Here is a 61702-nt window from a genome sequence, read left to right as displayed (position 1 = left end):
AGCAGTGCGACACATTTCTCTCTTTTTATCAAACTGCTGCAAAACCAAAAGTGCTGCATTTATATTTTGTTTGGCATATATATAACCAAAAGAACTCAAAAAAACAGTGATGGAAAAAACATTGTCCATGGTTCTTCAAAGAATCTCTTGAAAAAGGGTTCTGCTCTTGTTATAAGTCTTAGAATTCTTTGCTGAATGTCTTAAGTAAGCAGGTTGTCTGTTCTCTGTGCTGCAGATGAGGCAGATGGGGATTAGACTGAAAGACGCAGTGTTCCTGTAACACATGCATAGTTAGAGATTCATTGTGATATATTCTGCAAACGCACACACAGTGAGCAGAAGACCCCTGCTGTTTATGGTGTGCATGAGCAGACTTGTATGGAATTTCAGGCTGAGTGGGGAGGCCCTGGAGAAGCTCCTGTGTGCTTTTTCATGTTGCTTTGATGCAGGAGCTGTGTTCACATGGCAGTGAGAGCTCGCAGATGGGGGGGTAGAACGAGTGGGGAAGCTGTGTGGAAACTGTAGTCCACACCCAGGCGTGAAGCGCCCAGACGAAGCCCACACAGACACTCACCCACACCACAAAGTCAGCCTTAGTAATGAGGTTAGAACCGTTCACCTGAGCCAGCTGCCCGCAGTACTCTCTGACGTTTACTCATGAGCTAAATGTTCCTTAGTACAGTATGCATATTTATCCACAGTCAGGAACCCTCAGGGTCTTCTAGGCCTTCAGAGGCCTTGTCTGTAATTTAGCAGTGATGACTGAATACTGAATAAATGTATTCAGTAATGTATTCTATTATAAAATGACATTAATAAAGTAATGTATTCAAAATACATTTGGAATATATATTGATGAGGCACAAGGGAAGAAAATCTGCTGTTGTAACTTTTATTTCACTCTCACTGTTTCTCGCTGTTACTTGTGGGAAGTTTTCTTTGTGTCATTCACCCGTTAATGTGTTTATTGAAAAAATCTGCTGATCATTTGTATGAAGTTAAACATTTTTATTTTTTTAACTCACCGCTTGCTCCACTGCTGCTACAATGTCCCTAGCAGGTGTCCAGTACAGCACTGATGCTAAGCTTATAAGCTATGAACATGTCCACTACTGAAAAGACTGCACAGTTTCACTGTCCCTCAAAAGAGTATAATAAAGAAGAGATTAATAATTGATTAATAACACAGTGATTTATAAGGCTTTAGCAGAGCTCAGTAACACTGAGATTAATAACTGATCATCACATTGGTTTATCAGTCCACTCAGGCTTTAGCAGAGCTCAGTCACACTGAGATTAATAACTGATCATCACATTGGTTTATCAGTCCACTCAGGCTTTAGCAGAGCTCAGTAATGCTGAGATTAATAACTGATCATCACATTGGTTTATCAGTCCACTCAGGCTTTAGCAGAGCTCAGTAACACTGAGATTAATAACTGATCATCACATTGGTTTATCAGTCCACTCAGGCTTTAGTAGAGCTCAGTAACACTGGGATCAATAACTGATTGCAGTGATTTATCAGGCTTTAGCAGAGCTCAGTAACACTGAGCTTAATAACTGACCATCACATTGGTTTATCAGTCCACTCAGGCTTTAGCAGGAACATCAAAGTTTACAAAGAAGCTGTTTGTCAAGTTCCTTTTTAGATTGTCTAATAATTCCTGTTCCTCACACCACCCCCACCTATCACTGAGAAAAAAACTCGAACTCAGCTAACTCGAAGACCCTCCCTGATATCATGTTTCACTCAGAAATACGCCACAAAATGGAAGGAAATTTCATTTAATTTCTTATTCACATTGCATTTATATAATTATATGGCATTGTCTATTGAAAATACACTTTATTATAAGACCATGGGTCTGTCTCAGTTAACAGAATTTATAGCTTAGCCTGCTAACTTTAAGCTTAGATCGATCTAACTGTGGATTTTCTGTCTCACAAGGGTGTATAAACAGTTCTTGGACTAATCAAGGCTGAGTTATTTGGACCAATCAGGGATCTCTTCCGTTGACTTTTTTTTTTTTGTTTGTGTGAAGAATCACATGATGAAAATCTCTTTTTAACAGATGAAGCAAATCATGCTATATAGATATTAAGAAAAATCAAATATTACTTTTACAAATGCTTTACTTTGTCCATATTTACATAGATTTCTTTTTCCTTCTTTTGAAAAAGCAGGACCCCAGGTTTAATGTGCCTGCAAATCTATGACAGTCCAAACTGACTGTAAGGCTTAACTCTGTGTAAGACGTGATATTGGAGGCCTAACAGCAGGCTGGAACAGTAGGGTCACTGGACATCAGCTGCTGTTCACGACTGACACTCCACCGTCACATTCCAGCAAGAACACACAGCACTGGGGGGGTAGGGGGGCATCTTACTTCCACTAAAACCAAGATGAAGTTTCCCTCTCTGTTGGTCCAAGTTAGGCCCAGACTGAAAAATGTTATGAATGAAAAATATTGGATATCAATATCAGGCCACAATTTCCTCCTATCAATGCATTCCTACATGAAACCAATGAAATGTGAATCTCCTTATATAAGAAGTACCTGTTCATTATAAAATCAAACAAACTCATAAATACTGGCGCAAGACTTTTGCCAAACAGAACCCAATTTTACCAGTGAAATAACGCATCAGTCGGCTCTTGCTCTGAGTGCTGACTCTTAGATAGTGTCTATCCTGTGTGTGCAGGATGTAGATCAGCAGTTCCCGTTTACTGCAGCGTGTGTGGAATGCAGGAGCTTCCAGTGCACCCCTCTAGCTCTCACGGTCAGCGGCTGCTGCCGAGATTGCTGAGATGAGCATGCATTTTCACACTGCCAAGAGACCTTGACACAGCCAGGTCAACTGCTGGGGCCGCACTAAGTGCTCAGCTTACAGGCAACCAGCAGAAGGCCAACGGTGGGAGCTTCAGAGCCGAACACTTCACACAGTGGCCTGGAGAGAAGAATCCACTCAGCAATGCAGGACATGCAGCCACTGTTGCTCTCACTAAACATCGGTGATAAAAATTTGTTCACCATACTGTCATGTTCACCCTGCATTCACTTTAGTTTCATGTTCAGTGCATGTGAACCCTGCATTCACACAAGAATTACATGTTACTGAATTACTGGAATGAATACATTCTGATATGGCTATAAAAACACGCTGCTACTTAAATAGAAAAAAAATGAATTTGAGCGAATAACACGTAATTGTGATTTATGTTATTAATCATTTGATAGCCCTAAAAAAAAACAAACAACTGAGCATAGTAAAACCGTGCTTTTTAAGGTTCTGTTAAATATTTTATATTTTATTTAGGCCTATTTTTTCAATTCTGCAGTAGCTGTGTAACACTACGTGTTCATAAACGGTTTGCCGCTTTGGGTGCGTCTAAAACGAGCAGCTTGAGGTGCCCAGAGTGAAAATGTATGTGGAGTTGTTAACCTATTCTGAGTCCTAAAGCAGTCTTTTAAAAAAAAACCAATGTAAAATTGTTCCGCATCTTGAATGTACTAGTTTATTTTTTAACCCGTTATATCTCCCACTTAATCTCAGCGTGTGACTGTAGGCGTGACACGATGGCTCCACATTGCAACAATCTGGTTGGTTGTTGCTCAGTTCATTTGTATGAAGTTCATGCAAAGGAAAGCAGAGTGAGCAGAATGTGCATTAGTGCTTTGATGGGTAAGCTGTAAGTGTACATTGCCATCTTGTCACATTATAGCATGTTATGACACATTCTGTCTCATTATATAAGTTATCCCAAAAAGTCAATTAAAAAAGGCTGCACATTTTTCATGATGTCATTATGTACGTCACATACATGCTGCTTAAAATGTCAGTAACCACAACTTAAAACACTTAAGCACGTCATCATCACTTAAACATGAAATGAAAGCATGTCCAGTGAAGACCCGAGACCTGTCTTTAATTCAGCAGCTGCGCCCACCTTGTAGGCACTTTAAATAACCAATGGAACACATTTTTTTTCTCTTCACAATATACATTTCAAAACTGTACATGAATATGTACACAAATTCAAAAGACAGACAGTACCACTGAACATGGCTCAGCCTTTAAATTGTATTAATAAAAGTCTTTTTTGAACAGAGCATGTTCAAAGTAGCACTGGGGTAGAAGCGTTTGCTACAAAACAGGACGCTGAGAAAAGATCCGTCTCGATCAGGTCAGTTCAACAATTCAAATACAAATAGAACAAAAAAAAACCTGCAGCTAAATGCCAGATTTAAACCCAGCAATCATGAATTCTGGACACATCTGAGCTAAACAGCAGTCAGTGATAAGGACGCCCAGACTCTCATTGCATGAAGAAAGGCCACAACTAGGAACAGCCATGTTTCACTGATCTGAAAGCAGCTGATCTGTTTCTCACTCAACGCCTATCACACCTTAGAATCTCCATATCAAAGTAATTTCAAAAGGTGCTGCTGTTCACACACAATTAGCATGTTCACATAGAGCTACGGTGAGGTCTTTGACTTCTTAACTTCTTAGGTGACTGCTCCAAAAATCTGTGACAGGCATGGAAGCCACATTCTGAACAGACTGATCCAGTAGTTTATTCAACCAATTTTTCAAAATTTCTGCATAATTAAGTGGTTAAAATGTAAAGTTATTCAGTGTGGTCTGAAGTTCTGTGTTGTAAAGAAATGCATCAGAATTATTTACAGCGGTGGTGATGAAAACCAGACATCTGAAGAGCCTCCAAGAGCTCTCACAGTAATTTACTACATGAAATGGTTACGAATATGTTGCCTGATACCTAAGACACTGCTTTACTAGAGATTTGGGAAGGTTTTGGTTTAAATACTTTTTAAAACACATTGACAAGAGTCCTCAAAGAAAACTTGTTTTTGTCAACTGCATCACCATTTTACGAATATCAACAATACAATAAAAATAAGACGCCATGTAGGCTCACTAGTCACTTCGAACAGTAAACAAAATGGCTCTATATTCGACCCCTGGTTCCCGTCACCACCATTGTAAAAATATCTGACTTGGCAAGTCTCAAACTCGATGAATTATGCAGAAATATAGAAAAAAAAAAAACAAATGGTGAATTCCCCTTTAAAAAACCTTCACATAACGAAAAGGTTCTATGCTAGAACCCAGATCTTTGTAAAGCGGCTCTAGAGAGGAGCATGTTCTATAAGCTCCCTGTTGTTTAACCCAGGATCATCCCATCAATCTACTGGAGTAGAGGCCCCAGGAGACACCCAGATCTGCTCTAGGTCCAATCCTACTACTGTCCAGTCTCAGACTGACCTCTCCTCTTATCTGCAGAACGTAACATAAAGCACCCAGATAACTCAAGCCCGAAGTTGAACCTGTCCAATACAAGAAGAGGCAAGGGATCTTCCTGCAGGACAATCTTCAATATTGTCTTACATGATTCAGTTAAACAGAGAAATCCTGCTTTATGAAATACTCCCCAGAGCTGACTGTCTTACAATCAGCACAGTAATTCACAACAGCAGCTCAAGAAAATGGAGATGACCGATTGCATTATAGATGCATAGAAATTGTCTCAAACTACAGGAGGTATGAGTTTCTCCCACTTCTCACTGCAAATTATTCTGTGCACATTAGGACATCTGTCTCTGCTCCTGGCAAAGCTTTGGATCACAACAAACCCTGCAACCTTAAAAAAATAAAATAATAAAATCTCAAGACAATAAAGCCAATTTACACAACAGTAAAAAGAACACTGCATACAACATGCCATCGCGGAGCACACTTCCACCATCACTGAGACGGCTATTCTTTTCCACTGCATATATACAAATAAACAGGAAATGTGCTGCTCTCAGACGTGGAAATAAGTTACGGGAGTTCACATAAAGCAGGTAAACATCACAGTGCATTTTAGTCCGTTCAGGTTCCACTCAGGCTGCTGCCCTCTGGGTCCAGCCTGCAGGGGACAGTAGAGTCTAGCCGGACACAGTCTCGTGGGGTCGAGTAGCTCTCCTGTGCTTTAGCCTTGGCCTGGGGCCTCTGGTACTCTGAACAGGCCCCGTTCTGAACAACCAGAGGCTTCCTGATCTTAGGGCTGTCGTAAACCCCCTCTGAGTGGTTCGCTCTGTCCCGTTTGACCTGGGGCGTTTGATAACCACCAGAAAGCGCCCCTACCACCTTTCTGTAGTTACAGTTTTCTTTGGTCTTAAATGACGGGCTCTTACTCAGCACCACCCCTGGAACACTGTAGCTGGGATCCGGCAGAAATCCGTCTTTTCGGAAGGCGTGTCGCTCTATGATTGGTGTGGCGTACTCAGGCTCCTGATTGGTCAGCGGGAGGGCGTACTGATTGGCTGTGTGCAGGTAGTCATAGTGAGTGGCGGCCTCGTTGACTTCGTCCTTGGCGTCTGTGTCCATTGGTCTGAAGGTGGAGCCCTTCCGAGACACCGTACCCACTCCCAGCATGAGCGGCTGCTGGTAGTCTGAGGAAGCAGAGGTTACAATTACAATTAGAAACATTACAATTACAAATGTTTCTTTTATGCTAACAGCTGCTGAGCATAAGCACTATTCTATACCAGGGTGTAGAAAAGGGCAATATGAGGATATTTTATTGTTATCAGGATTTTATTATCGTGATACACAATTTGCTTTTCGTCAGTACAATTGAATTTAGTGCATGAAATGTGGAACAAAAGAGTTTTTGATGGCTATTTTTAAATGTGGCACTATTAGTGCATTGTGAATGTGTCAAAATATCATCATACATGTTGTGTATCGTGAAAATGTCTAAGTATTGTGATATATTTTAGTCATATCGCCCACAACTAACTAGATGTAATCATTTGATATCCAATATCCCATATTCCTTTAAAGATAACATGAATGTATAGCGTAATGGATAACACCACTGCCCCACATATGAGAGGCAGGGGTCTGATTCCAGGGAAGCCAGGCAAACACACTATATAAGGCACACCACTGCAAAATCAAATAGAGAACGTTTGTCTTTGGGTGAGAATATTACATTCACTTACCTGCCATGTCACTGGTGACCAGGTCTATTTTTGGGAGGGGGTCTTTCTCTGAGCTGTAGCTGAAGGTGAACTCGGTGGACTGGTGCCTGGCAGACGGATGTTTTACCTGCTTCCAGCAACCTGGAATGTGTGAAACACTACCCAGTCAGTCTTAATGAAAGGACCGGCCTCGCACTAGCACAACCACTAAGCTTTAAATCATATGCCTGCACGTGACTGCATTTCAGTGATGGGGAACGAGGGAGAGAGAGAGATGGTAATGGCCATGAAGCAACAGCATGAAAAGGAGAACAGACAAAGGACAGAAGAAGAAAAAGATGTGGTAAATGCATAAGCACTTTTTTAGTGCTGCTGCAATTCGCAGACATCATAGACTACATGCATGAAACTTGCATATTCATAGTTGAGTCTTTTTTCATTTATTTAATGCACCACCACACCATCTGAGCAATTCTTGTCAAATTAAAAATATGGCCAAAGCAGCATTAAGTTAGCCTCTATGCCACTGTTATTGTAGCCTACTATAGTCTACAATAAACAGTCATTTTTAAATTGAATAATTTTGATGTAATCACAATTTCAAAATCATTTAAGTCTACATAGATTTTTTGCAGGGAGAAGACAATCCCTGTAGGGAAGGCAACACGACAGCTTTATCTGTTTAGCACTTGTTCTTAATGAAGAAGATGCCACTTGTGTCAATGAACTGTTGTAACAGCTGAAATCTTTATTGAAAAAAATAATGTTATAAAAAGGAACTGATCATCAGTGCATCTGATAATGTAATGTTTTTTTAATAGAAAACAATGGGGTTTTATGAAATTGTATGGTTATTTTCCTCACCATACTTGTCAACTAGGGCTGAACAATTTGGGGAACACACCTCTACAGAGAAACGCACGTTTGCACATTTTAATGCACAATTACTTTATTTGATAAATCTAAAATATTGGGGGAAAAAAAAATTAAAATGTGACCTGTGCAAAATTTTATATTTAATATTTTATTTATTTCCAAAATGGTAAACTCAGAAACTGTGCATTAAAATGTGCAGACAAATGGCATAATTAAGTTTGTTCTCTGTAGAGGACGCATTAACTTCTTTTCACTTGGATCAATAAAACATGCAAATTGATCAGGTGTTTAAAAGAAGTGACTGCACACTGAGAATTTCATCTTGGCCAAAAAATGAGTACTCACTTTACTGAATATTAACAAACTGATTCTAAACAACAACACCACTCCAAGAATCGCCACCTTCAAATCGATGGCACATCAAATCAGTGGTATGAACTGCTTGGTGGTCTTGGGCACTGACCTGCTGTTTGTGGTGGATCTGCAGAGTCATAAGTGTTCTCCTTAGTCTTCTTCCTGTGAGACAGACAGAGAGAGAGAGAGAGAGAGAGAGAGAGAGAGACAGACAGACAGAGAGGGAGAGGGTTGTTAGCATGTGTATCAGTGTCAATCTCTCCCTCTGGGCTTCAGTCACTCAGGCCATTGTTCCTTCCTAAACTCCTTCACATCAGCCTTGCATCACTTTCTAAGTATTCTTTCCCCATATCCCTCCATCCCTAGAGACCTGTGCAGCTGGCAAATCTCCTGACAATGACCTTTGTTCCTCTCTCTTCCTTTCTCCTTCTCTCTCCCCTTTCCCTGCCCTTCATTCTCCACAACATTTTGCACAAATAGACATGAGTAGAAGAATCACAGGAGGCACTGGCCACCAGAGGCTTAAAAAGTCTCTGATGAGTCATCTACGTCACTGACCACAGCAAAGACACCCAGCCAGTTATCAAAGACAAGACCACAAAACAAGATCGGAAGACTGGTACAAAGACAGGTTTGTTAGTCTACAATAGGGGTGGGAATCCCTAGGCACCTCACAATTCAATTACGACTCAGAGGGCTGCGATGCGATTATAAAACAATCACTGATGCATCTTGATGCATCTTTTGCTGTGTCAGTAAAATATCTTTGAGACGAGATGCCATATCTTGCCTCCAAAGTGTCCAACATAGCGCGAAAGCCCTGGTTCTCAATGACTGAGAACGGACGAAAATCCTTGGCAATAAAAGTTGCGCTAGAGTTTGTAATTTGCCTCCATGTTGGGTGGAAGCTCTGACATCGCTTGCTCAATGGTCCTCTGGCAGCAAGTACAACCGGTAGGAAAACAGGTCGAAACATGTAATATGGTTTCTCATGTTTGGTGTTTCCAAAATATTTTAGTTTAGTGTGACACAACTTGCATATAGTATGGCTCTTGTCCAGGTCCCTTTTCCCCTGGCGTGCAGACTGCAGGTCACCTAGCAACACAGTCTCGCCTGGCTAGTAGCTAACGAAAAGGCAAAGAGAGAGATTTAAGATGAACATTTGGAGACGAATGGACTTATTCGCATTTATAAGCAGCGCAGTTGGTTTCCTGGTCTGTTAAATCTGCAACGAGAGACTGTCAAACACTAAAAAGTTGCGAAGATGAAGTCAGTTTCTCTTTCGAATTTTCCCGGTCCACCTTAAAGGGTGCCGCCTTTACATTCTGGCGCCTCAGGCAGAACTTAAGGTGGAACGGGAAAATTCAAACAAGAATCTGGCGAATAATATGCGACTTCAGCCTCATAAAACAGTCGAACATTGAGAGACATTTAACAATAAGCTGTTCTACTTTTGAAGAAAAGTTTTCTGGCAGAGATGGGAGGAAAGCAGCTATAGCTAAAGCTTAAAGCAGTCCACGTTTTTGTTTATATTGTTTAGTCTATACTAGGACATTATCACATACTGAGACATACTGGACATTAAGTGCTGTGGCTCTCAAGGTGGTTTGATTTTTGTCAAATTTTGTCAGATTTTTGTCAGGACAAAATGGCTCTTCTTAACATTTGGGTTGTGACTCCTGACCTAACCTAGCTTTTAACGTAGAGGGTGCCGGTCGGATTTCTTGCTCATCCAGTTGTGTTTATGTTATGTGCCACCACAGACTGTCCGGGTGCTGCACTTCCGCACTTCCAAGTTCTGCCTTTTGCGTTGTGTCAACATTACGTTAAAAATAAAATATTTGGAAAATCGATTTTTGAATCGATTCAGAATCATCCACGTCCGCATTGTGATGCATCTAAGAATCGATTTTTCCCCCCACCCCTAGTCTACAATGTCAAGACATGTGGTCATACGTAGTATTTACATGACATTATACTGAGTAATATGTCCCCATTTCTGTTCTCTACAGAGATGCCATATCAGTAATCGGCTTTGGATCGGATTTGAAAGGGGAAAAAAAGAATGAATCTGATGCAATCCTGTAATAGATCTATCCAGGCATATCACTCAATACTGTGTGATGTTAGCTTATGTCTTTCTGTGAGGTAGTAGAATGATTGAGTAGCTTAAGCATGATAGACTACTGTTAGATAACCTAAAGCCCATGTGCCAAACACAAGGCCTGTGTGCCAGGTCAGGCCCGTGGCATGTTCCTGTCTGGCCTGGAAAATTATTTTTATTTTCTATCAATATTAGCTCATTTCACAGTGTGCTGCACTACAATCCCCAACATGCACTACCATGTGAAGAGCACTTCAACCTCCCTCCCCACAAGAGCAATTAACTTATTTTCACTCAAATCAACAAAACATGTAATTTCCTGTATAAATTTTTCTATATAACTAACAAACAGCTTTGGCCCTTTCAGTTCTTTAATATAAAATGTGTAGTTTTTGTGAAGCAAGCATGTTATAAAAACAGGAACATTTAGCTCTTCCTGAAAAAGTATGTTACCTGCTGAGCTGTACAAAACAAGCAATTTGAGCAACATAAAGGGACGAGGGTTGCAAGGCAGTGAAGATAAGTCCTCAGTGCTCTTTAGAAGTTGATCATATCTGATCTCCTGTTTCTCTTTGCAGACATAAAGCAGCTGTGTGGTCAAACTTATTTTTCAGCAAACTGCAGCATTACTGCACTTACTTGTGAAGCACCTTACAGAGGCAGATCCCCAGCAGCAGCAGAACCACACACAAGACAGTGGGCACCACAATAATGGTCAGCTTAACTGTGCAGAAAGAGGTTGGAAACAGGGCATCAATGACCAAACATTTAACACATCTGAGCATGTAGGACTGAGATTTAAAACCAGGAGCACTGTTTTAGTGATTTTATCAAGCTTAAGGGGTGTAATGTGAAGCCAGTGTTCAATAGATCTCATTCCACTCTCCCAACATATGTATATGTAGCACATTAAAAAGGTCTATATTCTGCATCATCCTTCTATTTTTAATTGGTGTGTTTTTTTCTATGGTATAGGCCCTTCAATACAGAATTAAACTTATAAATTCAGACACATTATGTGTAAACTGAAAATTTTACAATGGCTTTGAACATTTAACTACTTTAAAAATAACCAAAATGTTTAGTGCATAATGTGTACCTAAATCAGCCTGGGAAGGCACAGGCTCAGTGATGTCTGCTTCCTCCACTGGAGGCTTGGGTCTGGTGGGCAGAGCCTCTTGTGTGACCTGAGATGATGTACTCACTACCAAGAAGAGAGGGAGTAAAATTATCATGTTATCAGTGATCATTTTGCTATTGCTCTACTTTATGAACAACAGTTAATTGAACATTAAAATGCTACAAGATTTCCCATTATCTGACCCATAGAGAACTCATAACACACCTGGAGTGGCTCTGACATAAGGGCAACCCAGCAGCTCAGCTGTCAGGCCGATCCCCTGGTGCCACTGTAGTGGGACAACACGAAGGTAACGTGCTGTAATGGCTGGACGGAAGGTGTTGCGAGACTGGCAGAGGTTGTCCACGTTCCCTTCAAATATCTGACACAAAAAAAGAAACAATTACCACAAACTTTGCTGAATAAGTAACTGCAAGCATTTTCAAATTATTCACTGATTCCATTCATTTCAATCAATTCAAATGATTCAGCTCTCACCATATCTTCAAGGCTGTTATACAGGGTGTAAGTTCGCCAACGACTCTTCTCCTTGTACATAATTTTGAAGCTTCTCACAAAGTAGTCAGAAGTAGCTGAACCCTTGGTTAAAATTCCTGTAAAAAACAAATTTATCAGAGCTAGGAAAATACAACTTATTAACCTCATGATCACTATTCCACCTTCATGTATTGTTATACATTTTAGAGCAGTCTTAACACCTTTGTGTATTTTTGTGTACATGCAGTACACAAATACTCCAATACTCCAGTAGCCGCAAGCTCACTTTACAGATTTCATCCCTCAATGGCCTTTTAAAGAGCTCCTTTTTCTGCCCTGTTAGAGGACATTAATGTCAGTGCATGGTGATGGCCAGTTTTAGAATGTGGCAGAATTTGAGACAGAGACTTTACCCCTGAGTTCAGGGCTCACTGTAAGACTACAGGTAATGCATGCAGTGGGCCTTACTAATATATGGTTTAAATGATATTAAGATTCCACAGATTTATCCATACTGGCAAAATTCCTGCCAATATTTAGAAGGAGCTTCTTTACACACTATAATGAACAGACACCTCTAACATTAAGAGCATCATTAATTTCTGATTTTGCTAGGCTGGCAAACACCAATTATTTACCTACATTATAACAATACAAATTTGATGACAAAACACCAGAGTTAAAACAAACCACATGTTAAATGTGTCCAAACCTGAAGACAATGAAAGCTAATACTTAGAAACCAAAGAACAGCTAAGAATCCTGGTTAACTCTTTCTCCAGTGCTACAATATTTATATCATTTAAGATTTGAGTTTCTGCTGTTTGCATTTAAGAAATTTGACACCTGTGAACTAATAATCATATAAAGTAGGGATGCAACAAAACAATGCATCTCATACCAAATTATATCACAGTATATTGTACCGTATCCAGTCTCTTGACTAACGTTAGGTCGTAGACAGTGTGTTAGCTTGGGGCTAACATATTAGCTTGTGGCTAGAGCATTACATTGGGACCCTAAAGCATTTTTTTCTTTTAAATTTTGTACTTTTATGATGGAATAGAAACATTAACATAAGCAACATTTTTTGCTGAATCAAAAACTATTGAATCGAATAGTGAAGTTTGTAAATCGTTATACTCCTTAATAATGGGTAGTTCACAGCTGACCGCTCAATCATTTTGGTTAGTAAAGTACTGTTTTAATAAAAGTATTGAAGTCAGCTTAATTTTTGACCATACAAAACCATTTTCAGAGTTTAGATTTTTTTTTAGCTCTTTAAAATCTCTACTGATTTTCATATCTGTCTATGACAGGGTTTCTGTGTAGTCTCTTCTGGAAAACGACCAGAAAAACTCCTACGGTGTGCTGATCCAAAGATCTGTCATTACCTTGTGGAGTGGAGTGGAGACCTCGTGAAAACATTAGGACCATGTTCCTTTCTTTAAGAGTTATTCAGAGCGTAGCTACATCACTCAGATTGTGGTCTGCTGACTCAAGAGTGATCACCCACCATGCGGGCTAATTACTAATTAGGTGATTAAAGATGAAGCTCAAAGAGAAATGATTTTGACTGTGTTTTTGAACAAGAAATCAAAGAGCTTTCTAAGAGGAAAAGGGCAGAGAACCCTGGTTGTTGTTTGGGCAGAGCATACAGAATAATGATAATCTTTTTTTATATAGAACTTTTCATGCTGGTGGCATGACAGGTGATAAACAGTAATACAAGAAATGATTAATACAGAATCATATAGGAAAGTGACAGATCAAATTGAAAGATAAATACCATAAAACTGTTTATTTAAGGTGCAGTACTTCAAAAGCAGGGAAAAGCTCAAAGTGAATCACCTTTGGCTTCACACTGCAGGTAAAAATTGGATTTACTGGCCGAATTTGTTTATTTTGTTTGGTTGTCATGTTATCTTTTTGTGTGACCTATAACTGACATTATTCTGAACAGACCATGCTCCTGACCTGTATGCGCAAAAGAACACATTCACCTGGAATGTTCATCCAACAAACAGTCCTCTACCTTAATGCGGCATCAAAAGGAGCTGTGTGAGCTGCAACTTTAAACTTAAAGGACAAACAGCAGACACTAAAACAACCACACTCACAGAAAGAGAAAAAAGGTGTGCCTGTTATAATTGTGGAAGCTGATCAAATGGAGAAAAGAAGGCAGGTTTCTTTTGTTTATCTGCTGTGAACAAGAACTCTAGCAAATGGATGCAAATTCAGTGCCAAAACAACAATATATACTGTGTATATACAATATATACAATAAAGAGACTCCTTTGCCTTGCTCTTTTTTCCTGGTCATATCTGAAGCCAAAAATATGTGAACATACCATTTTTCTCTCAACTGACACTGCTGATAAAGAGTCAACCAAAGCGGCACAGTATGAAGAGCAGAGGCTGATGACCTCCTCAATAAAACCAGTATTCTTCAGCTGCACCATATTATACCACCACTGCTAAGATAACACAGCTTCCTCTTTCTGAGAAGCCAACTCCAGTCTGAACCATCATATAAAAAAGCAACACTTCCGTACAAGAGACAAAGTGTTCATTCTCTGACTCTGGGTGCACTGTGCCTCTTAAAGCAGCATGAAATTGGACTGGCCGTGCTGACTACACTCACCATGCTCAAAATAAACGCTGCGTCCGGCCTGCTCCTATATTTAAATGTGCCTTTGTGAAAAGGCCTGTATGTTTGCAAGGGAATGAGACAGAAGGCCTTTCAATTCTTTTTACGCAATACCAGGAACTGGTAAAAAGATGCAGCTATCAGCTGGGCGTAGGGCGGTGGTGGGTGGAGGCTGAGGGCTTCTTATGTGCTTTGGGGCCATAACACTGGATACTCCATCGGCAGTCACAAGAAAGCCCCTTTGTAAGGATAATCACCCCTGGTAACAGCCTCTGGATGCAGGCTTACTCTGATGCTTTCCCTTTTCTATCTACTAGATGTGTGTACATACTGTGCAGACAACAAAGTCAAGGATATTAATATGGAGTTTGCCCCCCTTTGCCATGGTAACAGTCTCTTATCTTCTGGGAGGGCTTTAGACGTCAAAACATTGCTGTGAGGATATGACTGCAGGCACAAGAGCATTAATGAGATCAGGTACCAATGTTGGATGATTAGTTTCAGATCACTAATGCCACTACAACTCATCCCAAAGGTACTAGATGGAGCTCCATCACTCCAGAGAACAAAGTTCCACTGCTCCACAGGCCAATGCTCGAGTCAACGTTTAGCACTGGGCATGGTAACTTTAGGCTTCAGAGCATCACATTCTATTGGCCAACGATTTTCGATGGAGATTATACAAGTTATGTGGGCACTAGTGAATGCTTGTGTCAGCAATGCACCTTACAGTAGCTGAATTCACTAATCAGGTGGGGTGTCTAAATATTTGGGGACATAATGTATATGCTCGGATTTAATCCTATTAAGCTTCACTTGCACATTACTCCAGAAGACTAAAAACTGACCAAGAAACTACCAGGCTATCAAAGCAGAAATCTAAGGAGAGCATTTCCACTGAACCACGAATCCTTTAAATGCTGGTTAAGTTTTTACACAATAACGTTTGAATGTTTTTTCTGTGCTGGGTAGCAGAACAAAATTTAATTTGGCTAAAGTGGTGTATTGTACCAGTACACAGCAACAGCAACATAGCAACTACTGATGAAACCTAACACAGCCAGGTGGCTCACAGAGGGGTTCACTATGTATTGATGCCTGTATTATTCTTTCATTAGTATTCATCAATTTGATATTGCAAACAGCAGCCAATACCAACTCGATAAACTGGTGGCCTATCTGTTTTCATGGAAACTGTGACATGTATAGTTACAATCGGTGTGCAGTTCCATTCTTTTTTAAACTCACTGAGAGACAGCATAATGGATAACACCACTGTCCTACATAGAAAGAAATAAACGTTTGATTCATTGTCACAGCAAGATTGCCACTGCAATGCTAACAAGGTCTATTAATAATATACATTTTTAGAAGTGGACTTTACATATAAGAACTATCAGCGCTATATTACAATTAATACCACCTTCATTAGAGAAATAAAAATGCGTTTTCCATTATATCAGCTGTGTAATGCAATTCTTTTTTGCTCTTAATTTGTTTTAAAAGGTAAAAAAGAAAAATAATTAGCTAATGGTAATTGGTATTGGCATTGGCCGTAACAGGGTGTCAACTGTCAGTTTTTGTTATGGGCTCAGAAATTCCACAGAAGCCCAAGAACTGTGACAAGTATGTCTCAATCTGCTTAAAAGGGGAAAGTAATTCCACGTTTCCGTAAAACAGCAAAACAGGAGATGCCTGTATATACTTATATTAACTCTAACCTGTGATCCTCTTCTTTTCTCCAAGGTCCAGCTGTAGCCACTGTTTGCTGTTCGGGTCAGCGCTCCACATGCCTGTAGGGGAGACGGTGTTGGTGTCTTTGGAGGACCGCTTAACCCGAGGGCCCTCAAAACCACTCTTCTCCCATGAGGAGCTAGCAGAGAGTGGCTGAAGAATAGTCTGTCTGTTACAGTCTGGGATGGGAGAAAGGAAAAAGGAGGAGAAAAGAATGACTGGGAGATTATTTTTCCCTTTAAAAAGGCTTAAGACTCAGTCAGTAGTTTCAGCTTCAAATAGTATGTGCTCTCTTCTATTGTGGCTTATGTAAAAACGGTCGTATTGGCATCAGTTTTCATTCTGCCGAGTGAACTTCAAGAAAGCAGTGAGCTTCAAGAAACATATAAAAAAAACATCAAAAGAACTTACTGGTTTTCTGCTTGTGCCTAGAGTTTGTTTGACATAAATAAAATGCATGTGGAGCAATAACTAATTTATAGAGCACACTGACTCAACAGGAAGAGCAGGACTATTAAAAAAAAACCACCATCTGTGTACTTAAACAGAATCACATGTGCTACGAACAACAAGAAAAAACAAGGAAAAAAGCCCAGAAATCTGATCTCCATTTTTTTTTTCAACGCCTACTTCCTCAGAGCTGGTAAGAGCGGTACATAGACCACATCTGACTAACACGCCACTGTGCATCCGACTTAAGCATGTAGGACTTTATGACTCCACAACGCATCAGCATTTGGTTGCATGGGAAAGAGTATTTCAGTGAGAGGCAGGAAAGAGATCCTGATTGAAGTGGCTTGAGATAGATTGACAGTAATGAGGTTTTGGTTGGGGGTTTGATTTCATGGCTGTATTTGTCTCAGTCACGAGTGCACTGCAACAGTCAAAGCTAATTCCACAGTGAAGCTCATTGATTATTAGCCACTTATCTGCTTCACCCAGAGGTGTGCTGGTCATTCAGCCATTCTGCTTCAACACAACAGTATTGATTGTTGTAATTTTAGGAAAACACTGCTTAGCACTAACTGGTATAAAGGAATAGTGTAGTCAAAATACCTAATGTTGCTAATAATAAAAGAAAACAAATTAGCGACCAAAAAACACTATGCAAACAATATCATGCTTATTTGTAGCGACCAGCTTCCATTCACTGTTTTAAGTCATGCTATTGTTATTCCCATCTTTTTAAATTAATAAATCTGACAAAGTACGTAAACATGGTTAAAAACATACCAGTAAGTACATATACAGAAACTAAGCTGCAAAAAAGCCTATTTTGAATAAATGTAAATTGTAATGTCCAACAAAAACTCATCTACACATGTCTGCCTATTCTGCAGACAGCAGCTTGGCTTCATTCACAGTGAAGTTATAAGGAGTGTTTCAGCCTGGACTGCTTTTTGAAGGAGGCATCATACAGGGCAGCAAATCAGAACAGAGCTCATTTACATATATCATTCTTAAAGTCACAGTATTGAAACAGTCTGCTAATTCTATAGGATACAAAAAGGTTGTAAAAGGGTCATGTAAAAAAGTAATTATGATTGTTTTGGTACATAAAACCACACAGAAGTTATAAGTGGAGTCAAGGAAAAGAAAATAAATACAAAAAATGAAAGATATGGGCCCTTTAAGAAAGTACACTAATGAGCAGGGCAGAAGGACAGGTGTGTGAAGTAACCGTTAGAGCCGCACGTTGGCAGCAGGACACTATTTAGACTGCCGTTGTGGTGCTTGGCACACTGGGTAATCTGTGAGTCACCTGGGGCCTGCCAGTACAGGTAGAACTGCAGTGGAGAAAAGGCCTCCTGTGCCAGACACCGTCAGGTGAAAATAAATCAAGTCAGGCGATAAGAGGTTCCCACGCTTCCCAACCCAACCTGCTAAACCAGAAGGGCTTTCACTCTGCCCAACGGATACACAGCCAGTCTGTTCACCACCCAACGCCTGAACTACTTCCCTAATGTATGTCAACATGCAAATAACATATAGCACACGAAGCAGGGTGGGCAAACTACACATCATGCTCCTTGTCTATAAATAAATATACAAACAATATGCCACACACACACACACACACACACACACACACACACACACACATACATGGACATTTATAAATAGTGTGAAAAAAAACAAAGTATAGAAGACATAAGTCTTACCATTTGTGACAAATGCGAACAATGAGTCAGATGAGTTGCTGAAAGACAGAGAAAGAGAAAAAGAGATATATATCAGACAGAGCTGAGCTCAATGGTTACAATTACAGTGATAAATGAAGGGGCTGTCATGTGTGGGGAACACCCACTGGGGCCAAAGAGGAGCAGATCCTCTATTGTTCCCCCCACACTCCTTTCCAAATCACAGCTAAACTGAGCGTGGGCCTTTGTTCCCAAAGCTTTCTTACCTCCCCCAAAAGCCCCCCATTTCCCTCAACTCCGTGGAGGTCTGTGCTCTTTGAGAGAGCTGTGTGGGGCTAATTAGAAGGGGACATGGCAGGGAAATTGCATCTCTCTCAGCCATTACTTAAGAACATGTCATTTTCACAGGATTCCTGGCTAGAATTACAGTCTGCTGTGATGTGATTAACATGTATAAAGAAGTTCTATTCACCATAAAAAAGCGAAAGATTGAATCTGTTTTACTTTCTCTTCACTTTCAATAATTCCAGTTTGTTTAAATATTTAAATAACTAACGCTATTGACACGTTGAATGAGTCTGTTTACATTATTTAGTTATGTATAATTTAATGTTTAAAGGGTGTATTGATAAAATGAGGATGAATTAGAAAAAACAGTGATGGTAATTAAGCTGTAACACATCTTTGTGTGCCCACTATACTAAACGCTGGATGTTCAGAGGACACATTTTTAATTTTTGTCCTAGTATTTTTTTGGTATCGAGCAAAGTCAGGATTTTAGTCTTGTAACAATAAAAAAAATGAAGCTGATATCAACCCAACAGTTCAGCCATGTGAACTAAGGAAAGTGATTACTGAAACATATTGATCTAACGTTCAAATGAAAATAAAGCTGTCCCTGGGGAACATTACATCATTAATGTAATCCTCTCAGAGCAGAAATGCTTTCCAAAAGATGTCTGCAGCACTCAATAAGAGCAGGGCAGGCTAGCTGTCAGGTAAACTAGGCTGATGTTTCACAGGTCATGTTACTGCTGTTTGAACACAACTAAAATGTTACTGTGCATAACTCAGCTTTCATTTTCTTTTGACCATTGATCACTATTCAAGGGAAAATCCATCTTTTTTAAAAAATTCTGTACAATTAAATTGCTGAAATGTAAAAGTCAATCAGAGTGCTTTGAAATGAAATGTGCCATTCTGAACACAAAATAGTCTCTAAAGTGGAAATTTATTAATGGTTGGTGTTTCATGCACCCTGAGGGCAAATCAATGAAATGTAATTTGTGGTGGCTGAGACAGATTTCAAATGTCACAGCTAACACGATTACTACAGACAGGCTTAAGGATGTCTCTTCATGTCAGCACCAAATGCAGCCTTTTCATTTTATCACCTTGGAATTGTGCTAAAAAGTGATTTCACAGTGTGACCAGCCAACACTTGTCCTGTCCTGTTTGTGTCCTGTTTAGCTTGACAGCTTCAGACAGAGTATGACTGATCATACTGCTGCTAGCCAAAGCATCATTGCTCTATGGCCCATGAGTCAAACACAATCCCGCGGGCCAAGTCAGGCCCGTGGCACAATCCTAATTCAGTCTGCAAAATTATTTTCATTTTTTATTAATACTAGCCCGATTCACCATGAGCTGCACTACAATTCCCAGCATGCACTGCAACATAATGTATGCTCTGATCTCCTTCTATGGGCCAGCAGTTACATAAAAATAAAAGATGACTGGTGTTTTAGTTAAAAACTACCTCCTGGGGACATTAAATAAGTTTAACAGTTGCCTGTAGATAATGCAGCCTATTGTTTTATATAAAATAATTTATTTTAATATTTAATTTAATATATTTAATAATTTAATATTTAAAATTAGCTTTGAATAGTTCAACGATTCAGTGCCTATTTTGCTGTTGCAGGTTTTGAATAAACAATGGCCAGTTTGGGTCCTTGCAAAATGTTAAGTAAAAAATAAAAAATACAGCTGGCCCACAGATTTGTTGAGATTTTTTAATATGGCCATTCAGCGGTTGAGTTTGACACCCCTGCTCTATGGATTCCGACAAATAAGAGAAATTCTCTGATGTCTCTGAGATTCAGGCCTGATCCACATAAAGCACTTCTAACATCAGGAAGTGCTTGGCTCAAACAGGGAGGTAAAACTACAGGAGTTTTCTCCAACTTGAAGCAAGAACTGATGTCTTTGAGATAAACCAAGATCAAGAGCAGGCACACATGAACCATTAAGAACAGAAAAGAACGAAACATGTTGAGACTTGCCCAGGACGAAGGCTTATGAAACTGGCTCTGGGCCGATGTCGTTAAAAAAAAAAAATCACTTTAGCCCGAACACTTTTAGTTCAGTCTTCATGTTTTTTTCATCTTTGGGCTTGTCTTGTAGTTTAGGTGAACTATAGCCACACTTCACCCATACTTACATGTGATAGGCATTAAATTGTCTATATTCAAATACAATCATATTGACACACAGTGATATTGCTTTTCAGATTACTGATATATTTGATAGACATAGTTGCATTATAACATATAACGACCATAATGTCACTGTTTCCAAACTATTTTACTTTTTAAAATCTATTTAGTCAACGTTAATTATGGTTTCCAGGACCTGACATGTAAAGTTAGCATTAACTTCAAAATGAGTTTATAATTAGCACCTATTATTTTGTGTAATATATTTAATAATCAGCATCAGAACATTTATGATCTTATACTAATACACTCTCACTGTCAAAACCTTCTGTCTCCAAATTTTCATTTTTCCACATGATTTAAAAACACCAGTTGCCTTTTATATTCTATTAAAATTTCAAGATGAATGGTTCAACAGAAACAGTCAAAAATGACTTAGAATAAAATCTTACTCCATTAAATTTTCATTAAAAGTTAAGGATGTTCTTTCTTTCTCCTGTAAAGTTACCTTTTTGGTGATGTAAGATTTTGCTTCAACAATGACAACACATTAGTATTATAAAATGTATAAGCATTATAATATTTAAATATATTAAGTTATATTAAAAATGTTTAATATAACCTTAAATATCACCTGATGATGTCATACAATGATATATTTGGAAAATACTGTGATACTGAATTTGATCAATACCACCCAACACTAATACTTAGAGTAGTGGATCTTATTTATGGACATTAAGCTACTTGTAGCGTGGGATGTGTAATGCAGAATGGGAACCTCATGGAGGGGAACTTCATCAGTTCTGCTAGACACTAATGATGCACTGTAAGGCTACATTCCAGAATTTCTGTGTTGATTCAGAGTAAGAGATGGGATCTGTAGAGAATAACTCACCATTTTGACATTTTGGACATAATGCCATTAGCCTGCACAGCCTCACAGCGCCCCAGTCCCCTGTGCTCCTCGACTATGACTGGCCCTCCAAATCGGTCCAGGATGACTCCAGCATGAACTGCAGATTTACATAAAAGTGACGTCTGAAACAAAGAGCAAGGAAAAAGATCAAACATGAGAACACAGAGAGCTGTGTAACTTTCCAATTTCTGTGCTAAAACATCACATATACTGATGTATATTTTGTATATGAGAAAATATATATATGTATAATACCGAGCAAAGTCAAAGACCACACCTCCTTTGTTTAATTTCCAGTCAAAATGCCCAAAAAATACAGCTAAGCTTAACAAGGCAAAACAGAAAACAATAAGAAACTGGGAGAATTTATATGACTCTATTCAAGAACTTTAGTTTTGAATTAAATTATGTGATGCTGTTTAGTTGTGTAGTTGTTCATATATTGTCTTTGCTTTATTTTTGATTTGTGTGCATTCCTAAACGTATGCCACCGTCCTGCCTTCCCCTCTCCCTTACCTCTCCCCACCCTTGTTGTAAACATGATGAAAAATGCAATAAAAAGTTGATCACAAAAAAAAACAAAAACAAAAAAAAACAACAACAAAAAAAAAGGCCAATAAATACAAGTTGTTCATTTTCTAGGAAATGTTTCTGAGGAGACTGGGGAAACATAATCCACTTGCATTAATAACAGGAAAGACAAAGGAAAAACAAGAGTTTCCAAAACTGAAGTTTAAAAAAAAACAATAAGAAGATAAAAGAAGAAGAAGAAAATGGGACTCCTAACAGCCATACAATATCTGGCAGACCACCAAAACTGTCACAATCAAACAAACATTACTTAAAGCATAGAGCTGAGAAACAGGACAAAAATCAAGCTCCACTCTTGCTTCACATATGAAAAATCTACAGGTATTTCTTTCCATCCTTCCACTGAAAGCTGTCTATAATCAGTGTTTGAGAAAAGGATATAAATAGTATTTGCACTAGAACACCAAAACTAGACATTGGACAAGTGGAGAAAGGTTTTATAGGCTGATGAGTGTAAATTTGTAATTGGGATTACTGCATCATAAGAAGCAGAAATGCAACCAACTTCTAAGACAGAACTGTGGAGGTGTGGAAAAGTATCGCTGCAGATTTCTTTGAAATAGTGAAAGCAAGTCTTCTGAAAAGAATGGAAGCTGTAATAAAGGAAAGAATGGTCACAAATGTTGATTTTTAATATTAATCTTTTCACTTCTCAGAAATGTTGCTATTATATTCAGTTGTTGAGGCGTCTGTGTAATTGTCTGTTAAAATATGTTTTCTGCTTTTATTTCCTGATGCTGAAAACTTAAAATTAAACAGCTGTTTTGACTGGAACTTAATAAACGATAGGTGGTCTCTGGCTTGCATGGTGGTGTATATTTTTCTTACATATGGGAGCAACAGACAGAATAAAGAATGGGTTTTCAAAGCTGAACAATGCAGACTTCCACATGGGCCCTCATTTTTCTAAGGCCTATGTACCTTAGAAAACACCTCGAGAGCCATTTACACAAAACGATGTTATGAGGCCAATCTTAGCTACAGTAATTCGTCCTTGTCAGTCATGCCAACATGGGTATTTCAATTCAATTTACAGAGGCATTTTACGAATGCCAAGACAGGCCATGGCTGAACACAAACCATTCATCTTCCCTGAGTGCGCCGCATAGCTACAGCTGAAATGTGAATGAAAGGCACATTGTAATTTAATTGAGAAGGGACAATTATAGTAATTACAGTATCCCGAAGGAATGCAAAACACTTCTTGTCACTAGTGGAAAGCTACATTTAGTCCTATAAAGTGCCTCTGGAATAATTACCTCTCATAATATGCTTTTTTCAGTAGGCTAGACCAGGTCAGGAAGGCACAAAGGCAAGGTTTCAAACAGAGTGATTTCTACCAAACAGTAGGATAGAAGACTTTATAGGCATTTATCCAAGCTTGTTTGTGAAATCCTTGCAGTTTTACAGTTTTGACCCTTTGATTTTTGTAGTCTATGGCTATCTTGACACTTCAAACCCAAGCGTTCAATTCTGATTTCCAAAATTTGTTCTTGTGTTTGTTTGCATATCTTTTTTAATGTGGCCGATATTCAATACTGAACATATTATGGTCCTGAACTGACATGCATACTCAAAAATGCAATGCTCCACCTGATACTGCTGATTCAGAAATAATTAAACTAAATGGAGTTAGCACTTGCGATTGCTAACCTAAAAGTTAATATTGACGTTATTGTAGAGTGAAAACAACCACATCCACAAAGCTCCAGGAGCTTATACGAGGTTGGCAAACGGTTATGCAAAAATGAATTAGGCAACTGCGTTGAATGAATTACAGTGTTTCATACATAATCTCACACAAATGTCTTAAGGGAACCTCAGAGAAAAAAAAATAAAAGACAAGAAAATGTAGGATATATGCTCTTTAAGATTAAATTCCCACCAGTGTGGAATTACAAATGAACCTCGAACTTGACTGATTTAAAGCTCAAGAGCTAATCTCTATTCAAGTCCCATTTCCACAAATAAGGTAGACATCAAAACGCCACATATCAAAGTGACCCAAATTGTATTGTAAAAGTATTTTTGCATTAAATAAAATATCTGTGCCACAAACGAAGGAGACTGCACAAAGGTGCTTTTGAGTAATAGATAAGCATGGACTGTTTCTACGACGGTCTATAGGACCAGTCCCACAGTCGTTAGCATGATGTAGTAAGAGAGGACACATTGTGTGTTATCAGTAGGAACAGCTGCTCTGCATTCAGACTGAGCTGCCTCATTAACCTGATCATTTATTCACCAGCCAGGGCCATAAATACACTCTGCTGTGCACTCTGGCCTGAGCCAGCAGCTTTTCCTCTCTCTCTACTGCTCCTGTCTCTCACTGCTTCACGCTGTGGTAGTCAAGCATGCGGTCATCCACCAGAGTTATGGCTCTGAAAGGAACCGTGCCTCTGGATTCGATTACAGTGTTCAGTGCTTCTGGTCAAAGCCTGATTTAAAACTGATTCAACACAGAATTTTAACCACTTTTTTAAAGCTACTGTAAATCTTTCAATCAGTTCCACTGTAAGGTGGGAAGGGGTGGGACCTTGAAAACATTTTGATTTGATTGTGATTTTTCAGGAAACGTTATTGTGCCTCGTGAAACGTCAAATTTAACCACAATTAAATACATAATTCAATCTTATGATTTGCTAGTCTTGCAGGGCCACACTGGCTTATCTAGAGATAACTTGCCCCTAAATCTGACTCATCCACGCTCTTAACTTTCAAAGTAAAAACGATAACAAGTGAAATAAGCTAGCTAGAGAAACACTGTTGTTAGCTCACTTAAATTCATCAAAATGAATGTTTCAGAATGTCCTTAACTCAGGAGAAAAGAGATGGCTTGTTTGGCAACAGGATACAGTAAAGGTTTAGTCTACCAAGCCTGGTCTAGCTGTGAATGAGGTTCATATAGCTTCGCAGTGATACATGTATTTATGTTAGATGTTATGATTGTTGCTTTCACGAGCTTGCTGTCCATCAGACAATACTGATGAGCGCGCACCATCACCCCATACCTTAAGCTCCACCTTCAAATAAATGTTGGATTGGTTTTCTCAGTTAGTTTCCACCTGAATAAGTCTGCATTCTCACCCACATTTCACTCAGTTTTTCATGGTTGTCCTCAGATGTTCTCAGGACAAGAGCACATCTACGAGAATAATGATATGCACACAACTACCCTCAATTGATGTTTGTCCATATCATGCAGGCCTAGTTCATACTTTATTGAATATTATTCATCCCATTACAAAATCATTCAAAAATCAACACAGCTGAATTGCCACCATCACTGAGGCATTGTTTTACAACCATGCAGGCAAGAGCACAAAATAAAGGCTGGTCTTGGACATATACTGAGTAACTGATCATTGACACAGCAGGGTGTGTAAGGCTTCACTCTAGGTGACCATAAGGCAAGAGCCTAAGGCCAAGAGACTCTCACAGTATGAGTACATGACCTTTACAACACAATAATTGCCAGCACATAAATAACCAGGTGACATCACTTATTCATTTCTATTGTCTATGGAAGCACACCCTACCTATTCACAGTAGCTTCCTATTTGGAAGACCTTTCAGAATGCACACAGCATTCTCAGCACTGCATTTCAGGCTTTTAACCTTGTTAAAATTTACATGTGCAGCAACACGCCACCTCCCGGTGTTTACAACTCTCTCACACAGAGCAGCCTGTAGCTAACAGGACTTTGATCAGTTGTGTTTACACAAAGAGGAGCTGTACTGTTGTTGTGTAAATGAGTTTCATTTGGACAATGAATAAAGGTATTAGGAAAAACAGAGGTAGGGTACATGGTAACCGCTGTGTGCGTGCTCAGTGGATACAGCGGACACATCCAATCCTCTTTAGGAGCATCGATCATAGACCCCTGAGGTAGTGCGCCATTTTGTAGTCAGCCACAAAAGACCCAAATTAGGAACTGTGAGCCAAGACATTTTTCTTAGAGGGTAAAATTAACAGTGCACTTGAAATTCACTCCCATTGTATCCCAACATAAAAAACTGAGATGCATCTTTTACCCTTCAGTAGCTACTTTTCCACCCATATATATTTTACGCATATACGTTAAATATTTAGCTATGTACAGTATATATGGTAAAAAAAAGACTGGAAATGAATGTAAATAATGAAAATGACAAATAACTGGGCTCCCGAGTGGCGCAACCGTCTAAGCGTTGGCCCTATCATCAGGAGATTGAGAGGTCAATCCCTGGTGATGCTACAGCCATCCGTAGCTGGGAGTCCGAGAGAGCACAATTGGCCTCGCTCTCTCTGGGTGGGTAGGATGGCCCCTCCTTCTCCCCCCATCACTTAACGCGATGCTAGTCAGCGCAGGCGTCTGTTAGCTGACGTAACAGATCTGGCGGTTGGCGCTTTCCTCCGAGCGTGTTCAGCTGTCCAATGACATTGCTCGAAAAGAAGCGGTGGCTGGCTTCACAGGTCTCTGAGGAAGCCTGTGTTAGCCTTCACCTTCCTAGCGTTGATAGTATCGTGTGACTGGGGGAGTCCTAACTACCGGGTGGAATTGGCGAGGACTAAATTGGGGAGATAATTGGGTTAAAATCCCACAAAAGACAAATAACCAATTTTTTAAATACAAAATTTGCACAGAAGCCTACAGGCTTGCTGTTTTTGTAGATAAAAAAATAAATGCGACAAATATTAAAGGAAGTGCAAAAAAAATAAAACGTGACTGATCACATTTCCATTTTTGCATGGCCACAGCTATGAAACAATTTGGCAAGTACCAGTGAAGTAATGAAGAAAAGAAGAAAAAAAAACTGTATGTACAATTAAACATAACAATAAAGATTTTACTGTAAACACTACCGATATTTCTCTGAAGTGTTTTTGTGATGGTGATGTAGGGCGTTTTATTCGCTTATACAGAGCTGATGGAAACACAGCCTATATTTGGTGTAACTACATGTATGCTATAAGCAAGTTAACACTCCTGTGCATTTTACAGAAGTGTTTTAGTTACGTGAAGGTAGTGGTAAAATCCACACTATAATATAAACAACACTAGCTACTCAAATTGCAGCTACTACTGCCAAAGCCTCTTAACTACCACCTTTGGCGAAGACTGTGGGTCGCTGTCGGAACAAAACCTCTCCAAAATGGTAACGTTACAGGAGATGGGAAATGGTACATTTATCATGAACTTTGGACACTACACAACAGGTAGCAATACTCAGGCTAACCTATTAGCTTGCGGCTAACAAATTATTACAAAATATTGTACTTTAACAATGATGAAGGCTCTAATAAAGTAAAAAATGAAAACATTAACACAAGGCAGATTTGAGACCCAATTGTAAACCGATTTAAAATGCTGCAAATTACTTCCCTATATAATTCATATTTCAATGACCTCAGAATTCAAAGGACAGTGATATTCAATTAAAACCTTTTATTTTATATCGAAATTGCAATTTGAAAGAGAGCAATTTTCTAACAGCAAGAGTTTTTTTAATCACAGAACACAGAATTTTTATCACAGAACACATTATCAACAGTGTTGTCTTAAGTGTTAAATGGGAAAACGAACTCTAATAACCCAGAGGTTGTGAACTGCCTGTAGATGAGTTAGTCCAATCAGAAGCAACAAAACACTCATGTTCTTTAAATGTGACATCACAACCATCACAACTAACTGGTAGACTGATGCTCTCCATACGCAAGATCCATGCCAGATAAGTGAATATTCTGGGCTTGGCCCAAAAAATAGGCCTTGAAATTAATTTATAGAAAATAATTGCAAAATTGGTCAGAAAAATTGTAATTAGATATTTTTTTTAAATTGTTCAGCCATATATTCAGGGGTAAAATGTACAGTCAAGCTTTGAAACCCATTGGTTAATCAGAGCTGCAGAAACAGAGGTGAGTCCTGTCATTCATTTTTTACTACAGACAAAAACAGCTTAGACTCGTACACTAATGGCAAACTACAAGATGACGACATGTCCTTAAAGGTCTGTGTGTAATCTAAATGCTCTCTACTCCACCCGTTCATTACAAAAGCCAACGTGAGCTATTCAGCTGCACAGCCTCTGTTTCTAAAGCAGTCGACACCCGCTTCTTAAAGCTTGAAGCAGCAGGCTGAGAATGGCTCATTGTAGCTTCCATCAAACAGAGTGGATCATCCATTCTCACATGGAAATGGGGCTGGAGATCCTACTGTTTGTTGACACTGGTGATTTACACCTCCCTCTTCTCTCTATCTCTCTCTCTGACTCACTCACACACAGTCATATATTTGTCTTTTTTTTGTTTACGTCCTGGAGAGGTGAGCTTCTCCAGGCTTCTGTAGAGAAGAAAGCCAGACGGAACATCTGAGGATTTGGGTAAAGATCTGGCATCTGGAATCAAAGCAGATGTAATAAAGAGAAAAAAACTGAATCTTCCTTGTATTGTAAGCTGGATGTAGGTGTGTCTGCTAAATGATGAAACTAACATTTAGCAGTTAAAGAGGATACAAATCATTCTCAGCACTGCAGTAACACTAATGTGGTGGTAGTGTGTTAGTGTGTGTTGCGCTGATCTGAGTGGATCAGACACAGCAGTGATGCTGGAGTTCTTAAACACCTCAGTGTCACTGCTGGACTGAGAATAGTCCACCAACCAAAAATATCCAGCCAACAGCGTCCTGTGGGCAGCCTCCTGTGGGCAGCCTCCTGTGGGCAGCCTCCTGTGGGCAGCCTCCTGTGGGCACTGATGAAGGACTAGAGGATGACCAACACAAACTGTGCAGCAGCAGATGAGCTATTGTCTCTGACTCTACATCTACAAGGTGGACTGACAAGTTAGGAATGTCTAATAGAGTGGACAGTGAGTGGACACAGTGTTTAAAAACTCCAGCAGCACTGCTGTGTCTGATCCACTCAGACCAGCACAACACACACTAACACACCACCACGTCACTGTTACTGCAGTGCTGAGAATGATCCACCACCCAAATAGTACCTGCTCTGTGAGGGTCATGGGGGTCCTGACCACCGAAGAACAGGGTAAAAGGGGGCTAACAAAGTATGCAGAGAAACAGATGGACTACAGTCTGTAATTGCAGAACTACAGAGTGAACCTATACAGTATGTAGAGCTGATAAAATGGACAATGAGCGTAGAAACAAGGAGGTGGTCATAATGTTATGCCTGATCGGTGTGTATATATATATATATATATATATATATATATATATATATATATATATATATATATATATATATATATATATATGTGTGTGTGTGTGTGTGTATAAAATCTCTCTTCTGATTGTCTGCCCTGTATTGTGCTTCATTCAAACAGAGGTCCGACCAGAAACACTCCATATAATTTGGTCGGAGCTAGACTATCAGCTTAGTTTCCATATAAACACTGTGCAGACTGAGGAGGAAAAGATATGTTTAGAAACTATCTGCAATGTTATTATCAACAATAATATTAATATTATTAACACATAACATATTTAGACACAGCTGTTCATATGCATTCATATAACTTCATTATAGATTTTTTTAGAACTTGGCGCACTTCTACCTTGACGAAGCTTTACACACTCTTTACATTCTCTCAAACAGCTTCATGAGGAGCCACCTTAGATGCTTCTCCAAGAGGACTGAGGTCTTGTTGCTGAAACCATTTGTTGTTGTTCTTAATTATTTTTTTTTTCTTAAAATAATTTCATACATAGACATAAACTTCACTATTTGTACACGTCTTGATTTAATTTAAGAAGGGATGTACTGATATGGGAATTGTGTGTGCCAATGCCAATGTCTGATATTTTTCAGGTACGTAGCTGCCAGTATAGATAATGATACATAAGCATTTAATAAATGTAGAAATTGGGACTATGTCTACACAGATTAGCAATATGGAGAAATGTAGTTGAAAATGCAGTAAAAAGAAAAATCCAGATACTGTATGACAGTAGCACAATATACACATCAAATATCGACTTGAGATATCTGTCAAATCTAAAGATTTGTCCGATGCTCATTTTTGTGCACATATTTTAAAGTTGGAATGTTTTATAATCATCCATCTCTATGTTTAAGCTGAAGCCTTTAGATCCAAACTTCTAACTATCTAACTATATCTTTTTTTTCTTCTTTAATAAAGCACTCTGGAATCTTTCAATGGCTAGACATGGCTTGTCATTGCCCATTTAAGTATACTATTGTTTAGCCTTTTCTCTGATTACTTGCTTAATTAACTCAATATAATTAACAATCACAGCCTTAGGTATTAAATGAACGCCTTTACCGCAGCACTAACACTGGGCTGCAAATTGTAGCAACTTCTGACTTCTGAGAGACACATGTTTCAAAACATCAGTGATGCAGTGGAAGGAGAAGAGGCTGATAAAACAAAACAAAACAAATAAACAGCCATTTAAGCTCCAAAATCAATACAAACAGCATGAAAGCAACTGTCGAGTGACACATAAAAGTGGCTGGTCAGCGTGGGTTACCACAAACAGGAAAAGAGCAGGTCATAATACTAAGCTTTAAGAATGTTCTACCAAGTCTTAACTGCTGGAGGGAAAGCTCAAAGCCTGAGCACATGACCCCATTCCAGTCTCTCTCTCTCTCACTCTCTTTCACATACATAATGGTTGGACTTGCTGAATGAGCTATTGTGGCTTGGCTGACCCCTGATACGACCCAAACTTCAAACTCAGAACTGCAGCAAGAGGCGAGTGGAGTTACATAAAGGGATTTCAGTCTGAGTTAACTCCACACTGGGTGAGTTGTGAAAACAATGAAACCTGCACAAACACTCCTTCACCATGTGCACACACACATTTTCATAGTGTTAGGACATGGAGTCATACATAAATCCCACCCAAAATCCAATTTTATGCATTGAATAGATGTGAGTACAAAAGATATTATTAATAATAAAAATAATAATGTGCATTAATAATAACACATAATAATAATAATAATAATAATAATCATTATAATAATTATACACCCCACATTTATTATATTATAAACACTTTGTAGTAATACTCTGATTTCTCTGTTAAATTTAGGTTGGAAATGAGTTAAATTTTTGAAACGCCCTACGGAAAATTGCACAATCAGGATTTTTCCTCCATGGTATCTGTTTAGATACAGTCAAGCAAGTTCTCTCTTTGGTTAGGACTTCAGGAGCTGAACTGAAATCATAACTTTAACCTCAGTAACCAAAAGACATGGTTTTGCTCTTTGTGTTAAAAAAAATAAACATATAGTTACTTTACAAAGCCAGTATCATTTTGTTTCTCTTGAGTTTCACTACAAAACTTTTCTCCTGAACATGTACACACACACCTCCCTGCTCTCTCAGTTTCATAGTCAGAACAACAGAAGCCTAACAGACAACAAAATTGGTGGCTGGAGCATTCCTTCTCCAGTCTGTATTCTCTGGCCAAAAGCAGTGAAGACATTCTTCTTGGAGGAGTTTCCAAAGCAGACAGCGCAGAGATACAGAAAACAACTCAGCAATACAAACCTATTTGGGGGAAATACAGTGATCCTGCTCGCCAAAAGACTCTGTGCACAGCCACATTAATACCCCCTGCACCAAACAGAGCCTCACTCAGTATCATAATGTTGACCAGAGAAATTTACAGAAAACTTACTACTTATTTAGTTGGTTACAAATGTGCAGCAAATAACATACATGGCATGTCCAAAAGTATCCAGACAACCATTCTAATGAGCAAAATCAGCTACTTTAAGGTGAACCCATTAGTGACACAGGTGTTAAATTGCGCATACACAGCTTGAATAAGCTCCATAGAAAAGCATTAAACAATAGAATGAGATGCTCCGGAGCAGCTGCACAAGAGTCTAAGGTTACCATGCCCAATACCAAGTGTTTGCCAGAGACGTTTAAGGCCCTTCAGCATTGGGATGTGTAGCAGTGGAACTGTGTTCTCTGGAGTGATGGAGCTTCATCCAGTACTTTTGGGATGAGCCGGAATGATCCAGAACTACTCATCTAACATCAGTACCTGACCACACTAATATTCTAACATCTAGTGTAAAGCCTTCCCAGAAGAGCAGAGGCTGATAATACAGCAAAGAGGGATAAACTCCCTATTAATACCCTTGATTTCAGAAGAGGAGCAGGTGTCTACAAACCTTTTGGCATACAGTGTACAATGCAGTAACTATGTTTCTATCTATCAATAACAATAAAACTAAAATTTAATACCACTGTGTGGTACTAATATTAGTTTGTATTGCACAGCACCAGCTCATCTTGTCTTGCTTTAACCAAGATCAGTACGCAATGTTTGAACAGAACAATAAAGCAGCACTCACCTGTAAGTATCCCTGAGAAACATCCCCGACCACGTCGCCCTCCGCCGATCCACATCTGGCCGGACAGTACTTCCTGCAGCAGGAGACAACAATGGAGCAGCCACTTACACTTCTGCTAATTATAGATCAGCCGGCAGTGTGACAAAGAGCTTCAACAAGATCTGAGTCCAAGCAACTGCTCAAAGGGCTTGTGAAAATAAAGAGAGTCTAAAAGCAAAAGTGACACGGACCATCTGTTGCGTTTATCTGTCTATAGTAATTAAATTTCATTAGTTTTTATTTTCTGCATTTTAACACAATTCAAACCACATACAAAGAGCAGTTATGGTTCACTTATTATGTTTGTGTGGTTTTATGTACCAGTCCTATTTCATTCTTACGGGAGCATTTTCCATTTACCATGTAACAATAACTATTTTTGTACATTTTTCCTTTTAAATAACCCAGATCCTAAATTTTTCTTGACTTTTATTTATTTATTTTTACAGAGGTGGACTTTTGTGTATGTGCTATAAATGAATATTATAGCACATACATAACAATTGTATTGTGCCTCATTTGAAAAGCAGTCTGGGCTGCAACTTCAGTGTGAATGGGCAAAGCTAAACTGCTGTAGGCTGAAAAGGTGGACTGGGGAGTGAATGGTACATTTTGAAACTTTCCCAATGACATATTACCTCAAAATCGTATACACAAAAGAGAGAAAATTTAGCTTTCCTATAATATGAGCCCTTTAAGCAGTCAAAAAGGTAGAAATGAAAGATATAATAGCTTCTGCATCAGTATAACAGAGCCAAATCTTTGACATTATCCATGGAATGTGTTTCTATAACCACAAACAGACCACAAACACAAGCATGTGCAAAAACAGTTACCTGTATTTTGAAAGGGAGGCATAGCCTTTGTCAGAGCATGTGAGCAGTTCTGAGGAGGAAAGCAGAGGAGGGGACACAATGAGTGACAAAAAAAAAAGAAAAGGAGCAGTTTAAGAAGTGTCTCCTCAGCGGAAACCAGGCCTAACTCAACAAACAGCAGGTGGCACAACAGGACATACACATACACCACAACAGGATGAACAGCCTGCTTCCTTTAACATATCTGTAATGGAAACACACACATACAAACAATAGTCCCCAGTATAAGAGTGGATATGTCAGGGCATGACTATCAGGCTAGGAGTAAGAGCACTGTGTAGATGTGCTGTGTTGAGACATGCTGGGTGAGGAGACATTTCCACAGGCCCTGAGCAATGAAGGTAAGAGGCTTAGGCCACCAAGGAGAGAGTAACGTGCTCCACTGAGCAGTGAGGAGACAAAAGGGGTCAACCAGAACACAAACCAATGGAGAGTGCTAGGGATTCACTCTACACCCAGGTCCTGAAGAGATTTCAAGTTTTCCTCTTCCCTCAAACACATTAAATTCATGTTAGAAAGACTTTTGCAAAAAGCCGATCAAGTGAATAAGGTGTGCTAGACAAGACAAAGTGCTAAATCCCTGCTTTGAATATATAAGTATGAGTAATAAAACACATCTCTAAGTTTTTCCAAGCATACTGTGGTCAGTTGTGGTTAGTCAGTTCTTTAAGAAGACCAAAGGCCTTGTTACACTTCAGCGAACAATATGATGAAACTGCAGAGAAAAACAACTGGAGGCTTCTGGCAGCTGGGCGAACTCCAAGGACTAATTCAGCCTTTAAGTCCTCCTATGAAGTTCACATGTATGAATTCGGAGGTCTTAAGTATGACCTGATGTGCGTTCTAGTGGTGTTGACCTTGGAAAAAAAAAAAAAGATGAAAGAACTGTGAATAATCCTTTTTTGTTTTCCTTTTGTTATATCGTTTAAGTTGCAGCACTACAACAAAAAGAACAGTTGAGTTACTCCAACAAAAAGCTGTCCAAAAAAATTAATATGAATAAATTCACATAATGTAAAGGGAAGCTGCTGTGCTCTAATGAAAACAAATAATAAAAAATGCAGATTCATGTTTTACCGCAACTATATGCTCTTATCGGTTTTATCGCATGTGGGCGAGAGAAAGACAAAATTTTCATGTACGGCTGCTAAATACTCAGTTTACAATACAATTATCATTGGCTACCACTGCTTTTTTATTGAACTGCCCCAACTCGGAAACTGAGTTTATCACTGGTAATTATGGTGCAGTGGCATTCATGTGTGCTCATCTCATACATACAATATTTCTGAAATGACTTGAAGGAAGCAAAACACATTATGCCAGTGTTTCTCAACCCTGGTCCTAGAGGCCCACTGCCCTGCACATTTTAGTGCTTTTCCTGCCACTGTAATGGGCTGTTAACGAGCTGATTCGTCGGATCACATGTTTTGGGAGCAGAGAGAACACTAAACAACATAGCCTGTGATTGGTCAGTGCAAAAATGGCTAATTTGCGACAGCCAAAGCAAAACAGCAGAGAGTATGCGAGTTTAAAAGCTTGCTAAGGCAAACTTTGGGAGCTTCATTTCTCTGCAAGTGCACCAAGGCCTTGATACACTGATACACTTCACTAAACCGAAACTTAGACAGGGCAAACAAATAAGTCAGCTGTATAATGGCACACTGGACACACCATACAGCGTCACATTTAGAGGTAGTATAAAGCACAGCTACACCACATGCAAAGCGCTGCAGTGAGAGCGCCAACAAACATTAAACTCAAGTTCATTTTACACTGATACAGATTTAGTAGAATAAAACGTTCATCACCAGTCAGTAAACTTCTCACATGCAAGATAAAAAAACAATAAGCCACCAACATTGGTTGAGGTAAGAGACTATTAGCATTTGTCTGTTTACTTAATGACTTTAGACTGACTGCTTTTCTCTGTGTAAATTTCAATCCACATAAACACCTAAAATTTCTGTTGTCTCGTTGTGGCTTTAATTTAATGCCATTACAGCAAAATGTTGAGTGGTGCACTGTGGCAAACAGAGAAACTGAGCCGTGTTGGGAGTTACACAGCGGCAGCAGTGTGTGCACCTCCATTAAAAATTATTTGTGGACACTGCGTGACTTGGCACACCTGGTGGCCTTAAGGCTTTGACAATCAGAAGACTGTGAGTCTGAATCCAAAATTATGTAAAACAGCAAATAAAAGTAATAAAAATAGCTTTCATAGCATTTTTAAAATGCAGCACTGTTGTTTTGCTGGCATAATACATCAAACCTCAGAAACACTAAATATTTTGCTGTGTACAGTCAAACAAATTCAAGTACAGTAATATTATATTTTTGCCACACTTACTCCCCATCCTAAAAGCTGCTGATGCAATGACAGAAGGAGGAACCCTCCAGCCTACCTTTGTGGTCCACTGCCGAATATGAAAGCTGGAAGCCCTGGCCTGAGGTATGGACGCTGGAGCGGAAGCTCACCGTGAGCTCACTGGAGTCCGTGTACAGAGAGTGGTTGCTCGGAGAGTACAGCCTGGGGTGGGCTTTGAGGCCCCCACAATACTGCCAGTACACTAACACAAAACAGACACAGGACACAACAAAGATTACAATAATAAACACAGACAGTCCAAAACGACACGACAAATAAAACTACAAAAAGACTGCCTGTTACATACTCCTTCCTTGCGCCTTCATTCACTGGTCGTTTTATCGGAAACACCTACCATATAGGGGGACTTTGTAGGTGGACAGTTACTGACTGTAGCCCATCTGTTGATGCACAATTTATCAGACCCCTCTACCTTATCCATCATTGTAAAGAGATCACAGCAGGACCGCCGTTGAGCAGATATTACTTGAGGAGAGGATGGTTCTCAGCATAGCAGTGATACTGGCCTGATACAAGTGTATCAGACACGGTGGTGTTACTGGGATTTTTACATACGTCAGGGTCACTGTTTGGTTGAGATGGGTCCAACCAAAAATTTCCAGCTAAGAGCGGCTGTGATCAGAAACTGACAAGTGATAAAGGACTAGAAGGCGGCGAACACAAATAGAACAGAAAAAGAGAAACTATAGTATCCTGAAACATGGACCAACAAGGTAGGATTGCCTAATAAAACGTCCAGCAAGAATAAATGTGGTTTAATGGTTGTCTGATGAAATGTGATAGAAGCTTGTGGTTGTATTGGTATAAGCTACTTGATGAATAAGTAAAGGCTGATACCAAATGCGATGTGAATCAGTGACACAAAAAACTGACATTCGGAAAACTATGCTTCAAAACTACACACGACACAAACGCACAAAAATGTTTTCAAAATGTGACAAAGACATCTTTTACTCCCCACAATAACGTGCAAACTCTCTCTACTTTCCATTTTAGAAAACCGTAAGGAGCACAGTTTCACCCACTCATTCAGAGATTAAAAACACTTAAGGGTTTTTCTGGAAATGTGAACCCCATACCTGATGAAGCAGAGAGCAAACTTTTTTATGCCAATTTGTTACCTTGAGTGTTGCTATGCCAAAACCACTTGTCACGTGAGCTCATGTTGCTCGCACCATGTTAGTAGAAGTCAAAGTGGGTGAATCAATTAATGGCACATTTGTGACCTGAAAAAAGACGTTTTGCAAGATGCCCTCCTTTCTACATTTGAATTAATTTATTGATATCTGAAAAAATGCAGCTTGTTAAATCCAACAACCCCCTAAAAACCGGTTGGCTACATGTCAGTGAGGTAGCAGTCACTTGTAATGACAGCCTCCCCATGTGACCATACAGTTCTTCATGGTTTTCAACCACTGTGCCGCTTTCAGCCTTGACAAAGCCTCGGCACACTGCACACTGACATCTGAACTGTCTTTTCCTCTCAGCCTTTCAGACAGGCCAGGAAAAAATGGGTCTTCCTTTGTCACAAACAGGAGCCCAATTGGAAACAATTGGCAGAGTGAGACAATAGGCAGTATGTGGTGAGCGAGAGCTGTCCATCTGAGTGCCAGTGATGGGCCACGGTGAATGGTGTGGAGCAGCAGCTCTACCTGACATGAGGGTAAGGTGATATTTTCCTAGTCATTGCTGTGACAGGCTGTAGCCTCCAGCTGGAGACTCTTCAATTTCTATTCAACAAACCTCTCTTCCCCACCCTCTCTCAGTGAACTTCCTAGCTTTACACTATGCTTTCTAAAAGGGCCATATCCTACATTTTTCTTGTATTGTTTTTTTCCTCTTGTGGTTTATGCATGATTGGTGTTAATTTTCAACCACCTTTTATCCCTTAGAATCGAACAGGTTTTTGTTTTTACTGTCTCTCATTCAAAAAAAGCAGTGCAGGCTGAAAAACTCCTCATTAATTTAGCACGACGAGACAGTGCTAAACTGCTGTAGGCCAAACGGGCTATGTATGTTAACTGGTACATCACTCACTACTACCTCACAGCTACTTCCATACACCACATGTCAATTATGTTTAAACCATAAAAGTGTGAAGATATACTGGCAAAGCAATTTACCAAGTCAATTCCTACTGGAGCCGTCAATGCACTCTAATTGTTAGACTAACACAATATCCTTTAGGAAACAACACACACATGCTCCTGGAATGACCATGTGTAGTTTTTCACCATGAGTTTTCCAATATCCGCTGACACTTGGCTTCTGTGGTACACCATTCACGCAAGTGTTTTCTGCACTCTTATCAGTGTGTTGCTCTGATTAAGAGGAACTCATACAGAGAAGGAGGACGAGGGGAACAGGGAGACAGATATTTTGCTACTATGAAACACAAGCGCCTTAACATGAGTGTGTTGACAACGGGTTAAGCCTTATGCAACACAAAAACCTAAAAAAAAAAAAAAAATTCCTGTATGTGTGTTATGAGTAAGAACTACAATGTGTTAATCAGCCAAAGCACCCCTAGTCCAACCCACGGATAACTGAATATCTGTCCTTTTTTTTTAGGGATACTCATATAATACTCATCTAACCTCTAATAACAGCCCATTAAAAGGTGCCATAGAATGCATTTATTCAATATTTTAAAGTTTAAAAACATACTATTCACTCCCCAGTGCATACATGTGCTGCAAAATGTCATTGTAATAAAACAGCCTGTTTAATTCTAAGACAAAGATGTTGGAAAAAGTTCATGTAAAAATGAATCATGTAAAAAATAAAGAATAAAATGCACAACTGTTTTGCTGGTGCATTTTGTCTGTTCCAATTTGCTCGCAAAAACCTTAAAGTAGTGTGACAGTCTAGCATGTGAGGAAAAAGCCCACCTTTACGTGTGACCAATGATTTCTGAAGGCCATTAAAACTCGTTGCTCATACAAAGCAGTATGTGAGAACAGGACTGTGAGAACAAGATTTCACAACAGAAGAGCACAACCTATACACCACTGCCAAATTAACTTTTCTTTTTTTCTGATTATACAAAGTCACTTCCACCACACCTGGTGAAATCCTCATTCTATACTTAAAATAGAAGCACAATGTCTTAACATGTGCTAATCCCATCCACACAGAATCATCTGGGGCACCAACAATGCAACAGTTCACCTCTCAGAGAAAGGCATCGAAAGCAGCATGTCATGACAAACAGGCTAAAAGAAAGGATAAAAAAAAAGCAGAAATTCAGAAAAGAAGGAACTAATGTCTTCCTAATGTGGCTGTCTTTCTAAAAGACAATAGATGCTTACAGCTGTTTCTAATACTTGAGGAAGTACTAGTCTGTATTGTGGAAATATATAGAGCTCAAATAGCAGATGAGCCAAAATACCAACAGCAGACTTGCCTATGAGAACAGCCATGTTTAAAGAGGTGTAAAATGGGCATAGAAAGTTCTGTTTGTGGTTCAAAGTAGTGTTGTGGCCAAGACCATTAGAACAGAGCCTGAGGCACTTTGTAGTAGCCATGAAAAAATTAAATTCATTTGTAGATAGCTGTACATTCATTATCATTAATAAATAATATCATTTACTTTTAAATTTAACATTATACAATATATAGCCTATCATTTTATCATTTATTACTATAACATTAACTAAATTTGTACTGTAACTTTTGGAAAAAAAAGTGAGGTTCATTTCCAAAACTACAAATATAAATCAAGTAACATTTAACCAATTTTATTATTAAATGAAAACACAGTAACAACCTTCTGATTTGCCCTCAGGGGATGTTTAAATTGTGGAATCAATGAACATCAATAAACAAATAATACCCAGTTATGCCAACATGGAAAGAGCAATTAGATCTTCAACAGATTTTATTTAAACATGTAGACAAATTTTATTCTGTTTGAAGGTTTTGTGGACATTCAATAATGATAGAAAAAAATGACAGAATTACCTCAGACAGGGGCATTGCACTTGGTAAGCCCACCTTACCCTGAGACTGAGATAAGTCCGAGAGAAACACTGCTCTAGAGAACTACAACACTAGTGCTCAAGTATTTTTTAATTTTCTGAAATATCCTGATCCATAAGAGCTGACACTATAAGGTATCAGCACAGTCGAAAGTAACCCTTTCCCCATTTCTTATTTCTTCACCTTTTCCCATCTGCTCAATAAACTGCTTCTGAGGCACTAAATTTTCTTACAACAGAGGCAACATATATTAAATGCAGGTTAGTATCATCAAATAAACAATACTGATGCTCACCAGATTTGGTCCCATGGATCTCTTTGATAACCTTCAAATAGTCCGTCTCACAGTCCTCTCTTTCAATGGAAAGATCTTCAAACTTGAGGACGATCCTGAGGCCGCTGGAGACGCTTATCTTCTTCTCACACCACGAGTTGTTGGGGTACACGCCTGGATAGTTCTTAGTGGAGAGGAGACCACTGTCTGGGCTCAAAACATAATGGAGGCAATCATCATCTGTGAAGAACAAAGACAAAGAAAGGGCTTCTTACATGGATGCCAGCTATGGGTGCAATATCAAAAATGGGCAATTTATTTTTATTTTGGCTCATCAGTGTTGCAATTTGCATTTGCATCTTATTACTACAAACAGCTAAGTATGTCAACTGTTTAGAAATATGGAAAAATACGGAAAAGATTCTGATAAAGAGCAGATATACAATGCTATTGTCTTTACTGCTTAAAAAAATGCCTAATTTGGCAGTCACGAAGTCAAGAAGCTGGTCTATGTTTCGTGGTACATTTTAAGTTATGTACAAATCCTTTCTATTATGTGACATTTGTCCAACATGGTAAATCTATACACTCTCAGAAAAAAAGGTACAAAACTGTCACTGTTGCAGAAGCCCTCTTGTCAGAGGGGTGGTACCATTAAGGGTATATTTCAGTACCTTTAGTCAGGGAACGTAATTGTATTGAAATCCATTGAAATTATGATTTCTGAGTTGTGTTGACTCCACACACCCCGTCTCGTCTCCAGGCTTTTTATTTCATTGTCCTGTTTTAAACCATTAGATTTTGAAAAGATACAAATACATACTTTCTAAAAAGCTTATTTAAGGTACACAAATGGACCTTAACACCACTGTTGTACCTTTGAGGGTACACTTACATTGTTTGTACCTTGATGAACAAAAATTGTACCTGCACAGAACCTTTATTTCTAACAGTGTATGCTAAGTATCAACCTATAGGAACTTTCCAGAAATAAAGCTATAGAATCAAAACCATAAGAATCACAAGTGAACAGAAGACTTACAAATGCAGAGGAAGTCAACAAGGCACATGCCAAAATAGCATAAACCAAACATAAATTTGGACAACTGCCAAGAGGAATCTTAATTCTATAGAAGCATTTCAACATGAGTGTGTCCCGTCCAAACAAAGACAAGTTATAACACAATGCAGATGGTCCTGATGTATACTGAGGTATGTCACGGTGGGCATTACCATTCTTTTCAAAGAATTGTTCATGAACTAATCATTCACTGAGTCATTCACTGATTCATTCAGTGATTCAGGTGGACGAAAGCAACCTAGATTTGCACTGTATTAACGTACTAAAGTGTAGACATGCATGAATAGTACTTTTTCCTCTCTCAAATTTCGATATCAGATATAGATATAGACATTTAATTTCAGTGACATTTTAAAATGATCATTAGGTTATTGAAGTATGTCAAAACAAAACTTTAATGATATTTGTCTGATGTCTTTTATTTCATTAGCTGCATATACTAATCATTAATGGTAATGCATTTAAAGGTAACTGTTGTCATCAATCACTTACGTAGGCTTGTTTATTCGAACTTTTATAAGCAAGAAATTTGATGTAAGTGGACTTCCCTGTTCTAGACAAAGACATATCACTGGAAGCGTGGGCTTAGCTACAAGGAGCACAGGACATGGGCAACAATGGAGCAGAGAGGAATGCGATTACTCCTGAGTATTTGTCCAGGACGGCAGAGGAGGCACAGTGTTTGGACGGTCAGCTGCTGTTGGGGGCAGTAGGCCATCAGGACAAGCAGAGGATGTGGGACAGGCTCTCGTGGGGAGGGGGTAATACAGTGCGTCTGTCCTTGTGTACATGGAGTGTGACATTTTACTCCTCACTTTTTCATCAATCAATGCCTTCAAACAACATCCCAAAAGTTTTTGGTCTGGATAAACATTACATAATGTGTTTTATGATGACTTTGTGAATCTCAGCAGAGCTCACAGCAAACAACATGAGTGACTCTACTGTGCTTCATTTAAATTGTTTAAGTCAAGCTAATAAAAAGTAGGGAAGAAGAACATAGTAGTAAAACAAAGTTGGGACAGATGCAGGCCAAAAGATGAGACAAACTATGAGAAACCCAATATAAATTCTGAACTTAACCCACATCTGACAAATATTAGATAAATGATGTCAGAACCCAACCAAATGCTCAGTCAAATGTTTCAAGCTTTAAATCCTACTCCCCTCAAAGAGCCAGACAGACAATAAGTTAACTGTTCTCTTTGAGACACTGGAAATGGAGCTCAACTGATTCGTACTCAACATCAGAACTAGTGCTGAGTATCAAAATTCATTAATTTTATAGTAATGACAATTACTTACAATATTACAGAGTACTGAAAAAAACATTCAATACCAAATTTCAGTACCTAAGCAGTCAGTCTTAGCATCTGTGAGCCAATGAGAACATTCGTTCCAACCTCTAGACTGCTAATTGGCTGTCTAAATGGCATATCATAATACAAGATTTACAATATACTAATTTTATCAATATTTTTTTACCCAGCCCTCAGCCTTTGGGGGTATAAATCTCAATGCAATTGATATTAATACATTGAAAACAATCAGATCTGGATTCTTTAGGTAACAACTGAACGCATCATGAAATCTCTACTTTGCCATGGTCTAATTATTTCAGAACAGTTCAGAAGTATTTTTAAAAATACACTAAACATGAGCGTGACTAGATGAACACTAAACAGCCGAAAAACAGAAGTGTGCACTGAATATTATTAGAATTGACTTGAGTGTAATGTTAGAAAATCAGTACCATTGTAACCACCTTCAGGCTGATGCCTCATGAGGCAAAGAAGAATTTTAACACCCTTTCTCAACACAGAAAACTCCAGAACACACTGAAGGTGGGAGAGGACTTTACGCTGGCTGTGTGCTAATGAGGTAGTAAAAATAAGACTGGCTCTCACTCACATTAGCCAGCATTACCTCAGAGCTAAAGTGCCACTGGACACACAGTGGCCTTTGTGGTCTTTGACTGAACTGAGCCCAGATGTGCTGGTGGGCTTGTGACAGAGGTCCCAGTGGTAAAGCGCAAACAGGAAAGACACACCTGTCGGCAGGTGGGCAAGCACTCACGTCATGCCTGAATCACAAACATACACACCCCCCACCCAAAGACCACTGAAAACGCCCCATAGCCCAGAGACTGCACTACACAGAAGAAAATCTGTTACATCAGACTGACCTGAATATTGTGAACTAAAGATGAATTTTAAAAATAATAAATCTTTGGGATCAGTCCTTTTTTAAGACCAATTCAGATTTGATTACAGCCAAATCTCTTAATGACCAATTCTTATCAGTCAAGGTTTTCTTGGCAACAAAGACAATAACATGGTCACTAAAAATGCAGAGCCTGGGTTTACTTGCCTTGGAAATTTTCTTTAAATTCTTTTTCCCTTTTAAACAAACTTACCTGGTCAAATCAGCTAATCAAACAAATAAGATTTCACTGTTATTGTTTAACTGTAACTACCACAATAGCTAATGTGATGGTGTGGTGATTGTGGTTTTCCACCCGCTGCGCTGGTCCACTTGGCATCAAAGACACTTGTTTCTTTGGCTTATGTTTGCTAAATAATTTAATTTTAAAATATATACCAAATATTGGTAGACCTAACTATAAAGAATGAGCCATTATGCCAGTTTGGCCTCATTATGGCTCAGAAAGCATTTATTCAACCCACAAAGTGACCAACAGAGACACTACTAAAAATATTCTCCCTAGATTGTGATTCTTTGCTAACTTAAAACAAAGGCATGGTGCTGCAACATGCAGTTTGGTATCATGAAAGGTCAGCTGTCTCCCCTCAATGCCAAAAGACAATACAGCCAAACAGTGATGGCTGACTGGACACCTCAAGGTCCACTATGCAAAACACCTACAATGGATCACTGGATGAATGATAGTCTAGTGTTTATTGTGGCAGCAATGCAAAGTCATTCTAGAAAAACAGTTACTCTGGCCTAAAACTAGCATGTAAAAGTTACTTGCTATGTTGTGCAGCATCCCAGAGGTCAGCACTGAGCCCCTCGGCCTCACCAGTTTGACAGAATTCATGATACTGTATCTTTTTCATGTTCTCACTCGTCACGGTTCTTTCAATACAATACCTAGAATGCATTACATACATACATGACACAATCATTGGGAATCCCTTCAGCAGTCAACAAATCCTGACTGCCAGCCACTGATCTAGAGGCTAATAAATACACCTGTGGCGCAAGCTTTCATTAGTGACATACCACTAACCTCAACTGGTCGTCAAACTATTTTCTTAAGGGATTAATTCAGTCAGTAAGCAAAAAACAAACAAACAAACAAACAAACAAACAAACAAACAAACAACTTGCCCAAAGCACACTTCCACAATTTACTTTCACCTTCAAGACACAGAAGGGTTTTTTCCTAGCTTTTAAACCAATAAATGTCACTGCTAAAAGTGGCGAGTTGGCATGTTTACAACAGATGCTTCTTAGTTACATTTTTCTTTTAGGCCACAATGTCCCTTTAACAGAGGCCGAGTGCATGTTTTTCAACCCTTTTATGTCTCGCAGAGAACAGATTTCACTTGTCAGTCAATTATTTTACAAGTAAAATAAACTAGCCAACTATATGACTAAGAAACTGGTCAAGACAAGACCTGAAAAGGACCCTGAGGATGTAAAAAACCCAGACTTAACCATACACTCTTAAAAAAATGGTTCTTCAAGGGTTTTTTAGTAAAGACAATGGGTCTATTTAGAACCATGAGTTCTAAATAGGGCTCCTCTACTGTTACAAGCCCAAGATTGTAACAATAGAAGAACGCTTTTTGGTGCTACAATGGTTTGGTGAACCATTTTCAAAAAGATTCTGTATAGAACCATATACAACACATTCTCCAATCTAAAGAACCATTTCACCAAGCAAAGAACCATTTAAGCATGAAATGGTTCTATATATAACTCATGGTTCTAAATAGCATACCCTTTACTAAAGAACCCTTGAAGAACCATCTTTTTTAAGAGTGTAAGCCTCCTAGTTTTGCTCAGGCAGTCAGGCAGGATGTTCTTGTCCTACAGCCCAGGTGTGCCAATAACATGGGCTGCTAAAAGCAACTTTCCAACTCCATTACTCATTTAACTAAACTTTTTTTAACTCAAACGTTGAACTCCTAAGTGTAGCTTTCATTACTACTCCCAAATGTGGCCACAGCTCCTCAGACAATAATAACAGGGCTTGTACTTTTACACATACAGACAGCCATTCCTACTTTAACACCTTACCTAAACACATTTTAAGGGAGACATAATCAGTAAAAGCTGATAAGTGAGCTACTTATGTTAAACTCTAAAACCAGTGCAGATAAGAAGATGCAGTTTAAGTGTGCACAAGGTAACTTAAAGGAGAACTCCACTGATTTTTTTTTCAAAACATATGCAAAATTCAATCACTGAGATGTAAACAAATTCAACCGGAGTTGAATGAAACGATTCATTATACAGAAACTTGCAGACTGTTTTCTTCACAGTGGTGGTGACAGGAACCAAGGTTCACAATGTCTACAACACATACACAGCCATTCTATTTATTATCTAAAACCACTAGTGAACCCTTACGTGTCTCCTGAGGGTTTATATGGAAGGTTAACAATGATAAAATAGTGGTAAACGTAGAAACAAAGTTTTACCGGGGACTACTTTACCTTCTTACACGCTACCCGCACCTCTCCACCCTAAAATGATCTTGAAAAGTACATTGCAGCCCAAAAGTTTATCTTTAAACTATAACAGAACAAATGTCTCAGGCATCAGGCAACGCATTCAAAATCATTCCGTGTAAACTTTTTGTGGCGGAGCTTTTAGAGGCATTAAACTCTTCAAACGTCTGGTTCCCATCACCACCACTGTGAACAATTCTGACTCGGTAGGTCTCTCTAGAACACAGCATTTCATACCAAACCACTCTGAGTCACTTTGTTTACAGGTTAGCAATTGATTCATAGAGATTTTTTGAAATGCCGGTGGAATTCCCCTTTAACTTTACTGAATGACTTTCCCACACATTTCCAAACAAGCGCTGTGGAATCACATGTAAGGAGGGCTTTCTTCAAATTTAACACATTGGTCATGCTTTTAAAAGACACCGTTTTCAAGTTTTTATACAGAACATGACACAAACAGGGATAGCGTTATATTTCGCATTTAGCACATCTCTCTCTCGACAAAAGCAGAAAAACACAACTTTACTCGTCGCTAGCTCGTCATGCTAGCTTCGCTTACTTACCCGGTTTCTCAGTCAACACGAGCTGGTAAAAAACTGTTGAACACACGAAAAACAGCCCATAAAACACGCTGTTTGCGGACATCTCAACCTGAAGCCACCGTACACCGTAAATAAACTGTAAAAACGCATCGGATACGTTTCAGGGAACCATATTCCTTTGATTTGCAGAGGCGCTAACTAACGTTAAACTGGCCGCCGTTCCGTTCTGGCGTTCAGGCGCATTCACACAGTGCTGTTGTGATTTTTTCCACCCGTATTCTGACAAGCCCCGCCTTCCAGCGCTGCAATCGGCTTGCATTCTCCCGCCTGCTGCGCGGTGATTGGTTAGTGACCAGCCTACTGCGCTATGATTGGTTAGTAGTTCGTATTCCTTAGCGACCGAAAAACTCTGTAGTTGTTGTTTTTGCGTTTGTAGAATCAAATATGAAATACACGCTAAATATCGACTTTTTTTTTGCAAAACATCAGGTCCATAATCAGTTGAATGAGTGTCAGTAAGGTTAGTTTTGACTGCACTTGAACTACAGCTACCCACAGTAATCACGCGTAGCTCCTTTTTAAGCGCCAGTTTATCGTATTAAGTGCAACATTTTTACATAGAAGTGTAGAAATAATGTCTGGATATGCAGGTGGAAAGTTGCTGGTAGTGGTATAGGTTACCATTAATAAGGAGACGAAAGCCTGTAACGTTAATACTTTACAGTGAAACTGTAAAAGGCGAACTTGCCAGATGAGGCGGAGTTTGTCGGAATACAGGTGGGAAATGAACTCCTACCACCACATGGATTGCTTGAATGAACTCTTTAGCGTTTTATCGCCCACATGCGCCACCCAGCGGTCACTCTACTGCTCTGCTGTATCTGAATTGTGGACCAACCTCTAAGGCCTTTGAATGACACATCTTCATACTCATTATGAGAGCCATGAAAGTTTATGTTGCAAGCCATCAATGAGAGCTATGAGAACCACAAACATTGCATTACATTTCCAGGTAACCAAGGGTTGCTCTGGCACCTTTGATTTATGCATTAAGCAGAGCTGAGCCCCAGGACTATACAGTGATATTTTTAGGCCTCATGCTTTTAAGACGAAGTTCCAAAGATTTTCATTACATACTCCATATTACCAAAAGCATGTGAACACCCAAACACTACATCCATGCTTGCTGAACATCCTATTCCATTCCATGGGCATTAATACAGAGTTTTCCCCCTTTGCTGCAGCAACACATTCCACTCTTCTGGGAAAGCCTTCCACTAGATTCTGGAACATGGAGATCTGCTTCCATTCAGCCACAAGATGACCGTTAATGAGGTCAGATAATGCTGTTCTGCGATAAGGCCTGGCTTATAGTTAGTGTTCCAGTTCATCCCAAAGAATAGGGCTCTACCGGGACAGTCGTGTTCTTCTACACCAAACTCAGCACGTGGGCACTCTCATGCTGAAAGCTGGAAAACACATAATTCTTTAAAACATCCTCATGGTGTAGCATTAAGATTTTCCTTTACTATAACTAAGGGGCCCAAACCATGCAAAACATGCGCAGATCACTATGCCTACTCCACCTAACTTCATAGTTGATACTGCATTCGGGCAGGTAGTGTTCTCTTGAATCTGCCAAACCCGGATTCGTCCATCAAACTGCCAGAGGGTGAAAACCAATCGATGATACTCCTGTTGACAGCTGACTGGCAGGGCAGAAATTTGGCTAACTAACATGTTGGAAAGATGGCTTCCCCTGATGGTGCCATGCTGAAACTCACTAAGCTCTTCAGTATTACCCATTGTACTACTAGTATTTGTCCATGGAGATTGCATGTTGTTAGTAATGGATGAGGCTGAAATAGCCAGACCCACTAATTAGCAGCGGTGTCAACACACTTTTGGCCATGCAGCATAATTAAGCAAACCTGTGTCCAAAACCACATACTACTATACTACGGATATTGCACTGAGGCATGCATTTTGACTGGCAGTGCACTATTTTGGCATACTATTCAGTACCGTAGTACACGGTTTTGGATGCAAATCTAGTTTACATAGCTATGCCTGAGGGACCTAAATTAGAATTAGCAGAACCACTTAGAATTAGCCACTGGTCACCTGTTAAAACATAAGGATCTTTTACACTGTGATATTAACCCATTAAAAAAGCCAAGACGCATCACAAAACCATTAGGAACCAACAGAAACACTTAATGGTGTCTGCGGGAGTTTTCAGCAGGGATCACTTTGTAAAAAGTTCTTACACTAATGTTATTAGCATGTATTCTAGCAAAAAAAAGCAGGTGAATACGAAGTTAATTCAAGCAGCCACATTAACAACCAGACAACTTTAATTCAAAGTTGTTAGTTTGCTCTGCACATTTCACTCTGGACATTTTCTCAAACCTTGGACAATATCGAGCAGCTTTGCTCAGCGTTTGACACTGAGGAGAGTGCAGTGAGGGCCAGCTCCAACTTCATTAGCATCACAACCCCAACTGCAACCTGTAAGTAGTAGCCATACTGTGTGGTTTTTATCCATTTTTTGAGGTTGAAGCCAACTCATCTTAAACTGACAGTTTCATAGTGAACTAATAACTTTAACTTTGTGTTGCTGTCGAGATTGAAGGCAAGTAGCTAGCTAGCTAGGATAAGTAACGTTAGCTACTAGCAAGCTCCAAGTAACTAGCATAGCTAAGTAAATAGTATGGCGTACTAGCTTATTTACACAAAGGTTCATTTTATTTTCCTATCTGTGTCTATTTCGACATGTTGCTTCTGTGAGAGCCACCCCGGTGCCTCACTGTAAACCAGCAAATTAGAGCAGAACTCATCAAATTATTCATGAGCCCCCCAAAAAAGGGAAAACAGCTTGTTTCATTCTAGGGCCAAATAACAAAGTTGTAAATGGGCGTGTAAAACCATTCATCCTGATTAAAGTCACATACCTTCTATGTAGACAGCAGAGAACAATGTAAAATACTAAAATAAATGTATTTTATGGTCTCTATGTCAAAATTGCATCTCCAATTTTAACCCCATTATTTAACTATAGTTTAACTATTACATTTGGTCTGAACTCTCTCTTGATAATGAACTTTGTCCCTGTTATGATCCAACACCTTTCAACTCACCCGAAGAACTTTCTGGATTACAGATCAACAGATTTACTGTATTTATAATAAACCTAAGCCTATACTATGTTTCATTTGTACTAAACATACATAGCCTGCCATGCACAGATCAAACCCAACACTGATATGAAAGTAGACTCATAAACGACAGGTTACAGACTCATAAAATGATGAAGCAACATAAGGCTTAATATGAGATAGTAAGAAGGACTTTGTCCACCACACTAAACAAATAATAGCATACTATTCTTTCTTACTTTCTGTGGTGCTGTTATTAAAACACAAAGTAATTATTTGAAATCACAAATTACATAAATCATACGTCACTTAGGAAATCCATGCAAGTTTATGAGCACCACACCAGTCAGAGCAGTTGAAGGTGTCAGAGGATTATTTTCAGTTCTATCCCTAACTGAATACATTCAGATAATCAGTCCAGTTAGATGAAGTTGTGTTGAAATCTGTAGGCTGATCTCCTGAAGTGGGAAATTACAGCTGTTGTAACACTGGTTTAGGGATTTTTTTCTTAAACCACGGCTCCCTCTAGAGGGTCAAAATCAAATGTACACCTCCAGGCCAAAAAAGAGTGGTTCTCAATCCCAGGCCAGAGAACCCAATGAAGCACACATTTTAATATTTTTCATGCTCTAACAAATCAGACGTAGCTCTTGAAGGGTTTAATAATTACCTGAACAGTTGGGCCAGGTGAGGTTTGAGCAGGGGAAGAGCACTGTGATTAACAATGACAGGCATAAAAACCAAAAATCTCCTAAAGGTTCATTTTCTTGAATCAACTTTGTGATAGTTACACACTGATGACAGTGATAAATAAAAATCAGAATCATGGCATGTCTGTGCTAATACAAATCACAGTGAACTCCAGTGCTTTCGCCTGTCCAGTGCTGACAGGAAGATAGATAGGTAGATAGATTGAGTGCCTTGCAAAAATATTCAGCCCTATTAAAAGGAATCAGATTCATCTGGATCAGGCTGCAAATGCCACATGCAGCATTTTGAATTTTGGTCAAAAAGCTCAATTTTTGTCTTACCTGACCACAAAACCTTATCCTACATTTTAGCTGGATCACTCTGATGCTTTCTCACAAACTCCAGAAGTGCTTTGATGTGTTTTTTCACCAGTAATGGCTTCTTCCCAGCCACCCTCCCATACAGACCAGTTGTCTGCAGAGCTCTTGATATCATTGACTCTTAAGGGGGTTGAATACTTTTGCAAGGTACAACGATAGATAGATAGATAGATAGATGGATGGATGGATAGATAGATTACACAGATTTGTGTTAGCCATCCTCTAGCCCCTCCTCAATGGTCAGTTTCTGACCATAGAGCTGCTCTTGAAGTGGTGGACCACTTCCCAAAAACACAACAATGATACCAGTCAGTGTTGCTGCTGAAAATCTTTTACCACCCAACTAAAATAAACAGACCAGTGATGAATTGAGTAGGGGAGGGTGACAAATTGACAACATACAGGTTTCACTCTTGCCCGTATATAGCTGTGTCAAATGAAGTGACCAGTGAGTAGAAGTTCAAGGTTGGTATTTCTAATAAAATGGCCAGTGAGTGGAAGTACAAGAAGGTGTTTCTGATAAAGTGGTCCATGAGTGGAAGTACAAGGTAGGAGTTTCTAATAAAGTGTCCAGTGAGTGGAACTACAAGGTAGTATTTCCAATAAAATGGCCAGTGTGTAGAAGTACAAGGTATGTGTTTCTAATGAAGTGGTCAGTGAGTGGAAGTATAAGGTAGTGTTTCTAATAAAATGTCCAGTGAGTGGATGTAAAAGGTGGGTGTTTCTAATGAAGTGGACATTAAGTAGAAGTACAAGGTAGGTGTTTGTAATAAAGTGGCCAATGCATGGAAGTACAGGGTAGTTTCGTGGCGAGTGTATATTTTAATGTGATGGTTGGATCATTTATACAGTTTTTTTTTTTCGTACTTCTTGATCAAAAGCGATTGATCAATGAATGTCTGATGGGTTACTTTTCTCAGAAAAACATAAAATGTCATCACATAAAATGATTTGCTATAGTCTATGTAAAAAGTACACTGAAGTTCAAGGTCGTAAATACCTGCCTTGTGGAAACGGAAAGTTTTTATTTTTCTAATTGTGTTTTTTTTTTCAAGGTGGCATTAGACGGGTAATCTACAAGGATCAGCTCGAAATCAATATCCCATTTAAAGTTCACGTTAAAACTTCCCCTTTCAATGACAAGAACACCTCAAGCTTTTACTACCTTGGTCTCAAGGCTCTGTTTGCTTTGTGATGTCAAGAAAAGCTAAAGCGCTTTGTGAACAACATTTTACACCGCTCATTGTGTTCTGTTCAAGGGGATTTTATGGGGCTTTACAGTTCAGTTTAGAAATGACCTCTCAGATGCCTTCCTGACCAAGAATTCCCTTCATATCCATCTGCCTTACAATAACCATTTTATGAGGAAATTTCTGTTGACTCTCATGAGTCTGCAATGGAAGGTAGCTATTAAATCCTATCTTAAGTGCTTGATATTGTACTCCAAGAGCGCTGCTGATATTACAAGAGCTTCAAAAAATCAGTGTCAGAAAAGAAGAGAAATAAACCAAATCAAGTCAAAAAAAGTGATGTATATATATGGTATATGGTGAGAAAGTTTTCTTCAGGATTTCTTAGGAAGAAAAAAGTAATAATATTTTGTGCTTTAAATCTTAAGATTTTAAAATCAGAAAATATTTCGTCAGTTTAAGGCATTGTGGCTCAATTTAAGTGATGTTAATTTTATCTGATGTCAGAATAATAATCTAAAATCAGCTAAATTTACCAAATGAATCTTGTTTTAAGCATTTTCTTTAAATCCCATTTGGTAGAAATTTTCTTAAAATGAAAATACTTGAACAAGCTTTGCATTCAATACTTTGATTTTAAGGGGAATTTTACCAATTTTTTTTCTGCATTATTGAAAGGTTAAGATGTAAGCAAAGTCATTCAGAGTGATTTGGGGTGAAATGTTCTGTTCTAGAGAAACGTGCCAAGTCAGAGTTCATGGTGGTAGTAATAGGAACCAGACGTCTAAAGAATTTAATACCTCTAAAAGCTCCCTCGCAGAAAATTATTACAAGGAATGGTTATGAATATGCTGCCTGATGCCAGAGACTTTGTTTTACAGTTGTTTTGAGATGCAGTTTTGGCCTGTAACATATTTTTAAAACTCATTTATGGTGGAGGGGTACATGCAGAGTGTTGTTAGGCAGATTATTTTTCCAAAGAAAAATTTTTTGAATTCATCAGTATTTTACCATGATCAACATTACATATGATAATTCAGAAGACCTGAAGAGAAGTCGTTTTGGATAGTAAATGAAATTGGTATTTGTGTTACCAATGTGTTTGTAGCTCCTATCACCACCGCTATAAATAAGTTTCTCTAAAAATTATCATTTTACATCAAACCACTCTGAATGACTTGAATTATGAAGATATTTTTTTTATTCCCCTGTAAAAAAAAAACAAAAATGTTAAGACAATATTGTAATGTAAGATTATCTGGTTACATATTTTTCAGCATAGCTTCTTGTTTTGGGCAGAAGGCACTAATATTGGGTTATCCAGTCTTTTATGTTATTGTGTTGCAATAAATTTCAAATGTAATAAATCTCAAAAAACAGAAATACATCACCTTTAAAGCTTAGACAGGGTGATTAAAAAAGATTCATTTGATTTCAAAATGATTTATTTCACTTGTAAATCATTACAGAACAATGCAGTAAATTGTAAATGGATTAGAAGTGCTCAACATGACCTCCTCCAGCGGTACGGACAACATCAGCACTATAGTCAAATTCATCCCATACTCGATTCATCATGTCCGGTGTCACTGCACTCACGGCTCTTTTATGTGATTTTGGAGATCATCGAGTGTTGTGGAACCAGCGACGAATGCTCTGAGCTGTTGGAGGCTCACTGCCGATGAAAATCATGCTGCACAGTTATGACGGATTCACTCTAATTGAAGTGGAGAATGCAAAATGCTTTCTGCTCAGGGGTCGCATCTCCTCGCAGACTGAAAGAAGGCCATCTTCCAGTGACAGTCAGAAACCCTATGACCCAGTCTTTCAGTTGGCATGTGATTGGTTCCTAGACACCTCATGGTTGCAAAAACATGGCGCTTTGAAATCAGAAGATCTTTTTGAATCACCCTGTATTGTGAGAAGACAACTCAATGCTATGAGTCTGAAAGTATGTGTAGCTTTTAAGAAGCTCTTACTGAGGAGCTTGTAATAAAGGCAAAATTTGGATGCACTACATGCTGACAATTTTGACATATTTAGCTGCTGAGACTTCTGTGTAATGTGTTTTTTTCCAATGCTGAAAAATGAATAACTTGTACTTAATGGCTGTTTTGACTGCAAATTAAATTAATGGAGGGTTTCTAGCTTCCAAAATTATGCATCATTTGAAAACACAAGCTGCACTTCACATTGTTTGAATGTTTCATGATGACCATGAGAAATGATCCAAAATAACTTGAAATAAACATCACATTAACACACATTAAAGTTAAAGTTTTTCCCTTTTCCTATAAACTTACCATATTGAGGATATGAGGTTTTGTTTTAATGCAATAATATAAAGGGATCTGAGCTTTCCACAGAAAATCTCTCCTCTTCAGTCAGGACATTTGGGATGGCCACTGCAAAAGCTTGCCTCTGTGGTCATTGAATTTAGTTTTTATGTTCGATCATTGTCCTCCTGGAAAATTCAATGGTTTTTCACAGCCTTTTCCCTCTAATATTCACTGTTTACTGCTACTGGCAGTAGCATGCACAAAACAGTGAAGCAGTGTCATCAGGTAGACTTACACAGCTGAACATCTTTAGTCTCTGCCTTCCATCTACGTACCACTCTCAAAAGAAATGTTTACTTGCTTTTTAAGTGTTAGCCCTTCAGATACATTTTTCTTTAATTAAAACAGGATTACTGGCATAGCTCGCAAAGTTCATCTCTTAGAGTACAAAGGGAGAATGTTGTTGAGACCTTGGTAGTCTCTTTTTAACATGAAGGTTAGCTATTGACAAATCTTTTAATACGATGGCTGACTGCTTTGTTTTTCGAGAACATGTTGTCAATGTAAGTATTGAAATACAGGTTACAAAAATTCTGGGGAACAGCAAGGTCAAACCTCTCCTACAGTGCGCAGTGCAGCGCCTGCGGGGTGCTTTTTGATACATGGCCCTTTTGTACAGAGTGCCGTTCAAGCTAACAAGAGACACGACCACCGACCAGAGTTCTTTAGGAAACGTTAAGATGTGGAATCTTTCAAGTGATGCTTTGGCCAAAAGTCAAATGCAGTTTCCCCCCCTTAGCCTCACCCTTAGCCTGTTTGGCAAGCACATGGTTGTTGTCTGCTTTTTTAGTGGCATTAGAGCTACAGGGCTAATGTAGCTTTCAGGTGATGAAAAGTTCTTTTTGAGATTACAACTCCATGCAGTTTAAATTTGCACAATGCTAACATGTGCTCATAAGCTTCTTTTACTTGCTATCTACATTAGCCTTGTAGCTACGCACTCAAAAAATGTACCATTAGGATTGTTTGACTTGACAAACTGAATATATGTCAATACTAAATAAACTGTGTTGGCCTTAAGAAACTGGTTTACATGAAAGGGACAAAAATGAAATGAAAGTAGGTTTCAGTGAATGAAGATTGATTGTATTGTTCCAAAGAGAATTCCATTACAAAACACAAAGAAATTTCCAACTGAGTTTCAGTTTTGTTGAACTATATGTAACATAGTCTGTGTAGACCAACTCTACTCAATTTGACTAAATGGAAATGTGTGGCATAATTGAATTTATTGAAGTTTAGCCAACAGTTTATTTTTTGAGCGCAGTTGAAAACTAAAAAACATGTCTCAGCTCGTATAATCCTTAAAAGAACCACTTTTGGTTCCTTAATGAATCATGTTTGAAACAGATTTGTTAGCAATTTATGCTATTCAGAGGTTCTTTATACTTTTCAGTGGTTCTTCACACTCACACTTGCTTTCAGTTTTTCAAAGAAACCTGCAGGCTTTTTTTCCTCACCTCTAAAATTCAGTCTTAAAAGTTGGTTGCATTTTCTGCTTCTCAAAATCGAGGTATTCAGTGATGTTGAGGTCTAGACTCTGGCTTGGTCCTTGTTCGTTGGTCTTTGTTCAGAGAACACCAGCAGCTTCTTTGTTTGATTTGTTCTTCTTGACAGCTACACATCCTTTCAGACTCATAGTGCTGAGTTTTCTCACAGGGGAAGGATGGAGAGAAACACCTGTGGATTTTTTCAGATCAGCTTTAAGTGCTGTTTATCTGATGGGGACAGTTTTGGTGGTCTGCCGGGCCTTACAAGGTGGTTAAGAGTCCAGTTTTGGAAACTCCATTTTCTTATGCAAGTGGATTATCTTAGACTATCTGCTCAGAAATATCTGAAGACCTAGAGAAGCATCTGGACTGCTTTCAGCATTTCAGCAATTTGATCCTAACAGAATCGCCACTAATAGGCTTTACTATTTGACAGCAGCTGGATCTCCATGCATATTAAACTACACACTTTAAAGAAGCCATGCAGAGATTGTGGCCACCAGATGGTGCTGTAACTCAGGGCCAATGAGTCTTGGGATTTTATATATATATATATATATATATTTGCTGAAGTTCATACAAAAGTTAGTTTTTTGATCAGATAATAATCACGTGTGATTTTATGAGAACAGTAGTGAATATATAAGCCACATATTGAAGCACAAAAACCCACACTGACAGCTTTGGGAATGAGAATCAAAAAGGTCTTCACAAGTTTGTGTAGTTTAGGACAATGGTTTTTAGCTGTGGTCTTGGAGGCCCTTATTGTACCTGCCCCAATACATTTGATTCAACACATCAGCTAATTAACAAGCCCTTTCTTGAGTTTGAGTGTGAGTTATTTGAACAGAGAGAACAAAAAAGTACAGGACCTGGGTGGATACAGGCAGATTACCTGAAAGGGAATTCTGCTGATACTTCAACATTTCTGCATAATCAGATGGTTAAGATGTAAACACAGTTATTCAGAATGCTGCAGAATGCTCTGTTTTTGAGAAACTTACCGAGTCACAGTGGTGGTGATAGGAACCAGATGTCTCAAGCATTTAAGGCTTCTAAAACTTGCCTTACATAAATGCCTCTATAAGTTATTACATAAAGTGGTTATAAACATGTCTACCTGATACCTGAGACCTTGTTTTATGATAGTTTTAAAAAACATATTTGTTCAAATACATTCTTATTGAAGAGGTACATGCAGGGCAATGTAAAGCAGGTTTGTATCAATAGTGGTAACTCTGAAGACACGTTTAGGTTCACTGGTGGTTTTGGATAGTAAATAAAATGGCTATGTTTGTGTGGTTGAAATCATGGGTAATTCCCAAAGCCAGATTTCTTAGTTTAGCCAAAAGTCGAGCCCTGTCCAATAAGAAAAGAGCTGAGGGACATTCCTGTTAGACAGTCCTCATCTTTGGGCTTAAGTTGTCTGACTAACTGGAAAATCCTGCTTTGTGAAATACCCACCACTGTAATCACCACCACTGTTAAGAAATCTGAGTCAGTGAGTTTCCTAACCATTTTACATTAAACTACTCAGAATTCATTTGTTTACGTCAGTGATTGAATTATGAATGATTAGAGATCAGTGCAAAAAAGGATTTTTTAAGGATTTAACCAGATTTCTTTACAATCTATAGTCTCTTTCCAAAATAAATAAAAAAATAATAAAATAATAATAATAATGATAGTAATAACAATAATAATAACAATAAAGACCATCCAGAAGCTGTGATAGTGATGCAGCAGCACAGAACCTTCATCTTTTCAATAGGTCTCACTTCATTTGAACTGGTTTTTAACATCTTTGTGACCCATTCATCACTCTTTAGTGCTGTGCTGCTTCAGTGATCTACCTTTAAACACTAGTTGACTAAACCCACATTGTGATAGCTATAGACGGACATGAGAAAAGAGACATACATGCCATTCAGAAACATCTTTAGCTATCTCTATGCTCTTGGTGAATAGTTCCTGCACAAAGTCTTACTGTGGTGGATGAATACATGGATGCATCTGTTCATATGTGTAAGGTCTAAGATGAACTGGTGAATGAGGCTGGTCTATAGAAGCTCATCCCATAGCCTTTGTAAAGCCTCCATACCTCCGTCTGGTTCAAGGTGAAAGGATAACAGCTCTTCTGGTACACTACTGGAAGTGGATTCATAAAATGCACTTCAGGTCAACACATTTTTTCAAAAAATAGGACTAGTAAAATAACGTATTAAATACCTGTAATGCTCTTTATTTACTCTGTACTGATTTACTCAGGTTTTAGGAAACAACATTTCATACATATATATTTTGTTGGGGTCAAAGAGGAATTTTACCAATTTTCATCAAACCACTCTGAATGAGTGGTTTGATGCGAAAAGTTAATTACTCATGCATGAAATTTGATATATATATATATATATATATATATATATATATATACATACATATATATATATAAAATATGTTTCTCAGGACAGTAAACATTTATTTGCTAACATTACAACAAATACAAATAAACAAATAAAGAATACATTGTAGTTTGGTGTGTGAGAGTTTTAGATAAACCATTTTCAAAGGTATCCTCAAGGAAGTCTAGTATTTACAGTTAAAGTACCTATTTTATCAAATCAGTCCTTCATTAAATTAATCAGGTGCTGCTGATGGCATTAATGAACCAAACCTGTGTTTTTCTAACCAAAGTATTAATAGCTTAATTATTAACTTAAAAATTAATAAAATTACTTTTAACTGTACTGCTGTTTATTTGGTATGTATTCTAATGTTATATAGTGTTTTTACTGGTAAAAATGCACTTACTGCTGAAATAAATAATTTAAAAAGGCTTTTGCACAGTACTGTGTGTATTTTACACTGCAATCAGTTCCATGCTCAAGAACTATTTTTTTTTTGCTTAAAGGGTCCATATACTTGAAATAAGAGTTTAATGTAGAACTTAGACATTGTTAAAGTGTAAAATATACCGTTCACTCATCAGTCTATATTATATTATTTAGCCCCATCCACTCACACTGAAGTTATACTGAGTGTTTCAGCACGGACTGCTGTTTGAATGAAGCGCAATACAGGGCAGTCAATCAGAATGGAGGTCATTTACATGTATCAATCTTAAATGCACAGTAAAAAATCTAGCGTGTTTAAGTCTAAGGGTTAAAGAGAGTTTGGAAAATGGCCATGTAAAAATGACTTGTTTTGGGTACATAAGCAATTATGATATATAATATATATAATATATAATTTATTATATTTGGATTTCACAGTGGTAAATATGAAATGAAGAAAAATGGCTCTTTAAAGTTTCATAATTAATTTTTACTGGTGAATTTTTCTGTGGCAGGTTTAGTAAAATTTTAAAAGCCACATTTTCCCCTTTGTTTTTGGGTGATAGTTGAGCAGTGTTGAAATAGTTGAACATCATGAATCTTCACTCATCTAATTATCAGCATTATCTTAACTTGCTCAGCTCGCAGTAAGATTGTGTGCAATGCTTAATGTGTGAAGGAAAGAAAATCGGGGTCCACCAGAAAAATGTGCGGCCTCCTCTGACACTCCTACACAGACTTTGTTCATTTTGAGAGTCGCTGAGGACTGAATCAAACCATGACCAACAGAGCTTAATATTCTGAAAGTGCCTAAATTCTAAGACTAGAAATATTTCAGTATCTCTACACTTTTCAAACACGTCCTTAAGCACACTAACCAGACATGTGAAGAGCCATGGAAAGCTCCAAAGGGGACCTCCAGAAACACACATGTAGGATCCTGCTGTAATTAAGCAGCTCTGTGCCGATGAACGTATCTGTGTTCGCTTCTTCCTTTGTGGTCTCTGAGGTGCTTTTCCACAAAGCAAGCCTGATACGCACCTGCATGGTCTGTCCAAGCCTTCATTTCATTCGCCACGGAATTTTAATTCAACATACAGCCGATGGCATTTTATCAATTATTTTTACATTATGTCGCACTGAATCACAAATTTTTGTTGCATTACAAAGTTCAACAAAAGCTGACATGCTTTCTCTGATTAGACAACAGCTCGCCGCTCGAAGGGAAAGATTAATTTTTCCGGAATGTGGCAAACTGCTTATATGACACTGGAGTAAATAAATTGTCCAAATATTTTCACAAATATGTTTTTCTCTCTTTCTCGTTCTGTCTCGGTCTCTCTCTCTCTCTCTGTCTCACTCTCTCTCTCTCCTTTCAATTCACATCCTGAAAAATCATTAGAAAACTTTTCTGTTTTGTTCACACACACTCACACACACACACACACACACACACACACACATATATCCACTTAGCCAACAGAAGGTCATTTTCTTTCACACACACACACAAACACAGAGAGAGAAAAACAGAAACAGAGCTTGACCTTAACAAAGCTGTTAGTTTTGAGTGCTACTTTTCCTTTCACCTTGGACAAAAACGTCCGCAAGCATATATAAATGTCTAGCAAAGTCTATACAATGCGGTCAACTGCTGATTATACTATGCTGGTCTAGTGCTGGTCTTTTTTGCTGGTTTAGCTGGTCACCCCACATGGTCAGACTGGTTGACAAGCATACCAGCATCCAAACTACAACATATGCTAGCTTTCCTGGTGACCAGCCCAATAACTACAATTGCTACTGACCAACACACCAGCTTCCAAAAATACAACAACTGAATTTTCTGGCGACAACTCATGCTGGTCTATGCTGGTTTTTCTAGCAGTGTTCAGTGTGGGAGACGTGCTGAGTGCTGGCTGAAAATGCATCAAATACTGACAGCAGTGGATCATGACTGCAGCAAGGCCTTCAGTACAGGCCAAAAACTCAAACTCCATCAAAAACAAGGAAAAATCAAACACCTCTACGATAATGCTAATTCCTATTGGCGGCCCTTTGTGATTGTAATAGAATGTTAGCACTAAGCTTTACATGGACATCTGAATCTTGTAAAAGACTTTCCAATTGGTTTATTTAAGGTTTGTAACAAACATTAACATAAATTTTACCTTATGCATCCACCCAATCCAAGCATGATCGGTTGATTTTTACTGTCAGTTATTACTCATGTTGGTAGTTAATCTGATGGGTTATGACTTCAGTTCAGCTTTTGAAGGCCTAACCAATGGGACAGATTGTTTGGCTATATCTGCCTAGACAATACAGGAAAAAAATCCTGATTAGAGAATTTTCTGTTGGGCATTTTAAGAATTGAACTCTTTTGTTTCCAATTAAAACATGACGAATGAAGTGATTATAGTTATTACCAAGTTTAAATGCACCAAGCATGATGATTAAATAAAAATATGAACTAAATATTGTAGTTATGTATACAGTCATATGCAAAACTTTGGGTGTCCCTGCTCAAATGACATGTTTTGTTGATTTTCTAAGTGAAAATAAGTTAACACATCCTCCACAGAGAACATACTTCATGCATAATTGCTAAATTTCTTTTGCTGAATTTAAAGCTAACGTTGAAAAGAAATGAAACAAAGGTTGTGGCACATATTTTATAATTAATTTTTTCACATATTAAACTCAGCAAATAAATAGAAAATGTGCACTGACATTTTCAGAAAATTTTATACCTTTTCAAAACGTTTCAAAAATAGAAAGCTAAAATAAAAAAAAACAGAAGGACTGATAATATGGAGTTAGTGTAATTTAAAAATATACATAGTTTCAATTGAATATGGTACATATGGTTCTTGAGGGGTACAGTTTAGTACCTTTTTTTTTAAAAGTGTATAACAAATAAACAGAAATCATAAGCTCCTTTTTTGTTTGATATTAGATTGAATTAAGTTC

The 61702-nt window shown here is 38.6% G+C and overlaps 1 protein-coding gene across 1 annotated transcript; it reads right to left on the bottom strand.

Annotated features, from left to right (window-relative positions):
- Positions 1-3868: 3868 nt before the first annotated feature.
- On the bottom strand, positions 3869-46879 carry dcbld1 (discoidin, CUB and LCCL domain containing 1). Its single transcript, XM_036582079.1, has 15 exons — positions 46670-46879; positions 40341-40559; positions 36081-36245; positions 33637-33685; positions 32762-32834; positions 21812-21954; positions 18497-18534; positions 16322-16513; positions 11951-12066; positions 11678-11834; positions 11432-11536; positions 10972-11056; positions 8338-8390; positions 7020-7139; positions 3869-6464 (listed from the first exon to the last, which is right to left on the bottom strand). Exons 1-15 carry the CDS (start codon positions 46749-46751, stop codon positions 5902-5904), a joined length of 2160 nt encoding a protein of 719 aa, XP_036437972.1. The 5' UTR covers positions 46752-46879; the 3' UTR covers positions 3869-5901.
- Positions 46880-61702: the final 14823 nt, after the last annotated feature.

This window comes from Colossoma macropomum, unplaced genomic scaffold (genome assembly GCF_904425465.1).
Source record: "Colossoma macropomum unplaced genomic scaffold, Colossoma_macropomum, whole genome shotgun sequence".
In the NCBI taxonomy this organism is placed as follows: domain Eukaryota; kingdom Metazoa; phylum Chordata; class Actinopteri; order Characiformes; family Serrasalmidae; genus Colossoma; species Colossoma macropomum.
Note: the sequence above shows the minus strand (reverse complement) of the source record. Positions and strands in the feature narration are given on the sequence as shown.

Coding starts and splice junctions, on each gene's coding strand:
- dcbld1 (XM_036582079.1), bottom strand. CDS start 46,751: ATGTCCGCAAACAGCGTGTTTTATGGGCTGTTTTTCGTGTGTTCAACA. Junction 11,835..11,950: donor ATAACAGCCTTGAAGATATG/GTGAGAGCTGAA, acceptor TTTTTGTGTCAG/ATATTTGAAGGGAACGTGGA. Junction 7,140..8,337: donor AGATCCACCACAAACAGCAG/GTCAGTGCCCAA, acceptor CACACATTCCAG/GTTGCTGGAAGCAGGTAAAA.